General features: G+C 44.8%; 1 protein-coding gene across 6 annotated transcripts; it reads left to right on the top strand.

Annotated features, from left to right (window-relative positions):
• The first annotated feature begins 16,794 nt into the window (after positions 1-16,794).
• On the top strand, positions 16,795-70,060 carry FN1 (fibronectin 1). Of its 6 annotated transcripts, none has more exons than XM_027636709.1 (46): positions 16,795-16,975; positions 17,212-17,340; positions 18,818-18,955; positions 20,679-20,810; positions 20,934-21,071; positions 23,559-23,717; positions 25,116-25,316; positions 25,802-25,981; positions 27,472-27,648; positions 28,288-28,440; positions 30,288-30,416; positions 31,988-32,131; positions 33,848-33,969; positions 35,194-35,371; positions 35,490-35,666; positions 37,265-37,393; positions 37,511-37,600; positions 38,143-38,337; positions 39,629-39,901; positions 42,707-42,973; positions 44,549-44,643; positions 44,982-45,150; positions 45,400-45,486; positions 46,182-46,373; positions 49,991-50,173; positions 51,464-51,553; positions 52,120-52,389; positions 52,784-52,900; positions 53,260-53,424; positions 54,106-54,261; positions 54,981-55,094; positions 56,788-57,057; positions 58,847-59,034; positions 60,116-60,203; positions 60,370-60,546; positions 60,760-60,849; positions 61,060-61,239; positions 61,776-61,865; positions 62,708-62,807; positions 62,943-63,174; positions 63,685-63,823; positions 65,163-65,327; positions 66,546-66,671; positions 67,245-67,351; positions 67,909-68,019; positions 68,396-69,250. In XM_027636709.1, exons 1-46 carry the CDS (start codon positions 16,819-16,821, stop codon positions 68,468-68,470), a joined length of 7,044 nt encoding a protein of 2,347 aa, XP_027492510.1. In that variant the 5' UTR covers positions 16,795-16,818; the 3' UTR covers positions 68,471-69,250. The 6 variants fall into 6 exon arrangements, with proteins under 6 accessions (XP_027492510.1, XP_027492512.1, XP_027492507.1 ...); XM_027636711.1 differs by adding an exon at positions 48,681-48,953 and having other exon boundaries at positions 62,708-63,174; XM_027636706.1 differs by lacking the exon at positions 68,396-69,250 and adding an exon at positions 69,292-70,060 and having other exon boundaries at positions 62,708-63,174.
• Positions 70,061-71,086: the final 1,026 nt, after the last annotated feature.

Genomic DNA, 71,086 nt, shown 5'->3' with positions numbered 1-71,086 from the left:
TGTTACCACTCCTAATTAATAGAGCAGGGCAAAAAATGCTGGAGAGGCTCATGTTTCTGCCACTCTAAAGATACTGAAAAAATAGAGACAGTTGCTCTTATTTGATGGCCTCCCCAAGACTGTAACACAGAAGCAGCATTTAAGAGATTCAGGGACATACCTGTGCAGAAAGGTGAAGTGAGCCCTAACTCATCAGAATTTCTTGTGTGTCACTGAGGTTTAGCACAGAGCAGTGTTTGAGGTAATAAACCAGCAATCTGACTTTCTCATCGGAGCAGACTTGCATCCAAGGCATGCCAAAAGCCCTGCATTTTCAGCATTTATTTTCATGCCAAATTAAACAAGAATATTCGTTTTCAAGATTCTGATCAAAACAGAAGCAGTCTGACTTTCATACCAGGTTTTTAAAGAAAATTTTCTTTAAATTTTGAAATTACCAAGATTTTTCTGCAATTTTGGGGAGATTTGATATTATTAAAATGCTGTATCTGACTGTCTATGAATCTTGTAGACATTTTGCTTACAATTCCAAAGTTCTGACTTTGAGGGTACAGTACCTTCCAACAGAACAATGTTCCATGAGGGCATTTGAGTCCCACAGATTCTCCCCCAGGAGTACACTCAACACCCAGGTGCACTTGGGTCATGTATGAATTAGAAGTAGTAGCTATTAAATTAAACAGAAAACAAAGATACGGATTCCTGAGGGGAATCATCCAAGACATTGCCCAGCCCTTTTGATGCCACCTAATGGCAAGGCTACAGGATAAAGTCCACTGAGGAGGTAGGAAATGTCAGTGGAAGGGGATCCTCCTGCTTCTCACGGGAGGCATCGCTCTGCATCATTGACTGTCTCTCGTTGTTACAAACCCCGTCGCACTTGTCACGAGCGTAGGAGTGAAAGCCCACAGCCCTGGCTCAGTGTCAGCTGGGGTTTCACCACAATTTCACTTGTGGTTTCAACCAGAAAAAGTTGCTGTTTCCCTCTTGTTCCTGTAAATGCTGCTATGCATTCCTCCTGATCGTGGCTACTTTCTCCTGAGTAATTATTTCCCTTGACTAAGTGTTTCCACTGAATAATTATTCTTAGTGAATAAGTAAAAGCATTTCAGGATCTTGCAGGATGGAGCTGTGGAGCACATCTCCCATCCCAACTGCGGAACAGCTGGAATAGCTGTACCCTTGGCCTCTCTCCTGACCCTTTCATCTCCAGGCTCTTTCAGAGCTGCCTGTGGTAAGAACAAAGCTCTCTAAGAGACACTTATGAATATTGAGGTCCTCAACACAAGCCTTTCTGAGGGTTTCCACCCACATTGTGTCAGGGAGGATGGCTCCTCTGGAATCAATTAGATTACTCCCAACTGCACCAGCTAAAGATCTACTTGGGTTATTCTCATTCCCCTCTCTCTCCCCAGCTCTGCAGCAAGAGGAGTTTCATGCCTCCACAAACACCCTTGATCAGGCCCTGTGTGAGGTACATCTTGCACTGCTTTGCCCTGCTTTGTCCACGCAACATGCTGGCTGTTGTAATGTCAAGGTATTTGCATTACCAGGAAAGTCTTGGGTGTGAAAGGAAATTTTAATTTCCTCCTCAGCTGAGCACTTTGCAATATGTGTTTTAATAAAACAGAGAGAGTCAAATTATTGCTTGTAAATGCCAATGCGCAAGAGGATTAATTAGGGCAGCAGCAGTCTGGCTGTGCAGCCTCTCTTGAGGGGTTTCACATGCTCAAGACAGCCAGAGCATGGAATCCCTGAACAAATGTCTCCTAAAACTGCAAGCTTATACATTAAATCTCTATGCAAAAAAATTGCTGCTTTTGAAATCAGACTCATGATGCACCAAGGGCCAAGTTTATCTCTGTTCTGACAGTATCATCCATCAGCCCTGAAGTCACTGGCAATCCCGATATCAGGGAGGTGTGACTGCCAATGTGTCTGTAACCTGGAGGAGATTACACAATATATTTTATAGCTCCCAGAGGGAATAAATCTTGAGGGGTATTAGGCAAGATGGCATAATAGTCCTGCTAATCTGCTCCTCCAGAGATTGGGTTTAGGCCAGCACCTAATGGTTTAGTAAAAAAAAAAAGAAAAAAAATGTAGAGGACAATCATCTGCTGTAAGCTTGGATCCAATAAATACCCTGGGTGCTTAATTGTGCATCGGTTTACACTCTGTAATCCCTCCACTGACACCTCTGTGCAGCTCAAAGGGCTGCCAGTCAGCTTAAGCTTTGGCAAATCCTTCAGCCAACTGGAGGAGTGAGACGGACGTCCTCTGTCTCTCAGAGCTCAGCATAAACTCCGGCACATCCACCAGGATTGAAAATCAGGACACAAAATCGGGAGGAAGTGTGGGGTGACAGGACAGGCAGGATGAGTGTGGCTCCAGAAGAGAAGAGCAGTGAACAGGATCTCGTGCTCGCAGGCGGCTGGAGTGGGTCAGAGGATGGAGGATGCGTCCCTGGAGGCAGTTTCCATGAAGATGCTGTGGTGTTTCTAGAGGCTGAACGTGCTCATCAGAAAAAGCACCACCATATGGGAATACAAAGTGAAGGGAAAAAACACTCCTGACTCATGCAAGTGAGAAAACAATTCCCACCCCTACCTGCCTGCTGGCAATGGATTTCTGGGAGTCTGCCATTCCAGGCTGGGCCAGCAACATGAGCCTGTGAAGCTCTCCCAGTGTGATTCAGCCCAGTTTGTTTTCAAAAGCCCCACATACACAAACACGTGTACAGGAGGCACGTAAACTGTGGTGCTGGGAGCCGAGTTGCTGGGTTTGTGCAGTTCAGCCAGAAAGAAAGGAATTCTTGTTGAAACTTGCTCTGTCTGTCACTCTGCATGTAGACTTCTAATATTTCTTGGGATGCTACGTCCACAGCAAGTAATCAGAATGCATGGGGAAAAAAAGAGAGACATTTGCACATAAACCAGTCTCCATCCTCCTTTGCTGCTGCACATTATTAGCACACTGAACTCAACTGCTGGTGCTCAGTTATAAAGTCTATCAATAAATCACTTCTTTGATCTCTTTCAAAAATCAAAAGAAAGAAGAGATAAGGTAGGATAAGGATTGCATTAAATATGATAATGTTTAGAATTTTTTCAGTCCTGAATGTTCTTTTTTCAGGGACTGACACTAAGCTAAAAATTCATATTATTCCAATTAAAACATGGTTCCCTGGTACAGGAAATAGAACATAACTAGGGCATTTGTGTGTGGCCAAAAGTCACTAAAACTTAAAAAAATTCAGTAAGAGTGTCAGAATCCAAAATGATCTTGACATCACGTCTGAAATCAATAACTTGCCATCTGATAGAGACAAGTGGAGATTGCTCAGTGATAAAGGGAGCTTATGTGGTTCAGCAGCAGAACTCAGGCAAAGAATTAAGGGATAAGAAAAACCTCAGACTATCAAAAAATCAGTGAGATGCTGGTGCCAAAAATTATAATTCTCATTTTGGGCTGTAGGAAGGGAGAAAAACAGTGAAATAATATAGGCAAGACTCAGAGGTTGATTCCCATCCTCTGCCTGATCAGCTGTGATGCCAATCCTGTTATTCGGAAGCCTTTCAACATGTTGTCTTGGGATAAATTGTAAAGAGTCTAGGAGGGAGCCATAGGAAAGCTGTAAAAGGTGATCAGACATGAAGGGAGCCTTCTTCAGGGAAAGGAGGAAGGAAAGAAGTAAAGGAAAAGAAAGAAGGAAAGGAAAAGAAAGAAGGAAAGGGAAAGAAAGAAGGAAGGAAAGAAAGAAGAGAGAAAGAAAAAGAAAGAAAAAGAAAGAAAGGGAGAAAGGGAGGAAGGAAGGGAGAGAGAGAAAAAAGGGAGAGAGAGAGAGAGAACGGGAGGAAGAAAGAGAGAGAAAAAGGGAGGAAGGAAGGAAGTCAGTCAAGATTAGTCACTCTCTGAGGCTGCTGGGGAACATCAACAAGGAGAATAATTTAGCACAGTTTTTAGCTCTGGTGGCTTAGGAAAACCTTTCTGCAATAGGAAAGTGCAGCCCTGAGAAGGGTTATTGAAGCAGTCTCCTTCACAGGAGGGGCCCGAGCCGAGGTCAGACCAATGCCTTCTGAAACACTCTACACCTCTGGCATATCCAAGCCCAGGATTGGAGCAGGTGATTTTTGGAGTGCTGTACCCTTACTTTGCAATGAGTACAAGCACCTGCAGCAACCAAGTCTACATCCAATTCCTCTCTGCAGGCAAGATGACTAATAGCTGAAGTCTTGAACTTCTTAGAGCTGCTGGAGTTCTGCCATGGGTTTGAAAGTTGCCTAGATGTCAAACTTTGAGTCCCAACATGTTCACTGGGAAGGTGATTGTCAACAAGCAGTGAAATTTGAGGGCTTTTCTCTGTGACAGCCTTGCAAAGGACTCGTGTCCATCCTGCACTTCTCAGATTCAGTTTGCCACGTGCATGGCTGGTCTGAAATCCAAGCTGTGACCCACCCACCTCTGCACACCTGCATTTCACCAGTGAGGCCCAGCACACGTTAAACTGGAGACAGAAATGACAGTTCTTCAAAAATAGTTGTTTTTTTTAATGCAGTGGACTATTTTGTTGACTCAAATTGTCTTCTGTATTTGTTCTCAGGGTAAGATTTTTATCAGTCTAAATACACTAGAGACACTGAATGTTCCTTATCTTCTGTACAGTAATACCTTCAAAACAAACTAATGTGTGTTTCATACACATAGACCCATCTGCAGCCTAAGTGGTTGATACCAGGATCTCCATCTTTTCTTTCAGTTATTGTACTTTATGTCATTTCCAGTACGACATCCCAAAATAGTTGGTTTGATGATGCCTTAGTATACTTTTCAGGAAACAATCCTTGCAGTAACACCTTTCCTCCCTGAGTTCCCTCAGTATTGTTTTTCAAGTCAGTATCAGGATGTCTAGAAATTTTAATGGATATCAAGCTCGTTTATTTTTCCATTTATTATTAGAATTTGCCATGACATTGAAGTTGAAACATTTATTTAACTTCTTTCCTTTGCATAAATGATATATGTAGTTTGCTCAAAATAACAAGGATGACCTTGAAAACTGATTTTCTCCCTGTTAACTTTCAGGTTTTCAAAGGGGAGAGCTCCCAGATTTTTCTGACTTGAAAAGAATTTGAAATTGAATTTGAAAAGAATTTCAGAACTTGAAAAGCACACAGTTATCATCATGTTGTTCCGTGTAGCACCTGACCCCAGGAAAAGCAGTCTGTGATTATCTGAGATGCATTTGCTTCAGAAAGGGCAACAGGCTTTCAGAAGCAGCTGGGCCACACATGAATTCCTGTTGGACATAGGGAGAACAGTTCTTGCAATCTGAGTATTTCAGTTCTTTAAAAAAAGGAAACCCATTTCTTAATACTGCAAGGGACAATGTGCACATAATGGAGGTGTGGTTAAGGGAGGATTGCTGGAAGAGGGATTTGTGCCCAGGGATGGCTGACAATACAAAATGCACAGGGAGTCAAGGTATTTTACCATAGTGGTAGGGGAGATGATTTAAGACAGAGATGTGCAAGCCAAGGTTTGCACAAAAAAGCCTTTGCTCTTTTAAACCAAATGAAAACAGGCTGTCATACCAGCATAAAAGATGGTTATTACTGTAGTCATAATAGTCATAATAAATTCACTTTTTGTCTGGCTTGGCTCTCTGCCAGAAACTTGTCACAAACCATCACAACGATGCCTCGTAGCATTCCCTGACACAGCATCCAAAATGTCTTCCTTGGAAAGTATGCCTCCAAATTTCCATGTGCATGCTGTTGTCTTAGTTCCTCAGGCCACGTCATTGCATACAGGTAACTGTACACCAGCTTAGGAGAAATCCGACTGGTTCTCAGGGAAGTTTTTCCAAGATCTACCTGTCTATAAATATTAGATCCAAGCCATATTAGAAACTGTCCACCAGAGCACCATGGAGCAATAATACCACAGTTAGCAGATAAAATAAACACCTTCTGTCTGTGTTTCACTGTCATAAAATCTACTGCCTCCTGCTCCGAGTCCACTGCAGCGAAAGGCAGCATTTGCTAAAAATGCCACAACCTTAATTTTAAAAGAAATTTTGTGGTCCAATGCAACAACAATTTTATTTCAAGGAGCATCTGGATTTCATTAGATGTTGGTAGAAGTCAGGAAGAGGGGAGAGATAAAAAATGTCCTCTCTGGAATATTTTAAACCAGAAGCATTCATCAAGCACAGCATATAATCTAACCCAGGGGTTTGGGGTGCCAGTTCAGTTCACTGCAAAGCTATAGCTACTGCAGGGAGTTATTGTATTTATACTTTCAGTGCGTCTGGTGACTTGTAAATGGTGACAGGTGAAAAGTTTCCTTTCTCCTTTGCACGATTCAGCAGTTGCTTGCAGCCTCATTCAGATTCCTTTGCAGCAGGAAAGACTGAAGACTGATTTCTAGGCGTTTCCAGGCAGTGATGGGCATTTGCTGAGCCTTTTCCCTACAAAAAACCCTTTACTTTTGGGAAGCCACCACTCACAGGTGATGTTTGTGATGGTGTCCTTGCTGCTGGTTCTTCTGCCACCAGCTTAACAAGGTCATGTCTTCTAGTTCCCACCTAATAAACATTATGTTATTTGTTCATTTATACTGAATATATATTTAGTAGACACACAAATGCAAATTTGAATATGAATCTAAATTTTGAAGTCCCAGATCAAAACACCCCGAAGCTGTGCTTGGATTTAAAATCAACATCAAAAAGCAGTTTTGCAAAGGAAGTCTCATCTTTCAATAAGGCAAAACAAATCAGGGAGTGATATCTAATGTGTTACCTTCCCTGGAGGTGAGCAGAGTTCACCATTTTATTTATGTTCTACCATTTAGGAGAGAATTTGACCTAAAAGGACTTAAAGAGGTAAGCAGTGACATGTTTGGAGTGGCCCTGTGCATTCATAAAAAGAAATGGTGTGTATAGCACTGGACACACCATGGGGCATGGTTTTAAAATTGATTTGATCTGTATATGATCCCTAATTTAAAGTGTTATGATTTGGTAACTTTTTCACAGCAAAGGTAGTAAAGTATGCCTGGGATGCTCTGGCATATTCTTCCATCCCTAAAAAAATGCAGTAATGTATGTAGCAGCAATAAATAAATAGATTTCTGGAACAACTCGGGAGCACTGAAACCTGCTGGGTGGCACTCGAGGACAACCACAAATTAATCAGTTTAAGATTGTCCTGAGGATGGATTAAGCTCAGACCATTTCCTGTTCCCTCCTGCAGCTTGGATATTACCAGCAGTGTTGGAAGGCACATTTTGTATATCTGAGTATTGGATCTAAAAAGCCATTTAGTACCACTCATAAAAGCCAACTAAGAGCATAAGCACACAAATATTAACTCCTGAGGTCTCACTGATTCATGGTATAAACCTACGCAGACGAGAGCAGCTCTCCAGGGAGGGGGCTTTGGCCAATATGCTGAAATCATGGGAGGGATTTTTACAGATGCCAGAAGGATTAGGATGCTGCATTTTTGTTATTAAGGACCCACAATATCTTTGAAAATTGTTCTCCACGTGTTGGTTTCAGTGTGAAATCATCTGATGGGCTACATCCTCCAGTGGGGGTGTATCTGTTTGTTTCTTTTAAAAAACTTGACTGCTTCCAAGAGCAGGAATAAACTCTTAGAAATACCTAATCAGTGTATTCAGATCATAACCAATAAGCATTATGGGTTTTTGTTTCCTGTTCTGTGTTGATTTTTAATTAACATTGACATTTATATATAAAATAGTTGGTTTTCAAAAGGCCAACTGGAAACCCTCTTGTGGATTACCTCATCCAAGCACAGATTTTTTGGTGTGCATATTTGCAATTGTTTGAAGGTTTTCCAAGCACATCTTAAAGTCACACAGTTTTTAAACACATTTATAAGGATGTTAAAGGGTTATGAAACTTCAAAGGAAAAAAAATGCATTTTACACAGCAAATGTAGGCTTTGTGATGGACACTAGGTGTGGAAAGAATATTTAGGCCCATACGCTGTGAAGGCTGACACACAAATTTAAGGATATAGCTGCAGTCCATGGATTTGGGGATAGGCACACACAATAGGAATGCTTTTGTGGGATTGCTCCAGCCTGCTTAAAAATCAGTTGCACTTTATGGATTTTGGCTTTTCTATAAAGGAGGCAGGTTTCTAATGGTCTTAAAGTATCAATCCTTCCCCGAGAGGGTAGACAAAAAAAGAAAAACATTACACAGAAATTAGGAGACCGAGCCTGCTCCCAAAGAAACCAAGGTCAGAAATGGTCTCACTTCAGTGGAACAAAGTCTAGTAGTAAAATTTCTGCCTTCCTCTCAAATATTAGTCTTCCTTTCCTTTTCTCCTCATGTGTCTGCCACAGCTCTCATCTCTCCAGCAGCTATGATCTACTGCCAAGATTTCCTCTCCTCTCCATGTAATTTATGGCCCTGTCATGCAGCTTATTCCTCCACACTTTCCCAGTGTGGATGCTGAGGATACCGAGGTACCTAAATGCTGCTCACAGTGGAGGGACGGAGCACACGCCCGCCTTTGTTGGGATGGCAGCCAAGGGAAATCAAACAGCAGAATTACTGCGGCAGGTAAAGCTGCACACTTCAATTAGGCTCTGCAGGGTCAGCATCTGAGCCTTTCAGCTGCAAAACCTCCCGTGAGCCAACAGCAGCAGGGAATTCAGGACACTGAGTGGCCTCCTGCCTAGCACTGCTTCCCCCAGCTGATCTATCTCCTTGCCAATGTTTCTGTGTTCCTGCAGGAGTCAGGGGCCTGAATGACACAGCCTTATGGACTCAGGCACTAAGAAACTTAAATTGTGCTGTCTTTCAACAAGGCTCAGGCTCTCACGTCTCTTGGACCTGGCCTGTCAAACAATCTTAGGTCTCAAACACAGGGAGGTAGATGCTCTTAGGCCAGTCTGAGCACCAGGCGCTTCAGAGGGGCTTAAACACTGGTGCTCTAGAGCCCAAAGCTTTACCACACAGCCACCTTACAGCAACATTGGGAAAATAGTACTGATTTTCCTGGGACCCTTAGAATTCTCTTGTCTTAAATATTTCTTTCCCATGCACAGATTATCCATCTTCTATAAAAAGGCCTATCGAAGGTATGTCTCTCTCTTCCCCATTTATTTTCCATATGAGAAATGTCTCAGGCTGTTTTATTTGATAGAGGGGAAAAAGAATAATTTTAAAAAGTTATATTTCAGGCAAATATTCTCTAAAGACATGAGATTTATACAGGCCCTTTGCAGCCTTCCATTTCCATGTCCCTGTGCACCACTGAAATAGAGCTGGAAAACAGGGAGAAGGAACTGTCTGTCAGGAGATAAATGCTGTGTGTAACACTTATTTTCAATACTACACATGAAATTTCTGATTATAAGGTTATTGAAGCAACTTACTGTCAAAAACTTTCCCTTCATTTTAGGTGCATGTAATCTTCACTTTACATTAATGCACTCTATGGAAAATGTGAATGCTGTTCCTGGAAAGTTAGTTATGATCTCTTCCAGCATTGTGTATAAATCTGGAGAGTATAATCAAATGCAGAAGCAAGGTATATCTCCAGACTCTGAAGCTTCTACCTTCACCTATAAATCTTTCAGATGTGTAATGGACAGAAAGTGGGTTTGTACTAGTGTAGCCAGATTAATGCCCTGATTTGATGAGACATATTTAGGTAATGTTTACTTCAATCTCTGCATGACCCGGCTAAGTAAAAATGTGCCTCCAATAAATAGAGCTGGCTTGGGACATATTGAGTCAGTACAAATACCAGATGCATCATCAAGAGCTTTGGGATATTTGTTTTTAGCATATGACCACAAGATATGATGCAGCTTTGAAAAACTTCCTACTTCACTTAAAAATGATGCTCAGCTTTTTTGGTGTTGCCAGAAGCTATCCTGGACAACATAATGAGAAACTTTCCTCTCCAGATTGTGTCAAACTATTTAGGCTTTTTTTTTTTTCTTTGAAAGAGGCTTTTTTCCCCCCTCCGTCTCCATGTCTATGGAAATGCTAATAATTACCTTAGATCAACCTGCTAACAGGCCTAAATCCTGCTCCATTTAAGAAAAATTTGAATTTTATTGTTCAGTTCAACAGGCTGGACTGCAATCACCTTATTGTAAGGTAAGGGATTTAGTTTTCCATCCATTACATTCCTAAGTGCCTGCCTGGCCACTGCTCCTGTGTCATTAAAGGAGAGGTATAGCCAAGCAAGGGTAGATTAAACTACCCTTTGACCAGGAATCAAAGGTGCTGGCTGGCCTTGAGAGGAGAATTCTGCAAGAGAAGAGATGTGTCTGAATCACCAGCTTTCCTGCAAAACACTTTGAAGCTTTAAATCAGTGTGTAAACACTTGGAAGTAATGAAATGGATTCCTGGAATATGAGCAGGGCTCCTCGTTTTGAGCAAACTGACTTGTTTTCACTTGTGATGTCCCAGTGGAAAACCTGTTGCAGCATCTCCAGCTCCGCCAACCATACAGATGTCATGGCTAAATCCTATCAGTGATAAAACATCCATTTGCACAAGAAACTCCTCTGGTGTGACTGTGTCAGGATAGATGGCAGAAGGAGTTATGTGAAATGGTCGCTGAAAACCACGTATAGTTACTTTTACTAGAATAATTAGTCATCTCAAGAGCGAGGACACTGCAAACTCCATAAATATTGTCAGGAGGGTAAATGAAGTACATGATGGCTGTTGGAAAAACATCAGCTCCAAATCTGTAAGATTTCGTGGACAGGCTGAAAATACGAACTCCAAGCCAGCCCAAGATGCAAAGAAATCCCAAAACCAGAACACGGAACAAAATCAAAAAATATATACAGACTATTATCAGTTTGGAGTGCCAGGAAAAAAAAAAGTCTAACCCACTGTAATCAACAGTTGAAAGTAAGGAATTAATTCAAGGGATTAATGGCAGAGCAGAAGTTCTCTGAATCAGTATAAAAAGTGCTTTGCCATGAGGTTCAGCTTTCAACTGAAAATTAATCAAAGCACAGCTAGGATGTAACATAGCCACACACCAACAACAGTTAAGCAATGAGACATAGGACCAAGGCAGTTCCATTTCTCAGCCTGACTCTAGTTGGAGATTTCCAATGGAAGTGACTTGGGAGCTGAAAAATCTTGACAAAACCTATGCCTATATAGAACCAAAACTCTCCTTTGGCAAAGCTCCACCTACAAGGATAATACCTTTAAGGAGCCCTGACTTCAGACTAAATATGAGCTGACAGATTGACACAGAATGAAACTCCAGCCTGCTTTACTAAAACTTCTTGCTAGAAGCTCATCTTCCACAAGGGCTTTGAATAAGTGAGAAACAGCCCTTCTGCCTTATTCTGGGCCTCTCTCTGGGCTGGATTCCCACCCACAGAAGAGAAAGAGTTGTGAAAGTCCCACAGGAGAAGTGACACTATTGCTGGGCCATAGAAACAGCCAAGTTAAAATAAATACATCAGAAACCAAGGAACATCTTGCTGGCCAGGAGAGCTGGGCTACCGAAAGGCAGAGGGTGGAAGAGAAGGAGGAAGAAAGTGAGAATACAGACAGGGAGAAGACTCAAGTTCTTCCCCAGAAGCTGGAAAGTAAAACAGGAGGCCAATGAGAACTTCTGGGCAGGGCTGAAAAACAAGTGAAAGTGAGAGCTTTTCTCATCTCTGAGAGTGCAGCCAAAAAATCAGGTTACTAACTGTAAAAGAAGAAGAAAGAAAAAAAACAAAAAGCAAATCCTTCCAGATTGGCAGAAAAGAACTGTCCACAGTCCTTGGCTCCATATAATACTGGGTGGAAGGGGTAAGAAGAAAACAGGACAAACTGCAGCTTGGAGCCAAAATATTTTCCTTCTGGATGCTCCTGGCTTAGTTCAGCCCTTTGTGACTCTCAATTTCAACCCATTACACAGTCCACCATAATAATCATAATAAATGGCTGTTTGCTTGCTCAGTGTATTCAACTTCCTCACAGCAAGCCAAGCTCAACCCAGCACTAACATTTATTTCTGGATTTAAACCAGGCCTGCCTAAAATCAAACACAACTCAATGTGGTTTGCCATATTCACTGGGAGAGAATAAAAGGAATTGCACTCAAACACCAGAGTTTGTGGCCAAGTTCACCTCATGCTGCTGGTGGTGATATCACCATTATTTCACTTTGCTTTAGTACTTTTAAAACTGCTGTAGAAAAAGGGAGGGTTTCAACTATGCTTCTGGACTTTGAGGGAGATGCAAGTGATCCTAACAACATGGACATAACTAACTGTTGTCCTTTCATTAAAAGAAAAAACCCTCTATTACTCCAAAGTCAGATTATTGTTAGAAACCCATAATGACTAAATAAAAACAGCCACTAGAATATGAGCAGGGCAGACATCAACTTGGGAGAACGGCCCTCAGAACAAACTAGTTCCAGCTCTGCCTAAAATAACATCTTTGGAGAGCTGGCCCCACCGTGCTTGGTGTTCCAAGCCAGGTCCCACAGTCCCGTTTCAATGGTGTTCGTGATACATCCTGAAACACCGATTCACTCCCAGAGCTGCCCTGACAAGTTTCCAGAAGTGCCTCAGAACTTCCCCAGAAGGGCATCAGGATGGGAGTTCCAAAGGGTTTGGGGCAACATGAACAGGCTTCGGGCATCTGTGAAACATCTCAAAATGTGATGAAGAATGAGTTTTCAGCTATTTCAAGCTGGTGCTATTTCAGCTATTTTCAAGCTGAAGCTTCCCAACCAGAAGCTTCTCCTGGGAAGAAAGGACTGTCCCATGCCCCTTGCCTGCTGATTCCCATTGTCATGAGTCTCATGAGAGTTCTCATTTTTCTTGACAAGCTGGCATCAGGAAGCAGGGTAGGGTCTCAGTTTCCATTCTTAAATCCCTTGTATGCGATGTAAACATCTCCTTAAAAATCAGGAAAACAAGCAAACAACCCAAAAGCCCCAAAAGAGCTCCTCTACCTGATCAGAATGGAAATGTCTTTCCCCTTGCTTTCCAAAGCTGATTTCCCCCCCAGTTTCGCAGGGAGTGGTTCACAAGGGTTAAACAGTACTGCAGACCCTAATGCCAAACAAGAGCTGTGGCTGTGAACTTCTCATTGCTGGCAAACTACAACAGTTCAGGTAGACCAAACTAAATATCAGAATCCACGGACAGCTAGAGAAGAGAAATGTGCTTTTCTGCGTCGATGACACCGAACATTTCATTAGGAAGGACTAGGGGGGAGGGAGAAGGGAATTTCCATTGAGAGTGCCAAAGATCTAATTAATGCCCTGTCACGAAGCGTTTATACCCGATGAAATTCATTTCTGCTCCGAGAGCCGGCACAAAGTTACGTCTCACTGAAGCTGCAGTTCACCAGCAGAAGGAATGAATTTCCTTTAAAGAACGATGTTCCGGATTCCTGGACGAGACACTCAGCAGTGAATGGAGCACTGTGCAGTAGAGCCTCAGCAGCCTCGGAGGGAATTTTGCTGTGACCTAACAAAAACCACAGACTTGAAATTGTGATGATTCAGAAATTTTCAGCTCGCAACAGGAGTTCTTGCAAAATATTTGGGAACTGCAGGAAGTGTTTAATGGTCTCCCTTTGTCAAGGAGAGGAATCCTGACCTCTTCTCTTTACGACTCTTGTTCCTTATAAGTGATAATTTTAGAAGGAGATGATTAAGCCCACGTGGCCTTTTTTCTAAGGTTCCTTCTAGAATAACAAGTGACCTGGCATGGTCCTTTCTGTACTGATTCATCTTCCCTCTTTGCTGTTGGAATTTGCAGAGGAATGGCTACGGGGACAGACCGTGCTCCCAGTCATACGTGTGGCTCCCCATGAGCGTGTGCAGTAAAGGAAATCAAGTCGACCCAGTGGAGAGGTTTATCTGCAGAGCAATTCAATGGAGCAACAAAAGTCAGGAGAACCTTATAAGGGCATGTGCCTTTCCTAGCCAAGAGCCAAAAAGGTAGGATTTCAGTAGGAAAAAAATCTGAATAGACCAAGAATATGAATCAGAATAGCCATGGCTAAAGCAGAGGTTTGGGACATTCCTAATCCTTATTTGGATGAGGAAGCCATGGATGGGTGGTTTATGAATTCAAACTGATGTCATCTGAAGGAAGACTTCAGGTGACTCTTCCTTTCATTTCCTGTTGGCTCGAGGGACGCACTGACAGCAGGACAGACAAGGAGTTCCATCCATTTCCCAAAATAAATAAGAGACATCTCACAAAGGCTAACAGCATGCAATATAAAAATTACTGCATGTTTGTGTCAGAATTACTGTCAGAGATTCCTTTAGAAGTGAAACCAGGCTGCTCCAAATTGTCTTGAAATATGACTCCTAAGACTCTTTCTGGCTGCTAATAAATGATGGCTATGCAAGAAACTAATTTGAAAATCATTGAAAATTGTAATTTTGTTTTGTGTGCTTCCAGTAATGTTTTCTTAAACAAGAATCTTACATTTGTCCCTGTATTTGTGTAGCTAATGCTGTGGAGAGAATTAGACACAGTGACACACTTGCTAACACTGTCTTTTCTCATTCAGTTTTCAGACTGAATTCCATTTTCAGTTTTGTGTAAATACTTATACTGCCCTTGAAGACCTCGGTGCAGTGCAAAGTGACATGAACAGGACTCAAAGCAGACAGAAATGAGGTCATTGTTGATAATTTAACCTTCATGGGGACTACACCTGGGATACGAACCTTTTAAATGCCATTTGCAAATAGTCACTAAAAGCAGAGGTTTCTTCCTCATGTTTGCTTATTCCACCACAGCCTGTTCCTTATGGATTACCTGTACTTAGCATTTACATTTAAGTAGGTTTTCCCTGGCAAATTTGATGTATCCTAATCCTCTTGTCCTTGAAGACTTCTCATTACCCTTTCCATGTCAATTGAGCTCAATTAGCAGCCAGTAGCAGCAGAAGGACCTGTTCACATACTCACTGGATTTCTACACAGTAACTGGAAAAATTACCTCAAATTGCCTCCTCACTGCACTGCACATATATGTTTCCTGGAAGGAAAACTCTTCTTTTCCAATGATTTCCACGTGGTAACGCTTCCTTTGGAGCAGGCGAGGTAAAGTACATCCAACATAGAAACATTTTCTGACAATGTGCTTTTCACCTGGCTTTTATCAGAGAATTCCAGCTATGTTGTGAGCTGGAATGTTAGGCTGCCACTTCATATCTCAGGTCTCAGAAAAGCGGGAACACTTTCTGAAAGCAGGTTCTCATTTCAAGAAACTGGGTATTTGCTAGTTTATGATGACATGTCCTCCTTCAAAAGCTAATGCTCCCTCTCACTGTGGCCATCTTAGTTCTGTGATTATTTTGAGGGATAACGTGTGTCCAGTAACTCAAAAGAAAAAAAAAAGTGGAAAAAAAAAAAGGCAGCACGGTGGATCTAAAAATAAAAATTAGGAAAGGTGGGAATTAGCTCACCACAGCTCACCTCAATTGCCAGGTCAGGTTTCAATTTCCAGTAAGTTTTCATCAGGGAAGCTTGTGTTAATGTATCTGTGGGCACTCCTCACACAGAGGAAAAGAAATGTCTTTGCAAACAGATACCTAACGTCACAACTCCGTGCTTTCCTGGAACAGAGCTCGTGCTGGATCCACACTCTGCCCGCTGAAACAGTCTTCATCCCCTGTGAGATACTACTGCTTGCATTCCAGTAAAGATGACACGGTGGGTTTGCAGTAAGTGGAACCAACAACTTGTTGGTGCCTAACAAGCTGAAGAACTCTTATGGAGACCTATGAAAGGTCAACTTAAGATGTCTCAATATACTGTCAACTACTTCACACTCGGGTTTTTCTGAAGAGTTGCTTTAATACATCAGGAACCACAGTAGAGTTTTTGGATTAGTAATCCCTTTGCCAAGACAGAGTGTTCTAGAGAGGCATGAAAGTGGTCAGCAACACAACCTTCCTGTATGATCTGAACTTAGTGCTGGCCCAGGTGCTGCACCAGAATGGGATGTGCACTGTGCTTTGCTCAGTGGCAGCTTGAGAGCCACAATTACTGTGCACACTCTCTGCTTTGCTGTATTCCTTCCAAGTAGGGAAAAGAGAGCACCCCAAAGCAGCAGAGATGGCTATGGGAAGAAGACAGGTGGAAGAGGATGACAAAATTTGTACACAGCAGAGTTACATTAGCTCAACACACTGAAGAACCTTTCTACATAATAAAGGTTCAACACCTAGCATTTCTTTTTTCACTTTTCTTTTCTTCTCAAAGTTGACTTTGGACAGCAAGAAATAAAGTCAGAGAAAGAGGGTATTAAATTCATTTTGAATGGAATGCAATTGCACCGTTCTTTCCAAGTGAGGTGTGAAAGCTTTTAACCTTGAGTCCCCAGCAGTAGATAAAACAACACTCAGGGTTTCTATTTCCAACCCGTATGTTACACCTCACCTTCTGCCCTGTGCAGAACATTATTCCTCCTGCACGGAGCAGTATCCGCTTACAGGCAGCGCTGCTCAGAGGAAAAAAGAAAAGTTTGCCTCTCCTTCCCCCCAAAAAAGGCCATTTTGTTCAGCCAGATGTTGTACAAAATGGCACGGCCGCTCTGCTCGAGGGGGGACGGGCCTCCCACCCCGGCGAGCCCGGCGGGGCGGTGGCGGCCCCCGCCCGGCCCCCGGCGGCGCCGAGGCCAATGGGCGGCGGGGCGGCGGCGGCCACCTCCCCCCGCCCAGCCCGCCCTATATAGCGCCCGGGCGGCGCCGCCGTCCCGTCCGTCGGGCTGTCCGTGCCGAGCCGAGCCGTGCCGAGCCCAGCCGTGCCAGGATGCCGGGCCGCACCGTGTGGCGGCTGGCGCTGCTCGCCCTCTGCCTGGGGGCCGCGGCGGCGGGGGGACATCGCCGCGGAGCCGGCGGCAAGAGCCGGCGGCAGGCGCAGACCCAAACCACGTCGGTGCCGCAGGGCACCCCCGCGCAGGGCAAGCGTGAGTACCGCCCGCGGGCAGGGCAGGGCGCGGGCCGTGCCACGGGAGCTCCGGTGGCCCCGGGGGGCTTCGTGTGCCCCCCGCGCTCGCCCTGGGGTCGCCCCTCGGCTCGGCGGGACCCGCACACGTGTGCGCTCCGCGCCCCTTCCCTCTCTGCTGCTGCCCTCGGTAACGCCGAACTTTGCCTTCTCTTCCCCCTCTGCATCTCCCTCCTCCTCCTCCTCCTCTCCCCCCAGAGACCTGCTATGACAATGGAAGGTACTATCAGATAAACCAGCAGTGGGAGCGCACCTACCTGGGAAACACGCTGGTCTGTACCTGCTACGGTGGGAGCCGAGGGTTCAACTGCGAGAGCAAGCCCGAACGTAAGTTGGTGGCCCCTTTTGTCTGCATCGAGACCCCGGCATGGCTTTTGGTGCCGAGTAAGCTAAGCCTTGTACGAGTTAGAGCTGGCAGCCTGGGTTTTCCGCTGAAGTTTGGTGCTTAGGGTCAGTAATGGGATCTACACTCAATTACGCTGAAGATCTGGCTTGGGATTTTAAGAAATGCTTTTCATTAGTGATGGGCCTGCCACCAGAATCCTGAGCCAAACATCACTCATCTCTGTGGAGGATTGGATCTAAACATTAATTCTGGAGCCAAACCTCTTCTTTATAATGAACTGAACTGACTCCTGGACTCGCACGGGGAAGTTCAAATCTGGAGTCACTTTGCAGCTCTGGCTCTGCGCTGTTTGATTGCTTCACCCCAACTTTTCATAGCTGTGCGGTGTCGTCAGCTTGTTTAAAAATATTTCAACTTACAACTTTCCACAGCCCCCCGGCCGTGCTGTGAGCTTTCTATAATTGAGTGTAAAATGAGATTGTTTAGTCTGTGCAGAAAAAGTTTAGGTAACAGAAAGAAGTTGAAATGTGAGGTCTGCTGGAGGATGCGTCTCTCCAGGATACAGTGTAGTTCAGATTATCAGATGCAATCTATCTGTACTTATTGGTCTGAAGCCACTGGTTTGCCGTAATTCCTTTATGCTGCTCTGGAGATAGAAGAGAGAAAAACTGGTTCCTGGCTGATAGTGTTCACGTAAGACAGATGGGAGCGTCCCAGCCATCTGTTTTGCAAGGCTCGTGTGCTGCCTGCCTCAGGGCTGGAGTATTTTAAGGAGTACTCAGTCTCCTTGTTCCTCCATAAAAGGGGATTCAATCTACCTTTCCTTCCCCTTCAGAGATTCCCAAGTTTTAGAGTTTCAAAGTCCAATAGCAAGTTTGTCTTTATGATGCAGTGAACTTTATCTGTCCAGTTGTGAAGAAAGTTGGGCTGTTGCAGATCTTGAGTCTGGTGGCAGCACTGACATTCTGTAGTCACTTACTCATGCATGAGTGTGAACAATTCACAAGTAGTGAACTTTGCTGTTGACTTTGGTGGGACTGCTGCAGAATTTGGGATTAATACAGTCAGTTTTTGCCAAGTCAGAACAAAGAGGATTAGCATGACAAAGCACACAACTTCCAGGAGATGTTTGCTCCCTCCTGTCTTCTATACTGTTGGCTTCAAACAGCTGGGATTGATCCTTTCAGGCATTCCTGTGATGTGCCATGCAGCAACTTCTGGCTCACTGGGGGAGGGAAGAAGAGGTTATTCAGCATCATGGGGACCTCGAGGAGGCAAATTTCGCCCAACTTCCTCTGTGCTGCTTCATCCCAGGAAGAAAAAGGAGACTGATAGGTGTTTTTCCCCAGGAAAAACGGAATATCTGTGTGTGGAGGCGAGGAATGTGTGTTGCTGTTGACTGTACATGTTACTGGTGTGGTTACATGAAGCTGAATTTTTTTTTTTCCCCTCTCATAGCTGAAGAGACTTGCTTTGACAAATACACGGGATCCACTTACCGGGTAGGGGAGACCTATGAGCGCCCCAAGGACTCCATGATCTGGGACTGTACTTGCATTGGAGCTGGACGTGGGAGAATCAGCTGCACCATTGCCAGTATGTAACTAAAAGCCTATTACTAGAGCTATTGTTCCTTGGTGTCATATTTTCCAGAGCAGTTTACACAATATTCCCAATGCCTATTAGCTGGAAAGTTGCAGGGGAGGTTGATCCAAAGCCCGCCAAAATTTTGGAGTTGAAAGTCCTTGCCCCATGTACATACACTTGCACAAGCAAATTCCTCTTTTAAAAGGTCAAGTGCTATGTGTAAAAACATAGGCCAAATTTTACTCCTAGAGTCCAGCCATACAGGTTAGTACATTTACTACATACAAGACTGTGTTGCATCTTCACAGGCACACCTTTGGAAGTAGATTTCTGACTGGAAAAAAGAATGAGGGTCTGCTCTGTAGCTAGTGAGTCAAAATAACGCCATCAGCATTAATGGGACTACTCTGAATAAATGATAATAAATAAATGTTACCTGAGAGTCAGTCCTCCATCCTCCAAAAATGTCATCCAACACTTATCCATTAGGGAACGGGGATTGGATATCCAGACAGCAGCTTAATGTGTTTCTGCAACTCCTTTTTCACTACCCTGAGCCATACTTTCCTTTTGATCTCGCCTTACTTCCCTTGGTCCTTTCTCCCCAGCTCCCCTTTCACGTCTCTGTCTGGAAATCCTTTCCTTATTGAGTCACTGAATTGTTCACAATTTCCCTTCAGTTCATAATTACACTTTCTGTGAGCACAGATGAAGATCACTGTGTCAGGACTTCTAGACTGAGATTTCAAAGTCTCTGAGGCACCTTTTGAGCAAAGTCTTGTTCTTAAAAGTATCCAGTTTCTTGTTTAAGACGCATATACTGATCCTATAATAGTGTTGCCGCAGAGGACTTGAAAAACCAGCCATCATTGTAGCATGGGAAAAAAAATAATGCATTGAATCTAACAAGTAGAGTGGAGCCCTTCTGAATTTAATGGCATTTTATTGAGCAAGGATGATAAGTGTTGTAAGAAAAGAAAGAGTCAGTAAGGAAATTGCAAACAAAAGAGCAGTCTCGTTTCCTCATCATCAGCCTGGTTTAGAGCTCACTGGAGAGTCTCACTGACTGCAACTGGCTTTGAATCAATCTTCAGAGCTCCTAGATTCCCTGCTTTCATAAATGAGCCCACAGAACATTTTAGTGGCTCCTAATAAAAGATGGGATGTGGATTTTTTTCCTTTTTTTTTTTTTTATTCATTTCTGTGGAAGAAGACCCTGTGTTTGCAAACAGCCCTCACCATGTTTCCCTCCCTCACACCAAGCACCTCCTTATACTCCACATGATGGCCTGGCCACCATGTCCCTCATGGATGGCCACAGAGAAGCCCGAGTGGCATCACTGCTAATAAGATGGAGGCACACCCTTCCTCATCAGCCCTCAGCCTGAGAGGGGGATGTGAAGGAGAAACAGCACCTCCTCAGGTCCCAACATTACCCTTTCACCAGCCAGGTCTCAGCTGTGGTTTGGAACATGGAGGGGGTTAGCTGAAAGGAGGGAACAGGGTCTGGGAGGCAAAGAAAATGGCGGTGCCTGTGGAAAATGGTGAGTGCCATTTTATAGGGTGATAGAAGAGGCAGCCACAGCCTGTCCACCTCCTTCTCCTCACTGCCCCAGTCCTTCTCCTTGCCTCCCTCCAGCCCAGCTGCCTCTGGCCAGGTGACCCTTACCTTGTCACTGCCATGCTGTCCCTGATGTGTCCCTCACCTCAGCTCCCCTCTCTCCCTCCACAGATCGCTGCCATGAGGGCGGCCAGTCCTACAAGATTGGTGATACCTGGCGCCGGCCCCACGAGACGGGCGGATACATGTTGGAGTGTGTGTGCCTGGGCAATGGGAAGGGCGAGTGGACCTGCAAGCCTGTGGGTGAGTGGCTGCTCCTTCCTTCTCCCTCAGCACAGTCAGGGTGGCACCTTCCTCCCTGTCTTCCCTGAGGCATCCCCATGCGGGAATGCCTTGGGTGGGCTCTGATCTCCTTCCCTCTCATAGCTGAGCGATGCTACGACAACACGGCCGGGACATCCTATGTGGTGGGAGAGACCTGGGAGAAGCCCTACCAGGGCTGGATGATGGTGGACTGCACCTGCCTGGGTGAGGGCAGTGGCCGCATCACCTGCACCTCCAGAAGTAAGTGCCAGCCTGGCAACTGCCAGCTGCTCCATTTTATTTATTTATTTTTCATTTATTTTTTTTATTTTTGTCCTGCTAGCTTTGTCTGCTCTGTGCAAGTGACAGTAGTTTTAAAGGGATGGCCACCCCCTGAGAAGTGGCAGGAAACAGACCCTTCTGAGGGCAGAGGGGGCTGTGTGGTGCCCCAGTCACCATTTGGAGTCTGGGAATATACCCCAGAGCTGGTGATCAGTGCTGGTGACAGGATGGCTGGATTATTTGGGTGTTTAATCTCATTTAGAGGGAAATGTTTAAGGAACCTGTGTGTCAGCTGAGTTACAGTCAGGCATCTCCCAGGAAGTTGGGCGAACCACAAAATGGCGGAGGGTTTACCTGGTAGCTCCATTTCTGTGTTTTTCAGGAGCCTCCTGAGGGACAATTAGGTGCTTTTAAAGATTCCATTCCCGTTCCATCAGCACAATCTGCCAGATTAAAATAGTGTATTTTTTTTCTCTGTTACTGTTTGATTCCTGTTAGCTAAAGAAGGGTTTGTTTTGTCTGCCCTACCCTTTCATCTGTCAGTTCTCCTCCCTCCCCTGTTTGCAGCACAGGTAATTCCCGCCCCTCCCCACTTTTTGCATCACCGAGGAACATTACTGTAAATATTCCATTATGTTTGTATTTGCAAAGCAAACAGGGCTTTTAAAATCCCAAATCTTGCTTGTTTATTGACCTTCTGTTCCAGTTCTGTTAGGAGCAAGCTCTGTAGTGGAGCTATCTCTGTTTTATACCAGTTGTCTCAAGAAAATTTAACTTTGTACCTTATACCTTGGTTATGCAAAGTTTGAGAAACTCCTCTGTAGCCTTTCAATTGCCTCATATTCAGTTGCCTCAAGGTACACAAATAATGGCTTTCTGCTGATAGAAACAGCAGACCTGTAAAGAACTAAAACACTGAGGAGGGTTGGGATTAATACTGAAGATCTGGAGAGACTTGGTCAAGAAATAAGCTATAAAAATCAAACCAGCCTTGACAATATTAAATCTGTTAAAAACACATGGGGAAAAAATCATTACCTGTCAAATGGGAATGAATAAAACAGAGTGTGTTGTTTGTGAATTTTGGAGGAGTTATTATTACTAATAAAATGTATTTGGCAGTAGCTTTCTTCCCATAACTGAGGTCTGCCCTGTTGTATTGTAGTGGAAATTGCAATATAATGACCTGCTCGTTTTTCATTTTGTTTTCCAATTGCAATCAAATAGAGAAATTCAAATTTATGTGTGTAAAATGGTACCTGTAGCCCACAAAGTGGCATTACACTTCAGTGTATGCTGCTGCTGTTTATCTTTTATGGCCAGCATTTTCCAGAATCACAGCTGGTTTCTTGGAAGACATTTCAGCTTTTCATTGTCTAACTTGAGAAGAGTGTCCTTAAGACAGGTTTTTTTCACATTTGCTAAATGACACCATGAGGACTATCTGAATAAATTAAATTGGTGAGGAATACCTTACCAATTTACCATTCTTCTGGCAAATACTCAATTTTTGGTCACTTTAGCACTGCAAATTACTAACATATTTTCTACATTCATATTCTGTCCCGTGTGCTCTCTCAGTAATCTGGCTTAATGCATACGTCCTTCCACAGTTCTTTATAAATCCATGTTCATTGATCCATGATTATATTTGAGCCACTGTATCAAGTTTCCCTTGAATGAGTAGGTAAAATGTTGTAATGGAAGAAGAACTAGTTAATCCATGTGGATCTGGCATCCAGACAAAAGTAGTTTGTTACACTGTCCTTTGAACCCGTTTACTCAATTCATTGGGGGCTGTGGGTTATTAGAGACAACAGGAAGATTTAGGAAGTCTGGTATTCTGGTGTGGCATGAGCAGCTTATATTAACCTTACTTCAGCTTCATGCATACTTCTTTTGGAAGAAATGGAATTTAACAGGTTTTAGTTTCTTCCAGCTGAAAGAGAGCCCTGAACTATGTATAGTATGAAATGACCCAGCTGAAACACTTCTGTTTTCAAAAACAACAACACAAAAAGGAAGAATACAAGGACATTAAAACAAGTTTAGGCTTTAAAGGTGTATGCTAGACAGAATGGGTTTAAAATGGCTTTTAAATAACTATCGGGAATGTTTTCAATATAGTACATGGTTTTTCACATTGCTTTTGAACACAGCTTACCATGTTCTCACTGGGAATGTTATGATGCTCATTTTGACAATGACCACAAAGTGAAAGTGCAGTTCTGGAAATAAATGGGAAATTTCCCTTAGGCTAAAGCACCAGGATTTTCAGATGCTCTCAGCCTGTGCAGTTTAGTGCAGGCTTTAGTGCATCAAGAGCTTGCAATAGAGGGCTACAGAAAACGCGGTGGGTTTTTATAAACTCCCGCTCATTTGATAGTTGTTGGTGGTTCAGTGCTGGAAACTGCCTGGTGAAGCCATCCCGTGCAGACACAGCTAACAGGCACGTTCCTTACACAGATAGGTGCAATGACCATGACACCAAGACCTCCTACAGAATTGGAGACAACTGGAGCAAGAAGGATAACCGTGGGAACCTGCTTCAGTGCGTCTGCACCGGGAACGGCAGAGGGGAGTGGAAATGCGAAAGACACACGTCCCTGCACACAACCAGCACTGGTAAGTGGGGCATCATGGCGTGTAACATAGGGAAAGGGACAGGGAATGGCACCTTTTGAATGGCTAGGACCTGGAGCTGAGTTGTTCCATCCTAATTTAGGTATGTAATTGTCTGGAAAAGGTCAGTAACAAAGAGGATCAGAGTTCAGGAGATGCTCCTTGTTTGTGCGTGTGGAGACAAGATTAATTCTTACCGTGTTTTTGTGCACAAATGGGGCTTGCACGTGCAGATGGGATTCCCTGCACAATCACAGTGCAGTAAATCACAGCTAGGGCCCTGCATCCACAGGAACTATCTTTGTCTTAGAAGCATGGCACTCCAAGTTAATATTTGAACTTTATGTATTCGCCTCAGGGTAGCTCTCCTGAAATGTCTTTAATTTAAATCCCAGAGACCATCTGGTTTCTTTGACATGATAAATACACCTACTAATGGCTGAGCTTTAAAAAACAAAAAATGTCAAGGAATGTATACAATGCTATTTGATACATGTGCATGAGCTAGTTTGTAATTTTGGTATGAAATATTACCTAGTTTATAGATAGCGTATTTTTTGTGCCCAAGGTTTAAGTGTTCAGCTTCTAAATTCTTTTTTTTGTCGCTTTAAGTATCTAGGTTTCTTATCGGTGACTGCAGTGTAAGACTTCTCTTTTCCTGCAGTACCCGCACTAAATTTCTCTTGGTAAATGTCCTTTAGCTGTTTGGTACCTGCAGGTTAACTTCAAACTCTCATAAGGTCTAAACTTCACAATGCACAACACTTCAAGGGTGCCGGTGTTTTGTTTCCATTATTATTTCCCCTATTTCAGCAGAGCTGAATTTGTGGAGGTTCCTGTGGGAATCATTAACAAAAATTTACATGATGTAGACTACAGGCCTCTTTGACTAAAAGTTTTTGGCATGTTATTTGTAATAATAGTGAGAGACAAAGCTTAAAAATTCCAGAGTAAATTAATACATTTGTACTTTGGGGTTTTATTCAATGAAAAATTCAAAATTAATCCTTTTTGCCTTACCTTCCTACTTCCGTGGTAATTTTTTTTTGTCTTGTCATCGATCTAGGTTTCTCTATTTTACATTTCCTTCAGCTCAATTTTTTTTATTTTTTCCCCAAAAATAAACGGCTTCTAAACAATTCCTGTGAAAAGCAGTTTCTAAATCCTCTCTGAGGCCACTCCACAGTGTTGAAAACTAGAGACCATCATTAACAGAAAGGGGAGTCATTCTTCTAATTTTGAAGTTTGCTAAGTGGAATAATTAGAATGTCTCGGGACACCAAGAGAGTTGTGCCTTCCATTTGATGGAGTGCCTGAGGTTTTTTTTACCCCAGCGTTTAACTGAACGTTCTGCTCTGCAGCTTTACATCCCGCCTCTCCCTTCTCTCCCGTGCCCTGCAGGATCTGGCTCTCCCAGCTTCACGAACGTGCAGACCGCGCTGTACCAGCCCCAGCCCCAGCAGCCCCAACCTCAGCCCTACGGGCAGTGCATCACTGACAACGGGGTGGTCTACTCTGTGGGGATGCAGTGGCTCAAGACACAGGGCAGCCAGCAAATGCTCTGCACCTGCCTGGGCAACGGAGTCAGCTGCCAGGAGATAGGTACGACTTTGTGTTTGGAGCCTGTCCAGCCCAGTGAGGGCTTTAGGACTGCCCCGTGGCTTAATTTTAAAGTAGACTCTTTTGTGTGTGTATTAGAAATGTCATCTGAAGAAATACTGGAGAAGGGTGCAAGGGGTGAAGAAATGGTTGATTTGGTTATCTAAAGCCTGGTTCTCTGGGGCAGTAATGTTTCCCATTGAGTTATATATAACTTTCTGAGGGAAAACAGAGCCCTTGGGGAGCAGCATTAATAACTTTATTCAAATGGAGCTGCAATAATATATGTTCAGAAAAGAATGTAAAAGAATGACACAGCTGTGGGGTTAAGTTGTCTGTTGATGTGTGTTGGCCCAGGTCCATGGCAGTCAGTGTGGGTTCCCAGCAGCCAGTGACTTGGCCTAGAGGGACTGTTGCTGTTTTAGAGCCCTGAGATTTGGGGATTACTTTAAACCAGAGTCTAATGCTGTGATTTGCTTGTTTTAAAGCTGTGACCCAGACATATGGTGGCAATTCTGATGGAGAGCCCTGTGTTCTGCCTTTCACCTACGATGGAAGGACCTTCTATTCCTGCACCACCGAAGGCCGCACAGATGGGCACCTCTGGTGCAGCACCACTTCCAACTTCGAGCAGGACAGGAGATACTCCTTCTGCACTGAGCAGAATGGTAAGTGCTTCTCAGAGGATCTTCACGTGCCCGTGACCCTTGTGTAGAGATGGAGGAAGGAGCGGAGAAAATAGGAACAGGCTGCCTGACCCATTCTAGCAGTCTGGAGGGACTCTGAGCATGCCTCACAGCAGGGCAGTGCTGTGAGTGAAGGGCTGCCTGATGACAGAGCACTTGTGTGCTCTTGGTATCTTTGGAGGGTGCTCAGGGTGCTACAGATGTACCTTTTGAGTCCTGTTCTCTCTTCTCTGAGCTGACCTTAGAATGGGAGTACTTTGTCAGGGTGGAGCTTTGGTCTAAAGGACTTTGGCTTTGTTTGAATGACTTGCTTAGGGCAATGCCCATATTAGGCTGTGAAGAAGGGGATATCCATGGAGTACAGTCTGTGCAGTCCTGTTATACTCCCTCCATCCTGGCTATCTAGCCAGGCTGCCATATATAGCAGTGATCTTAATGTGATTTGTGGTCTCTGATCAAGAGCTGGGGCATGACTAATGCAGCAGCATTCCCTCTTGTCTGTGCATGGTCAGCATTCCCTTCCCAACACAGATCCACCTGTGTGGTTGCACTTCCTGGAAAGCCTGTCAGGCATCCATGGAACAGTGTCCAGGCAGCTTCTCTGGGGTCTGCCCCGGGACAGAATTTTTCATGTTGCCACATGAAAATGCTGCTGCTTATACTGCACAGTCCTTTTTTTAAAAATTCTGTTCTACTTCAGTTGTTCTTTTTTTCCTGATAAAAGTCAAGCCTTTCTCTGCAGCACATATAATATTCTTTGTTTTTTTAAAAAACAAACAAACCACCCAAACAACGAAAACCCAAAAACCACTGTCTCTGTCCACACACAAAAAACTCTGTCCACACACACATTCTTGTTTTAGTGAGGCTGCTTGTGGTACACTGTGGGAAAAGAGAAATGTCAATATAGAAAGACCTCAGTAAATGCCTCCTTGTTTCCCATTATTTGTAAAGCAGAGTTGCCCAAGAGGTGATTAGTTCAGGTAGATTACAGCCCTCTTTGCACTGCTGCTTGCAAAACATGAAGCTTCCAGCCTGCAGAGAGGTTTTGGCTTGTCCTGTTGTACATGACTGAACTGTAACCCTTCCCTGAGGGCAGAGATTTTCCTCAGAGCCCAAGGGAAATAGCCTCAGTGAGGTAATACAGGTATGCTGGGAACTGTGAGTTCATTTCATTTCCTAGGCCTTGGGACAAAGTGTCTGCAAAGCTACTTCCCAAACACAGTAAGCTTTGGTTTTCCCTGGTCCCCAGGAATTCCCATGGCTGACTCTGCAGCAATGCTTGAACTGAACTGACCTTGTGCAAGGCTTATGTTTCCAGATCTGAATTAATTAAAGCCAAGAAAAGAGGCCTGTGGATAATACACAGGGTGCACGTGGGAAAAAATAGTGCTAGTGGCTTTTTTTTTCCAAGCTCCCCCATGCCTGTGAGGGGAGAGTGCAGGCCTCATGTGCAGCTGTTTTCTTTTCAGTTTTGGTGCAGACACGGGGTGGCAACTCCAATGGTGCTCTGTGCCACTTCCCCTTCCTGTACAACAACCGCAACTACACCGACTGCACGTCGGAGGGACGGAGGGACAACATGAAGTGGTGTGGGACCACCGAGAACTACGACGCCGACCAGAAGTTTGGGTTCTGCCCCATGGCTGGTAAGGCTGAGAGACACAAGGGGATTGGACTGCAGTGCTTTGTGCAAGTGAGGTTTTTATCTGGCATCTGCCAAAGCTTTTCCCTCATAGCTCGCCACTTCCTCTTGCCTGACCTGTGGTTAGGAGTAAGTCTGGAATTATAATATTGGTGTAATAATGTCAAAAGACTGTGGTCCATTCTGACCCTCCATGCTCATCTCCGTGATGTCAGCAGGGGACATGTGAGAGGGAATGTGACTACCAATTCTGAAATGAAAGGCCTTTGGTAACTGATGTAATGTAGAATCTGAGTCCTTAAACAGCTTGTGGAACACATAGGTCTTCAAATGGCTGAGTTCATAGGAAGGCATGTGTGGAACAAGAACTGATTCTTTCACATGGCACCCCTTGGACATGGTTCAGGAGCTATTTCTAGTAGCTTTCAAATGAGAAATAAATGAATTAGGGGTCTCCTGTAGGGGGTCTCTGCTTAGACAATGTCATCACCCAGCTATTCCAAATTGAGGGGGTGCCTAAAGCTTTCTTGTTAAGATGCAGAAACCACTACGTGGTGTGAAGGGGCATTGCAGATGATCTCAGCTCTCAAGATCTTGTTAATTCTTGCCATGTAAAGTATCCTGTTGCTTTCTTCTCACCCAGCCCATGAAGAAATCTGCACAACCAACGATGGTGTCATGTACCGTGTTGGGGACCAGTGGGACAAGCAGCACGACATGGGCCATATGATGAGATGTACTTGTGTTGGAAACGGCCGTGGAGAGTGGACCTGCATTGCCTATTCCCAGCTCAGAGGTACTGACTTGCACCATGGTATCACCACTTTAGTCTAAGGGGGGTGGTGGGAGAAATGGGTATTCTTCTCCATCATTCTGAGTTTGAGCCCTTGCTCAAGAACTGTGTATTATCAAGTTTTTCTTTTGAGAAGGAAGGGAATTAGAGGAGCTGTGAAGTTGCTGCCGTGTTTATGCGCTGGAAAAGTATATTCCAGTCTTTGCAGACTAGCAAGCAGAGACAAACCTTGATTAGCTTGATCAGTAGATATTCCTTCCTTCTTTTGTCTACATTTAAGAATTGGTATTGCTGTGACTTTATGGAGAGCTCAGTAGAAGCACCTCCCCCCCTCAAGAACAGACAAAACTCCAGACTAGTCTGAAATTTGAATGCAGAGCCGTTTTGTTTTATTGTTCTGCCTTGAAATTTTCAATTCCTTTGTGCTGGATTAGCCCTTTGCTGGTTAATCTGTATGAAAAGTTGACAGGAAAGCACTGAGATTGCTCTTATTTATTTACTTATTTGTATGAGTGGTCCAAGTGGAGAAGTGCTTAAGCAATACCAAAAAAAGAAGACTTAAAAGCACAGACATTTGATCATCCTACAGCTAGCTCACAGCATTGGCTTCATGTCTGGAAAAGGCAGGGGGGTTGCTGTCAAACAGCCAAGAAAGGACTCTTAACACCACTGCTGAAATGGGATATAATTTATAGGGAAAGGCTCACCCAAGGGCTTTGGAAGGGATTTTTTAAATGTGTTTCCTTCAGAACAGTGGGAAAGGCACTGCTCAAAGTTCTGTTCCGTGGAACTCCTTTTTCCACTTACGCAGCTGGTTCTCTGCAGTTTCATTCTGGAGTTAAAGGGGTCTTTCTTGATGAGGAGAGTAGAGATGCTTTGTTTTTTCAAGAGGCAAAGGTTATCTAAGTAGAGCTGTTTAAACAGAGCAGCCAGACCTTGGCGCCCGCAGGAGAGTCTGAGCACTCCTTGGTTTATCCTGATGCTGTGCCCATGGTGTGGGAAAGTATGATGGGGAATGAAAGCCTGGAGTCACTTCCCCAAGGGCAGATGGTCTGGGATTGACTCCGGAACTGAACTTGGGTCTCTTGGGTCCCTGTTAACAAAACAACATGCTTCTGGGGTGGTTTTCATGTTTGTTTTGACTTTGTGCTCCTGCTGTGATTAGACTGGAGTTAGGAATTCTGGGCCAGATCCTAGATTGACATTGAACCTCATAGATTGATACCATTGTACTTAAGCAGGGGGTCTGGTTACTGGATTTCGAAAGAAGAGCAGAGTAATAGGCGCCAGTAGCATCTTGTGTGTGTAACAGATCTGCTCCTGCCTTCGGATTCCTACAAAGTGGAGCAGAGATACCCAAGAGAATAACATCATGAGAATGTTTGTACTTCTTCATGCTGTCTTCATGAATTGGAGGAAGACCCATTCTCCTTGTGTAGTTCCAGTGATTTGAGGCAGTACTCACTGAGGTGTTTCAGTCAAGACCTTCCCCAGAGGAGGTAGTTGGAGAGTCAGTGTGCTGGCTTAGATTGTCTTTCACATGTGGAATCTGTGAGAAAGAACAAGGCAATTCTGTAGTTGGAGTACTTCAGATTGCATCCTACAGACGTCTTTTCTGCAAGTGTTGCTTGTTTGCACACTGCTGATAACTGAACTCAGGAGCAGTGGTGTGGATGCAGCACTGACCTGTGATGGTCCCAGATTTCAGGAGGGCTGCCTTTTGCTTGAGTGGAGCTTGTCGTGGTCAGTCTCTGTGCACTGATCGAGCGGAGGGAACCACCTGCCAAGCAGAAGGATTCTGTCCTAACACTTAGAGCTACTGCTGACAAACTCTGCTGTCTGTCCCACAGACCAGTGCATCGTGGACGGCATCACCTACGATGTGAACCAGACCTTCCACAAGCGTCACGATGAGGGGCACATGCTGAACTGCACATGCTTTGGGCAGGGCCGGGGCAGATGGAAATGTGACCCTGTTGGTAAGTCACCAGCTCTTCCCACTTGCCAAACACACTCTGTGGCTGTCTGGTTGTGGGATGGTGAAACTGGTGTGTGAATCTGGGCCCAGTCTTTGCCCACTTTGTCTTGAATTCCACAACTGCAAAAAAATAGAATTAGTATTGGATTTGCTGGAGATTAAGTGGGAAGGGCATTTGGAATTTTAACCCAATAAGATTGGGTTATCACACATGCCACAGAAGAAGTTTCTGATACAGTAGTAACAGTTTGTGGCAACGTGTCTTAAAATGTAGCAGCTTGTGGTAGTGAGGCAGGTTTAGTCCTTGGCTGTGGTGATTTGGCTGAATTCTGGTACCTAAGCTGTCATCTTAGCTGACAGGGCTCTGAGACTGAACACTGATAAAACAACTTGCAGCTGGGCACTGATGATAGGATCAGTTTTCTTTCCTTTATCCTAAAATCTTTAGGAGTTTTCTCAGTGAACTGAGGAAGGAACACCAGTGTATATTAACTTACCTTGGACTGAATTGAGTTTTTTGGCTGCCCTTTGTTCTGGCAGAGAGAGAAAGCTCAGGATGAGAACACGTGTTAACAGCGCTCTGGAGGTTTCCAAAACCATCCTGGTTCTCTGCAGGAATGAGATTTCATCTCTTCTACCTCCCCCCACTTCCCTGATTGGAAGATAAGACCTAGTAGTTTGGTTTGCAATTACTAAATCCAAGAGAGCTTCAAAGTATTGCCAAGAAAATCTATTAGAAATTACTAGTGGTGAAGTTCTGCTTTATTTACAGTAATACCTGTCCATGTTTACTGAGGAACTTGGATTGTAAAGCTCCTGAAAATTACTAGTTTGAAAGAAAGGGAGGGGAAAGTTCAGCCATCCATAAAGGTACAATCAAAGTTTTAATTTTGTTGGCTCTCTAAATAAGGCTCCTGTTTATCCAAGCAAGCATAATGCTAGTTTTCACTGAAAATTTCCATTGGACCAGGAACACAAGCAGTTGTCAGACAAGAGAGTGTACTGCAGTGCTGATACTGTGTTGTATTTACACTAGTTAAGCTGATTTTGGCATCTGATCTGTCCTCCTTTGGTAAATCTGGAAAGATTCTGCTGAAAGTTCACGGGACTTCTGAAGTAAAACTAAATTCTGCTGAAGCCAGGAGGAATTTTGCCATTGATCTCCTTGAGAGCAGGATGGTTTAGCTTTGGATGAGAAATGAACTTGCCTGACCAGAGCAGAATTGGGATCCACAGAAGATAAAATCCTTTCTTGAAGGAACACCCCATTGACTTGCCTGGGAAGCTTGCCAGGGGGACAGCCTGGAATTAACAGTGTCTTAACACATGTATCACAGCTGAATTAGCTACCTAAGCTCTAACTGAATACATCCAGTGTTATATCAAGAACTTTGATTTGAGATTTAATTTCTGTGGCTGCTTTCTCTTTACATCACTATATTTGCAAATAAACATTAGTGTTGCATTTCTTTGTATACAGGTCTCTTGTCACTTACTCTTCCGAGTTCAGCATGGATTTTTCACTGTAGTTTCTGCAACGTGAAGGGATAACTGTCTCTTTTGTGCCTTTAGACCAGTGCCAGGATTCAGAAACCCGGACCTTCTACCAAATCGGAGATTCCTGGGAGAAGTACGTCCATGGGGTCAGATACCAGTGCTACTGCTATGGGCGTGGGATTGGGGAATGGCACTGCCAGCCTCTGCAGACCTACCCAGGTAAGGAACCCCACAGATGATGAACCTTTCTGCTCAGTGAGACGTGAGGAAAGCAAACTTGGCACCCCTCACCTCTTCAGGTTTCTGTACATTATGCCTTTTGGTTTCCTTTTCAAACAGAGCCAATTTCCCCCCATCCCCTGGCAGACACAAGCAGATATCATGATTATAAAGAGGGGGCCAGGCTGTTTGCAGCTATTCCTGAAGCCAGGATTACGTTAGAGAATCGCTATTGGTTCACACAGCAACTTGGGTTTATTTTACCTCTTGGTATTTAGTGATATCACATGTGTGATCTTCAGTTGATATTGCTTAAAAATCATACATGTGTAGTCCTTCCTCTGCCACTCACTACAGAAGCAGAATCCATCACAGAATGAAACCTTTTGCCTGATCAGTTCCCCAAAGAAACTAAATATTTGAACTCTTGTTTGTCCAGGCAGTTCCAGGAACTCTTCATAGGTATGGGCAATGCCTGTTTGTTGGTTGTTCAGCTTCAGTTCCCTGAACAGAACACGATAAGGGGAACCTCTCTACTTTCCTGTTTAAGGTTGCAACTGCCACTGTCTTCCTCTGAATAAGATGAAATATTAAGGCTTGCTGAGCTTCATTGACTTCTGTCAGAGTGCTTAAACAAACATCTGCCTAAGCTATGTGAAATATGCATGCCTCCAGCCTGGAGACCAGGGCTTTGGGCTGCTTTAGACACAAGAGGGACTGAAAATGTGTAAATAACCCAAATCTTATGTTTCTGAGTGTAGTCTTGGGGTTAGGTGAGCTTTGAAATTTTCTGCCTGTGGGCACAGGTTTGTTTGCCTAGAAGTCCTGTTAAATATGGAGCAGTTATGTATGTTACATGGTTGTCCAAATAAATTATTATTAGAAATGTTGGGAATGAGGTGAGGGTGAAGGTATTTAATGGCTAAAACACTTTTCTGTAGATTCCAGGGATCTCTTTCCTGGGATTTTCTGAGAACTAATGTGAGGACAGTGCTGCTGAGTGTTCAGTGAAACCTCCCCAGCGGGGCTGGGAGGGACTGAAAGGAGAACCATAGGATCATTAAACCTTTCCTTCTCCACTGGAGAGCTTTGTGGAGAAAATATGCCTGAGCCTGGTCTAGCTAAAATAGTCTTAAGCATTAGAGCACTGCTGAACTTGTATTTCCATGACTTCCTGGGCCTGATTACCACCAACCCTTCTGGGGGAATTTGTGTGCAGAAGACAAGCCTCACTATCTGTGGAGTGCTCCACAAAGTCACAAAATTAGTGGTTCAAATCAACTGATAAAGAACTTTTTCAGGTTGTATTCAAGGTCAGATCAGGAATTTTCCCTAACCATGCTGCAAGATTAGATTTGGGTTTGGCAGACATTTCTCGTCAGCTTCCCCGCTCCCATTGCAGAAGATATTAACTGATAAAAGCAGTTCCCTCCCTCAGACTTTTTCTGTACTGGACCTCTCATTTTCTATTTCATTCATAACTCACAGGAAATTAAGTCAAACAGGGCATGTTAAACTCCCCCCTGAATATATTCTAATTCCTCATTTTTCTAAGGAGCAGTGAAGCATTAGGGATACAACAACAATGTAACACATTTCCCATGTACAGCAATATTGTGTGAGCCATGCAACTTCCCTGCTTATTTCATGACTCCACAACAAAGGCAGAAGAAAAACATCCCCAGTATGTTTAAAAACTGCAATTCTTCCTTTCAGGTTCAACTGGGCCCGTTCAGGTGATCATCACAGAGAGTGCAAATCAGCCAAATTCCCACCCCATCCAGTGGAATGCTCCTGAACGATCTCACATCACCAAGTACATCTTGCGCTGGAGACCGGTGAGTGCCACATTTGTCATCATTTGTTGATCAAAAATACTGTATTTGGCTTTTTTTTCTGGTGTCTGACAATAGTGACTGACACAATTCCAGCAATCTTGATTTGCTAATTCTGTGTCCTTACCCTGTCAAGGTCAACAGCTACTCTGGAGTATCAAAGACAGCCAGTGCTGTATAAACATTTAATGTTTTCCTGCCCAAATTTTACTGGTCACTGTGTTCATTAAGTATCTTATTAAACAAAGCACTAGAACAGCAAGCAGACAAGTTTATATTCTTCCTCACCTTAAGGAATGTAAATCCTTGTGGAAGCTTCTTTATCCTAAGAAACACTGTTTTAGTAATGTGCATATCCAGAGACAGCTGGAATACATTTTATCCTATTAATGAGGAGGTAAAGATGAGTAGGATATGAAGACATAAACAGCTAGTGTAGGATTAAATAAACAGTCATCTCCCATCTTCTGTAAAGTGTAAGCCAAAGCTGGTTAACCATTGCTTGGTGTTTCATTCCTATCTGAGGAATAATTCACTTTAACCAATGTAGATGAGTTGTGTTACAGGTCCCCTGAGTGCAGCTTCACAAAAGACCACTTAATGATTAAGAACATTAGTACCTCCATGCTGCCTGTTATTAAGAGAACAATAAAGGCCCTGATCCAAAGCCATTCAAGGCACTCAAGTCTCTTTACTGACTTCAGTGTATCTTGGATGAAGGCCTGAAAGAAATGGACTTTAAAGCACACAAACCTCAGAGGATGGAGCATTATTTTAGGGCTTCCCATAGAGTTCAAATACAGGGTAGAAGGGAAGAACTTTTCTGTATATTGTTTTCAGATGATGGCTTAGAGTGTTATTGTGAACAGCCTTCAAATATATATTTTCCAGCCATTCCTTCACCCCTTACTGCACTTAGATAAAGAAATGAGTTAACTTTATATGTATTACAAATAATGCTCTTTTTAAAGGAAAAAGGTCAAAGCTAGGTTGTTTTTAAGTTTACCACTGTAACACTTAACCTCCCAAAATGCCATTAGTCCTGCTTCTTGTCATACTTTTCTCATCTCGTTTTCACTTGGTTCTGTCTGTGCATTAAAGCCATTCAGGTCATACCTGTATTTAAATATTACAGTGGTTAGGAACCATGCAGCACATTAGGTCACTAGATTCCCCTGCTTGCTGGCTAGGGAGTCTCTCTCTATTTGAGTGTCCCTTTTTTTGCAGAAAAACTCTGGAAGGCAGTGGAAGGAAGCCACCATCCCTGGCTACCAGAACTCCTACACCATCTCAGGCCTGAAGCCCGGTGTGATATATGAAGGACAGCTCATCAGTGTTCAGCAGTATGGCCACAAAGAAGTCACTCGCTTTGATTTCACCACAACCAGCACCACAGCAGTGACAAGTGAGTTGAACAGGGACCATCCAGAAAAACCTGATCTCCTTCACCCAAGTCCTTGCTTCGTGCGTCCCATTAACACAAAAGTAGCAATGGTTAATTAAACCTCTCTCCTCTCTTGCAGGCAACACTGTTTCAGGAGAGACAACTCTTCTTCCTCCCGTGGTTGCTACTTCAGAGTCTGTCACTGAAATCACAGCCAACAGCTTTGTTGTCTCCTGGGTTTCTGCTTCTGACACAGTTTCTGGGTTCCGTGTTGAGTACGAGCTGAGTGAGGAGGGCGATGAGCCGCAGTATCTCGGTGAGACACTCTTGAGTCTGCCAGACCAAAGCATTGCTAACAGTGCATCACATGCCTGGTTGGTGACAGTCAGTACAGCTGGTGTAAACAGTGGCATCTCGCTGTCTTTCATATGATTCCGTTAGGATACAGGAGTGGCAGCACCAGCTCAGATTAAAAACTCACTCAGTTCATTGTCCTCTTTCCATCAATGGCTGTAGGAGAACAAGGCAAGTGTAAAGCAATGCCCTCTCAGAATACTGTCCCAGGATCCTGCAAAGGAAAGCTCTCTGAGCCAGGAGAGGTGGATTTGCAATAACTGTGGGTAGATATATTTATTCTTTTTAGCTCCATGAATTTGTCCAGGCTTTTTTCACTTTGAAATCATGTAGAGTTACTGGCTCCCACAGCATCCTGAAGTGAGCAGCAGTGCAGATGAGAAGAGAACCAAATCTGTTTTCTGAACCTGCCTCCTGGATAATTTCCTTTGCCATACCTTTGTCCTTCCACCAGAATGGTCAGAGAAATCTTTCCCAAATGCCTCCTCTTGGCTGCTTGTTGTCTCATGAATGTCTGTTCCAGTCTGCTCTATCAGTTCTTTTCTTTGGACTGATCTTCCTCGTCTTTGATAATGTGACAGTGTAGCTGAGCTGGGAAGGTGGTTAAAGTCACTGGACTCAGATCTAGGAATTGGAATCCTTTTTCCGATATCTACTGTGGAGCCTATGTCAACACATGTAATTTCATCTTAACTTTTTTCCAAATTTCCTGTCTTAACAATGGTAATAGCAATATCTCACAAGGATTTGAGGTTATAATGGGTATTGGGATATGAGTGAGACAGAAGAGCAATGTGAGAAAAAGAACAGTAATCCCCTGACCTGAAAATTCTCCCTGGACTGTTGCTCCCCTGAAGCCTCAGGCTTGGACTCCTGAGCAGAATTGGCTCACATGGGGACTGCCAGCACTGTCACCACCTTTCTTGTCTGCCCAGACAGCTGAGCTGTGCTGTGAAGCAGCTCCTGAGCTCATCTGTCTACAGACAGAGGTTTACAGGCAAATTGAAAGGCAATTCCCAGTTTCCCTTAAGATGCTTGGCTTCAGTCTGGCCAGTGAGGAGCTGCTTCATGGGGAATTTCTACATCTGGCACGTAGGTGGACATCTGGGAGAAGGGAGTGGGGAGAGAAGTTCACCAGCCCTTATAATATCATTCTTCTTCACTCATGAGTCAGACTTTCCACATAACCTATTCATGTGAAAGTTTTTCCATACATTTCTGTACTGAAAATACACCAGGCAGGGTATGAAGTGAGTACTCAGCTGAGATGGCTGTGTGCCAGCAGTGTGCAAGGGGCTGCTGCTCCAGTTGCCCTGCCATGTCACACATCAAGCCTTGCTGTCCTAGGTGGTGGCTGCTTGCTGAGTAAGGAGACTTGTCCCAACTCTCCACACAGCTTTTCTGAGGTGAACCAAAGACACAGTGCAGAACAACTGCTGTTTTATTGCAGGAAGACTGTGATTCAGCCCAGATTAGAACAGAGGTCTCAATTATTTAATTTGGAGAGAAAGCAAGAAGATGGAATTGCTAAGGCAAATTTTTCTTTCCTGCCTTCCTTAGATCTTCCAAGCACAGCCACTTCTGTCAACATCCCTGACTTGCTTCCTGGTCGCAAGTACATTGTTAACGTCTATCAAATCTCTGAAGAAGGAGAGCAGAATCTGATCCTGTCTACTTCACAGACTACAGGTATGTGTGGGTGGATGCTGCTGCACTTTGAAAGCTGTTTTCACTGTTTGCTCAATGATGTTTCATTATCTCTCATCCTCACACTTGCTGTTCTCCTCTGTTTATTCCCTTAAACAGCTCCCGATGCACCTCCCGATCACACAGTGGAAAGTGTGGATGACACATCAATTGTCATCAGCTGGAGCAGACCACAGGCTCCCATCACAGGTTGGTCCCACTGGAGTGCACCTGTTTTGCGTTATTGGTAGAATCTGAAATGTAGGTAAAAAAGAAATTGAAGTATAACTCTGGGACAAAGGGCTAGTGCAGAATTCTGCCCAGTCTGAGACCAACTGGAAAGCACATGGGCAGTTCAGTATTTGCTGGGTTTCAGTGTCTGAACCAAGCAATTCAGGAGGCTGGATACAACATAATTCCTTCTGGACCTGTGTTAAATAAAAGCAAACCCCATGACCTTCTATCTGTATCTGTCATCCAGATCCTCCCGTAGCAAGCATGAGAACTGTACAGACCTAAATCAACATGTCAAACCTCAGAAATATTCTGACCCAGGTCAGATTATGCTTTGGAAGGTGTTATGAGTGTGTGGTCTGTAGATGGGACGTGAGCATGGACAAGTCACAGGTCCTGCTGAAGTTGAGGACTGTTTTAATCAAACCTCAGTAGGGAGATCAGTTTAACCCTCATTTCCAGCACTCTTTGTGCTGGCTTACTGATTGTGCTGTGGACTACAATTTCCCTTGCTTTAGGCTACAGAATTATCTACACCCCCTCTGTGGAAGGCAGCAGCACAGAGCTCAACCTGCCCGACACTGCAACCTCTGTGACGCTCAGTGACCTGATGCCGGGAGTTCAGTACAACATCAGCATCTATGCCGTGGAGGAAAACCAGGAGAGCACTCCCATCTTCATCCAGCAGGAAACCACAGGTGTCCCACGCACAGGTAATACCTGTGTTCTGGAGATCAGTCACTGAGTTTTCTGTTAGCAGCTAAATGAATGCTTAAATGAACTCAATTATGTGTTTGCCCTCATTGTGTTTTTTGATTGTAAATTCCACTGGTATTGAAGTTTTATAGTAAATCCATACTCCTTATTGACAGGGTTGTAATTCCTAGGGATTGGACTGCAGGCAGAAAAGAGATCAGTTTCCCAAGTTATCTTTAGGGGAATTCTGCCAAGAGATCATCTGAAGAGCCTGGGGTATCATTTTGCCTCAGTACTTGGCCTGCGGATATTCAAGGTTATGTACTTGGACACCACAACACAAATTTTAATAATTCACCTGACTTATCCTTCTCCTTTCCATCCTATCCATTATTTTCCATTGCAGTGAGTGGGGATGGGAGATTCCTCAGTATTGAGTGATGTGCCAAAACAACACCATACAATCTCAACTGCAGGCACCCACTATTTCAAAAAGTAGTGGTTTCGGGGTTCTCTAAGTATCCAGTTAGACTGAATAGCCAAACCAAAAGCAAGAATAGTGAAAGAATGGGATCTGATGTGGTAAGCAATGGAATTTGATGGTCCTGCAAGTTGGAAGCATATGTTTTCAAATGGGAATTTACCAGGAATGAACTCAGCTCAATGATTTTATGGTTTGGCATCTGTATCTTCCACAAATGTGCGTTGGTTAACCTTAGAGCAATATCAGTCCTAATCTGAAGAAACTGAATCTAAACATAGGAATTCAAGGGTGCAGTACTGGGGTCCAGCACAGAGGGAACTGCATTTTGTCTTTGACTACAGTAAGGCCAGATCAGCCCCTGTATTTGTTAAATTATAAAAGATGGATTTTAAGTTAATTATAGACACTCAGAAAATGCTGTGGGTTTTGAAAACCCTCTCTTTTAATTTGAAAAGGAGGTAACTGTTTCCAGTCCCTGGAGTATTTTTTTTTTTCCCCTCAAGCTTTGGTTCTGCACATATTTGAAGTTCTGTAGCATATTAGTTCTGGTCTTTCACTCCTCTTTTTGTCACAGCAAGGTGAGTGAAGGCATAAAATACAACTAAGTAGTGACATTTGGAATTGTCATCAGCTTGAATATTGTCTGGGAATGTGTGTAGACATGTTTACAGTGAGGTTACCACGACTTCTCAGTTTGGTAAATATTCTTTGGCTAGCCATTGTTCAATCAAAATTAACTTTTCTGCCTTCCATAAAAACCTGTCGCTTCTGCTAATGGCTAAGGACTGACTCCCTATGACACTGTTCTATCCCTCTTTTTTCAGGTGAAGTTCCTTCACCCAGAGATCTGCAGTTTGTGGAGGTTTCTGACATCAAGATCACCATCATGTGGACCCCCCCGCAGAGCCAAGTGTCCGGCTACCGAGTGGAGGTGATCCCTGTCAATCGGCCCGGCCAGCACGGCCAGAGACTGCCCATCACCAGGAGCTCCTTTGCTGAAGTCATTGACCTGCTCCCAGGAACCACTTACCTCTTTAAGATCTTTGCTGTGAGCCAGGGCAGGGAGAGCAAACCTTTGACTGGGCAGCAAACCACCAGTAAGTGTCTTTCCTTTGTGCTTTTATCAGCCTTTTGAAGTGCGTATTTGTCTGTCGCTTAGAGAAATGTATAAACAGAGCACTTGAAGTGCAACAGTTATAGCCCAGGAGGTATCCCAGAAGTAGGATGACAGGGCTGGGAATTCAGTCAGTCTAACAATGATCTCTTCAGCAGATTTATCCTCCTCCAGGGCTTTCCAATGGAGTTTAACTCTCATGGTGCTTTAAAACAATTTCGTATGGCTGGAATTCAACTTTTTTATTACTGACTGAGAATTGATGGGCCCTGCAGTTCTTTTACAGCACAGATCACAGCCCGTGATTTTTATAATTTTATTTTTTTCTGTGTGTGGATACCTTAGGGCAGATTTCAGCATGACTGAGGAGCCTTGCTGAGATTGCTCTGAAAATCCCTATCTCCCTTCTGACAGCTATGTACCTATCTGGCTCCACTCTCAGCAGTAGCACTTCTGTCTGCACAAGCAAGGAAGACGGAGATTTTCAGATGGAAGGGAAAGTTTAGTCTGGGTTTGGGTGGTTATCTCCCTTTTTGATCCAAAAGGAGCTGATCAGACAGAACCTGGGCCATGATTCATTTGAACAGATCTTATTTATTGGGCAATAGAAGGGTGACTCGGTGTTTATGGTGTTCTTTGAATGGATTGCTTTATTCAAAGAACCAAAATTCAACTATGTGCATGTGCTGCTGTTCTGACACTTTTCAGTAAATGAGAGAAAGTTTGGCAGACCTAGCCTGACTCTTAGAAGGATGAGAGGGAAGGGAAGGAAATGGGATAATCTGTGAATATAGCCATGCTCTTTGAAAAGTATCCTTACTTATATCCAATAAGTTATGAGCCATGAATAGTACCTTTCCCTTGGCTATGCAAGGAGAAAGAGATCCTCGTTTGTCCTTTGACATAGGTATCTAATCTCAGTGTAACACAGATGGTGTGAACACTCTCCCTCCTCTTTCAAGCAAGGCTTTCAGAAGCAAGGATGCGAGTTACAAATCTGAACTCCCTTGGAAGCATTTAGAACAAGAAGGGCTCAGTTCCCAGTTGGATCTGTAATTTTTTGTGGCTATTTTGAGGAGCCTTGGCTATGTGTAGAGCCCCTCTGAAAGTCCACACAGAGCACACAGAGGTGCACCTGAGAGACATTTAATTCAGACAGCACAGGGCTAGTTACAAATGTCTGGGATCATTTTCCATAGGCTGTGATCATCCGCTTAACGGCTTTGCCTAAACCACAGTTCAGAAAGTATTCACATAAATTGCATCCTGTAATCGAAAGTCCTGGGAAACAGAAATCATTCAGGGTTCCCAAGGAAAACCCTGCAGCAAAAGTCTCTTCCCACGGGGTAAATGTGATTCTCTTTTTGGCCTTCTGTTTAAAAAAGTCTACAAATAAACTTGGAGTGTGTGTGGCTTTTTAATCTTCCTTGTTTTCCCTTACTATGGGGAGAGGAGGTGATAAAAGCCTGATAGAGCTGGCAAATTAAACTGTGCAGAAAGGAACTGGCTTTAGGCTGCACATTGGGGGAAGATACAATCCTTGATAGATGAGACTTAGCACAGGTCTAAGTACCTAGAGATGGGCCTAAGGAGTATCACACTCATCTTGTTCTTCTAGAACTATTTCCCTTGTTTTTTCAAATAGTGGAAGAAAAAAGTCCTCTCTTCCTTTGCCCTCCCTGGAGAAAACAACTGGGGAGAAAACGAAAAGGACAAAAACTGCTCTCCACTGAGAGAGTGATGAAAACATTAATTTTTATCACCAAAATGTAATCTCTTCTGGAAGAGGAAAAAAAGCATTTGCCATCAAAAAAGAGCATTGATGAAACCTCTTCTCACTGCTCTTAATTTCAACATGTGATTGGAACGTAGAAAAGGTGGAGAAACTTGCCATGCGGACACCATAAATCCCTTGCTGCAGCCAGTGCTACCCTGCCTGCTGTGGGGGCAGATTACTCAGGTGTTTTTCCCCTTCTGAACCTCATCTTGTCACAGCCAAAGGTAGTGACATCTGCCAGTCACTGGGCTCCAGAGTGGTGCTGAGGGAGCTCTACTGCATCAACCTCTTGTGTACATAGTTATGTGGGTTACCAGTGACAAAAAGGGGAGGAAGCCTGGTAAGAGCTGTTCCCTGAGTCCCATGGGAGAGATGAGCATGCTTGGAATTGTTGTTTGGGGTGGTTGTTTTTGTGTAGATCTAGGAACTGGTTTTCTGCAAGAAGTCGCTGACTATTACTTATTTTGACATTCAAATGACAAAGTAGGGGTGGTTTATTTTGGGAAGGGATTTCGACAGGACTGGGCAAGGATTTAAAAGAATAAATCTTTTTTGTGGAAAAGGGCTAAAGTTAGGTTTCTGTACTTATGCTGACAAGTCTAAACTGAGCTGATTTTAAAAAAAATGCTCAGCATTCATGAGAAACTACTGAAATTCCTGAGTGTGCTTGGGTTCATTTGTCTTTCCTCAGCCTACCTTCCCCATGGGATGCCATGGATGGCAGTGACCCAAATCAGTGCAGCCCAGAATGCTCAGGTCTGCCTGGCCAACCGAGTTACTGGCTGGCATTGAGGCATGGATGGAGTTCTTTCACTTCCATTCCCAGCTCTCCCATGGTCCCTACCTTCTCTGTTCCCTCCTATTGCCCTCACACAGTGAGTCACAAACACAGGCTCACCAACCTCCTTGTACACCCATGGTTTGTGCAGGGGAACGGACGTGCTTTGCAAGTGGAGGTGAAGTAGAGATTGAGCTGGAAAGCTGAGGGATGTTCCTCTTTTCCTTCCTCAGAGCTTGATGCCCCCACCAGCCTGAGGTTCCTGAACACCACGGAGCACTCGGTGTTGGTGCTGTGGACCCGGCCCCGGGCGGTGATCACAGGGTACCGGCTGACGGCAGGTCCCACGAGGGGAGGGCAGCCAAGGACCTACAACGTGGGACCCTCTGCCAGCAAGTACCTCCTGAGGAACCTGCAACCTGGCACCGAGTACACCGTGTACCTCGTGGCAGTTAAAGATGACCTGCAAAGCGACAGAGCGACTGGAGTCTTCACAACTTGTGAGTGACACACACACACGTAATGCCATGGCCCTTCTTCAAAACTTGTGCTCAAAGTGGCTATTGTGAATTGGTTTACAGAAGCAGCCTTTTGAAGTAGCATTCCAGCAGAACAGCTTGGGAAATAGTCCTTGTTCTTCTTTCTGAACTAGTTGGCAGGAAAAAGAGTTATTTGCATCAAAAAGCTTTTAGTAAAATATATTTCGGCTTTTCTGATTATATTAAAAAAAAAGGGAAAACTAACTACTGGTACCTCAGTTTTTGTTTAGCTGAATGTCAAAGAAATTGAGTTTTACTTGATCTTTCTAATTGTTTGATTTTTGGCATGATGAGTTAAGGAAAGCATACAGCTCCCTTAAAATGGGCAAGGAATAATTAGTCTGTCATTTGTATAAAGCTGAAAGCAGACATTTCTCAAGCCCAACCATACCATTTAAGGCAGCTCAACTGCAGTTACTCAAACTGACACAAATATGGCATTCTATACTTTTATTTTTTTATTTTTATTTTTTTTACATGTCAATCATCTGTACATGTGCTGCTGGCTTGGAAGAAATATTTAGCAAATTCAGGGAGGAAAGGGAGTCCTGTAAGAACCCACACATACTTCTAGAAAGAACAAATAGATTCAATGTTTAAATAATGATGATGCCATCATATAAACTAAGAAAATTCAAAGCCATCCAAGCCCAGAACCACATCCTCTTTTCAAAAGAGAATGTGGTTTCTTTTAGAACAATGTGAAACTAAAAATAAGGATTCAAACTTTGAATCAGAATAACACTGTTGACATTGGCAAGATACTTTTTGCTGACAGTCAGTCTTATCTAGAGATATTTCTCAATTAGGATATGATTTGGTATGTTAGGTTAATATTGCCTTCAAATTCTGGCTTGTCTTAATGAAATCAGTCCAGTTCAAGACTGTAGTCTTGAACCAAGTCTTTTCACTGAGAACAAGGTCATTTCAGACTAAACTCAGTGGTGTTATTTAGGCTGATTTTTGGGATACACAAAGGCTTTGGACTCCATGTGATGCTCCTGACAGATATCAATGAGACCACAGATGCCTCAGCCTGACTTTGAGCTCCCTTTCTGCTGACTTCAAAAGAGTTGAAGGTGTTGTTGAGGGTTAAGATGGTCCTTGCTGGGACAGCTGGATGACAGGCAAGGGTGTGGGGTTCTGCTGATTGGAAGGCATATGGGGGGTGAAGGGAAAAAAAAGCTATTGTTTTAGGAACACTTTATGTATTGTGCCAAAAAAAAAAAAAAACAATAATCCCCAAATTCTTGGGGTTGGATGCACAGAGGATCATGAGAATCAGTTCAGTATTTTTGCTTTCCTGAGGAACAAAATTAGTCCCTATGATCAGACCACTTGCATACCATGTCTGTCAAGCCCAGCAGCAGACAAAAATAACCTGTCAGATCCTTCCCAAATCCCTGGATTTTCAGAAGTGTTGTAGTTCAGCAATCATTACATACCCCAGCTCTTTGGACTGCTGTAAGTCAGGTTTTCTGACTGTTTTGAGCCATCATAGCAGGTAGACTTCAACTCTGCCAATTCCCTTCACAGATCAGCCTGCTGGCTCTGTTCCTCCTTTTAACACAGAAGTGACTGAGACTTCCATAGTCATCACCTGGACACCTGCCCCAAGGATTGGTTTCAAGGTAGGAGAAACCTAAGGCTTGTGTTTCTTTTTCCTCTTGCTTCATTGTGGTGGGGAAGGTGGATTGAAGCAGTTTCCTATGGCCTGCAGTGAAGACTGGAGCACAAGGGAAAGGGATGCAAAAGACCTACTGCTTACAAGGGGTGGGTTTAGGTGACAGAGGTCAATGCAGTCATGGGGCCTTAGGTGAAGTTCATCTGAAACACACGTTACAGGATTAACAGCTGGTGTGTGGCTTTAGGGCCCACGATGCTCATGTGGGATGATAAGTCAGGATGCTGCTGGTTAGCTGGGATAAGGAGCATTTGAGACTGAAAAGCAAACGTTGCTTCCCTCCAGCTGGGGGTGCGCCCAAGCCAGGGCGGGGAGGCTCCGCGGGAGGTGATCTCGGACTCCGGCAGCATCGTCATCTCCGGGCTGACCCCCGGGGTGGAATACACCTACAGCCTCACGGTGCTGATGGACGGCCAGGAGAGGGAGACCCCCATCATCCGCAGAGTGACCACACGTACGGAACACTTGCTTTTCCATGATTACTCCCTCTTCCACTTGCTTCCCCTGCGCTCCCCGGGTTGTCTTATGGGAATCATTTCCTCCTGTTGTGGTAGCACTGTCTCATGTGGTGCAGGGCCGCAACTTCAGGAGAATATTTGTAGCTAATTCCGAAGGGTGAGGGTGTAATGTGGGGAGAAGGGGTGCTGAGGCAGCCGGTGTGATTCCCAGTGCACCACTGACCTGTTTGTCTGAACACTTGCAGCACTGGCTCCACCAACCAGACTGCGCCTGAAGTCCAGTCCTGATACTGGGATCCTGATTGTCTCTTGGGATAGAAGCACATCTCCAGGTAACTATGTGAACTCACACTGTGCTCAAATGTGCTGTAGCAGAATGGTAACGCTTGTTCTCTGGTGCCTTGCTGTTCAGTAAGGACACTTCAATGGAAAACTTGTTGTTGAGGAATTTAAGAAAAAATGTACATATTTCTAGATATTTGCACTGAAGGTAACTTATTATTTTGGAGTTTTAATGTGTTAAGATATTTCAGCTGTTTTAAGGATTTGAAGGATTTCTTCAAATATCTCCAGGGGTTTAAAAATAGTCCAAGGGAAGGAAAGCAAAATGCACCACAGAGATTTTGGAAGTGACAGATGAGTTTGTGTTATTAAGAGTAAGTATGGAAGTTCTGACAGTGTTCAGGGTAAACTCTTCTCCCACAATAGCTGATGGGAGCTGTACGATTGACTTCCATAAATGGAGGATTGAAAGCTTTTTAAAACCCCTCTCTGTCTGTAGCTGAACCTTTTCTTGACGAGTCTGAGACTTTCAGTTTGGTGAGGAGTTGAAATGCTGTGAGAATGGCATGGCTGCTTCCTGGGAAGCTCATTTTGGGGTGCCTGACAAAGCAACCTCTTGCCTGCTGGGCTCAGGGTGGCAAAATCACTTGTAAAATGTCATATGTTTGCCTCAGCTGTTGTGCTGAGCCCTGATGTAAATGAGCTCAGCAGGAGGTCACTGCACACTGTTCTCTCTGTATTTCAGGCATCAGTGGGTACCGTGTGACCACTACTCCCACCAACGGGCAGCAGGGCTCCACCTTGGAGGAGGTTGTGGGTGCAGATCAGACCACCTGCACCTTTGAAAACCTGAACCCCGGTGTGGAGTACAATGTCAGTGTCTACTCAGTCAAGGACGACCAGGAGAGTGTCCCCATCTCTGAAACCATCACTCCAGGTAAGGAAAGGATGAACAGCAGGTTTAGCTACTCAAAGTCCAATGGCAGAGTGCAAGAGCTCTGCATACACAACTCCTACTTGTCTGATGAGAGGGGGCTTAGGCTTTACATTTAGTCTCAAGAAGCAGAATAGCCAAGTACCAACATGTGACAGAGCAGTTCTTACACCCCTCTACTTCTCTCCATGGGCAGCCTAGGTTGTCTGTCACAGGGTGGTGGCAAAGAGGTGGATCTGGTGTATCCTTACACTGAGTTGGAGAGCAGCAAAGACTTGACTTAGCTCTGAAGTGCCCCAGCATCTGGAGCACAGCTGGTGAGAACAGGAAGTAGGTGATCAGAGTGGGAAGCAAGCACAGGAGAAATTCTGGCAGCAATAGTGACAGAAAATCACTTGAGCACAGTGGAGAGGAAAGCCAGGATTGGAAGGTCCATCGCTGTAGCACTTCTGGGACACAGAGTGGTGTGTGCCACCTCACGTGGTGTGCTGGGATGACTGCAGAAACCACCTTTGTAGCCATAGTAGCAAAATGCATCTCCCCAAATGGTTTCATTTCATTTTCCTGTGTGAGGGGCTTTGTGTGTTTTTGTTTGTGCTCAGCCCTGAAATGATGCCAGCTACTGTGTTTGCTTGCTCTTATAACACTGCTTTAAAATTTCCACGCTTCACTGAAGTGCTGTGTGCTCCCCAGGGGGGAACTAATACTGTGATACGTCATAATTAAAGCAGTAATAGTTTTAGCCCTTCACCATCTTCTGGTGGGGGAAAGCTAAGAATGTATGTGTCTGGCTTTTAGCACTCTTTAAAGGTGATATGGTACATGCATTCCATGTGGATAAACCACGATCTCACAGAAAACTGGCATTTTTTTGCATTGATTCTGTAAAATAAGTTATTTTCCTTAAAGGACATTAAAATAGAACATAACCAATACAATTAAAACAATATTTCTGTCTCGTAAGTCCTTTTCAAACTAACTTGAAATGATCCAACAGAATGGATACCAAGTCCTGCATCTTTGACTCACCTACTGGTGTCTGATCCTGAGGAAAAGCATCCATTACTTCCCACAGGATCACCTTGCTAAAGTTACACAGCCAAATCCTGTGGCTTAAATCAATACTAATGTTCTGACTTGAGCAACTGAGGGTTTGGCCATTGTCAATTAAAGATGCATCTGCCCAATTCCCTGCCCAGTTCTGTTGGTCCTACCATGCAGGAAATGAGCACTTTTAATAATAGTAATATCAATAGAGGAAACAGTCACAGCTGTGCTTGTTTTCCCTACAGAAATGTAGGCAGTATCTGGAAGGTAATTAAAGAGCATCCTTATTGAATGGCTCAGATCTGAGATTTTCAACACTTTAGCCAACAATATCAGGCACTTGGCCACAGCATGTGCTGGGCATAACCTCTGAATATGGGGATGTTGTCACTGACAGGATTCTTATCCTCTAAAGGTCATTTTTAACCATTTTACCATCTTTCCAAGAAAGTATTTTATTACTCACTGTTCACTATCATCTGTTTTTAGCACAGATATTGCAGCAGGTAGTGGTAAGTAGAACTTGAGGAATTCTGGGCCAGATCCTCAAGCCATTACAGGCATTTGAGGCTTTTTTTTCCCAAGTCCAGTGTAAGTGGTTCAGACAGTGGATGATCTACCCTGAAACTTTGATGGTTCTCCCTAGCTGAGGGTCTAGTCTGATTTAGCCCCTTCAAATAAGTTGATATTTTTATGATCCCAGTGATAAAAGTTAGACTCACCATTTGAAAAAGACAAGAATTCTAGAGGGTCAATCAACTATTATTTCAGAGTTGTTGTTTTCTTTATATATTAATAGACTTTGATCTTTTGTAGTCTACCTGTAAAAAAGAAAGGGGGGGGATATATTTTTTCTGTTTCTATTTTCATCAGAAAATGCTGGGTCTTTATGGCTCATCATTGCTCAAACTAGATGTGTTGCAAGTTAAGTGCCTCTTGTAGGGCATTTTGAAAATTGTTATCTCTATAAAGTGGAAGCACATTATCTGAGGGTTTGAGCCTCTGTCTGCCCAGGGAAGCAGCTGGAGACTGCATTGAAGGCTAAATATTAAAAGACAAAATGAAAAAAAGGAAAAAGCAAAACCACCAAAACCTAAAAGCCCACTGGAAACTCTCCTTTCCCCCCAAGAGAAATTCTGCATATCACCTCAATTGCTTCCAAAGGTCTGTCAATGTTAATAGTGATGAACACTGCTTTTTTCTCCCTTGTCTTTCTTGCCTCTGTGTGTCTCTGCCTTTCCCATTTGCTCTTTAACTCATTAGAGGTGCCCCAGCTCACTGACCTAAGCTTTGTTGACATAACTGACTCGAGCATCGGCCTGAGGTGGACCCCGTTAAATGCCTCCACCATTATCGGGTACCGCATCACAGTAGTTGCAGCAGGAGAGAGTGTCCCTATTTTTGAAGATTTTGTGGACTCCTCAGTAGGATACTACACAGTGACAGGCCTGGAGCCGGGCATTGATTACGACATCAGTGTAATCACACTCATTAATGGCGGAGAGAGCGCCCCCACCACTCTGACACAGCAAACGGGTGAATCTTGAAAACTTCCGTGTTTTGGGACGTGGGCAGTGTTCCCTGCTGGCACTGGCTGTTGGGATGATGGGGCTTTGTCAAAAGAGGAGTTGAGCCACTCACTGTGGGGATGCCAGACAGACGCAGCTCGCTGCTTTCTCCAAATGGCAGCTGGGGATGGGTATGTGCTGCTCAGTTTCTGAATTTGAGGCTTTTCAATACCATGAATGGCTGCAGACTTGCCAGGCTCATTCACCTTCTGCTCTTCAGATTTCCAAGATCCAGTTGGAATGGAGCCTGTGTGTGTTCACCAGCCTTTAAAACTGTGATTCCCCAAAATAAGAGTGCCAAAGGGCAGAGCAGATCAGCAAACACACCCTCCCGCTGTCTGGGCTTCCAGCAGTCCATTTCTATAGTGGCCTCACTCTTTCCACAATGCCCCAAGGGGTGCAGATGGACACCACTCCCTGAGGACATGCCAGTGACAGCCGTGCCACACTGTCAAGGGTCTCTATAGTGCATGAGCAGAGGGCAAGCTGGAAACTGGTTCTTGCATGAAATCCTGATGTGTTTGAAATTCCTGAGGCTGTAAATCCTTCAACACAAGTAGAAGTAGAGTCATAGGAAATTAGTGATATACCCTCTCCTCTCCTGTGTGTGCATGTATGGATTCTAGATGAGATTACTTTTCCATCTGTAAGCTGCTGTATGGCAACTTTAAACCTCTCTTGGCACCACATCTGTGATATGAAATCCAGCTGCTAGAAGCACATTACTGAAACTTGCTACCTTGTTTTCAAATTAGCCCCATGGGGTATATTTAAGGTATCAGGAATTGCCAAGAGGTTAAAGCGGCCTGACAGTAGTACAGACACATTTTTCTCTTAACCATAGTGGAACCAAGTGTAGTCTAGAAGTCTGTCTGCATGAGTCTGGTGCAGTAGTCAGTAGTCTGTTGTGCATGAGATACTTTCTGTGGTGATTCCCTGAAACATGCATCTTGATCAACTGTTATGAATCAGAGGACTGAGCTAGATCTGTTCTTTGCTGTGTAGCTGTGCCTCCTCCCACTGATCTCCGCTTCACTAACGTGGGGCCCGATACCATGAGAGTGACTTGGACTCCCCCGACTTCCATCGTGCTGAGCAGTTTCCTGGTGCGCTACTCACCCGCCAAGAAGGAGGACGATGTTGCAGAGGTGACAGTTTCACCCTCAGACAACATGGTGATCTTAACAAGTAAGTGGGTTACCTACGTAAGTCAAGCAAATATAAGAGGCCCCTTACCACAAAATCATAGAATTTTTAAGGCTGGGAAAGACCTCATTAAGTCAAACCATGAACCCAGCATCACCATGCTCACCACCAAGCCATGTCCCCAAGTGCCACATCCACACACCCCTGAACACTTCCAGGGATGGTGACTCCACACCTGACCAACCTTTCTGTGAAGTTTTTCCTAATATCTAACTTTGACCTCCACTGGTGTGACTTGAGGCCTTTTCTTCTTGTGTATTGTTACCTGGGAGGAGAGACCAACCCCCACCTTGCTACCCCCTCCTTTCAAGGAGTTGTAGAGAGTGAAGGTCCACATGACACAAGAGGAGGCAAAAGAAAAATTGCTTACTCTAAGTGTAGCTGGCCAAATTCTCAGCTGGTCTAAGCTGATGTCTCAAGTAGCCTCATACAAACTCACACTAAATGGGCTTTGGCCTCTTGCTTTACTCAGGTTAAAGCCAAACCACAGGAAAGCTTTTTCCTATCAATCCAAGGACAGTGATGAATCAGGCTATTGGGCAATTGCATTGATTTGCAGCCTGGTTAGGTATTAAGAGTAAATACATATTATTCACCTGGTTTGCCAAGGACGTGCAGTGCAGAGGTTCAGGGAGATGATCAGAATGTGCAAAAGGTCATTGCTCCTTTTGGCTTTGTATGCTCAGACCAGAAAATACATATTGCTTGGAACCTTACAGGACATGATGACAAAACACGGGCATTTTCAAAAAGCTGACGTTAATTTTTGGTTCAAAAGCTGTGTTGTATTTAAAGTTGGGCTGGTTTTTTTTTTTTTCTTTGCCCTAGAATCAGGTTGGTTGAGTGAGAGATAATACCCACTTTCAGAATAAGAGACCAAATCTGTAGCTCATCTGAGTTCCAGTAGCTGTGTTGGAAATCCTTGGCCTTATTCCAGTTTATATCAGCTGAAGCTTTGGCCTGGTGCATAACTAAACAACAAGATAACTAGATGGGATCTTGTAGAAAACAAGTTGCTTCTAGTCAGTCTCCACAAACTGATGAAGCAATGATACAGAATTCCATGCTCCCTCAGGCTAAAGCATTGCAGGCAACTGTAATACCAAAAAAAAATAACTGGCTTAAATTTTTGACTGGCCTGGAGGCTCAGATCTTCCATCAAGCAAAACCTGATTACCTCTCTTAAGAAATACAGTTAAAATTGTGTAGGTTGAACAACTTATAGTTATTAGCAAAGAAATATGTCTAAATCCCTGTTCTTAAACTCCACAGACCTGCTCCCTGGTACTGAATATCTGGTGAGAGTCTACAGTGTTTCCGAGCAACATGAGAGTGCACCTCTCTATGGAATCCAGAAAACAGGTACTTGGATGCATCCCAGGACATCCTTAATGCCATCCTTTAAGAATTCATTAATGAGACTTCTTAGCTCTTTTTTGTGTGTTGCCACCTTGTTGATGGGTCATCAGCTAGATGATCATCAAATGATAATCATCAAAAGCAGTGCAGATGCACATCTTGGGGAACACTAGGGAATTCTGTGTTTTCTATCTGAGAGCCATGACTGCCATTGTTTTTAAACTGTAGACCCTGGTGTGAATGTACCCTGAGAACAAGCCCAGGCAGAGCGTGTTGTATCTGTCACTGAGTCTGTCTTGTTCCATAACTGTGTAGCAGACTTTGCTGGTCATGTGCATTGTTTTTCACAGTGTTGTCTGTGTGTGCCACACACACTTTTCCTGCTGTCGCATTCCAGCGCTTATTTATCTCACTTGGATCCTGAACACACATTTGTTTAGTTCCACGGCTGAATAGCATTTGGTTTCTTACCTGGCAGTGTCATGGTACAGAGCTTAAGGAAACATGGCAGTGGTGATTACAAGAAGTAGCTCGTGGAGCTCAGTCTCTTGTCTCTTTGCGGCACCCAGGTCTCGATTCCCCCACTGGCCTTGACTTCTCGGATATAACTGCCAACTCCTTCACTGTGCACTGGATGGCTCCGCGCGCCGCCACCACAGGCTACAAGATCCGGTACCAACCGGAGCAGGGCGGTGGCAGGCCCAAGGAAGACCGTGTGCCCCCCTCACGGAACTCCATCACCCTCACCAACCTGCTGCCAGGCACCGAGTACGTGGTCAGCGTCATCGCCATCAACGGCAGGGAGGAGGGCATGCCCCTGGTCGGCCAGCAAACCACAGGTGAGCTTGGGAGAACGCTGCCTAAAAGTTACAGTGAGGGGTTTGAGTGTCCTCTAGTGAAGGAGTCACCGTTTAACCAGATCTTTCCTACCAGCTGGTGAAACTCGGCTCACAAGGAAGTACATGTGATGCTAAGGTAGGGCCTGGTTTATAAAAAGGTGGGAGGACCCATACTACTTTCAGACCAAGTCAGACCAATAGTTAGCAGAACTGTTTTCATTAAATCTGGTCCAATGCCAGGTGGTTTTTAACCAGATACATCACTTGTTGGTGTGTGTGCACACGGCTGAAAAGACACACAGATGAGTAGCAGAGGAGCACGGTAGGGTAGGTAGAGTATGTAGCTGATGTAAACTGTGTTTAAATTCTCCTTTCAATTCTCTTGTTTTTCTAGTGTCTGATGTTCCAAGGGACTTGCAAGTTGCCCCTGCTGGCCCGACCAGCCTTGTGCTTTCCTGGGATGCTCCTGCAGTGACAGTGAGATACTACCGGATCACGTATGGTGAAACAGGTGAGGGCAGGCAGCTACAGCCAGACACAGACCAGGAACTCCCTTCTGAGGCCTTAGAAAGCCACAGCAAATAGCAAAGGCAACTTTGGCTGTAGCAGACACAGAGGTGTCTTTTTTGCAGAAGAGCAAATAATTTTTTGTCTACCAAAAAGAGCATCTGGAGCACTCTAGTGATTTGAGAGGTGGTTCTGCTTGCATACTTCATTCTTTTCCTTGGGATCTCTGAAAAGGAATTTGACCCAACAACCATTGAAATCAACAGCGTCCTGCCTTCAACTTGATGCATATAGGATTGTCCTACTTTCTGTAATGATTTAAAATGTATACTTTGTAGATCCATTACATTTGTTTTTCCACAGGTGGAAGCAGCCCTGTGCAGGAGTTTACAGTGCCTGGCACCATGTCTACTGCCACCATCAATGGTGTCAAACCTGGTGTGGAATATACCATCACTATGTATGCTGTAACTGGCCGTGGAGACAGCCCTGCCAGCAGCAAGCCAGTCACTGTCACCTACAAAACAGGTGAGACCTCATTGAACCAAACAAGACACAAAAAAACCCCAAACCCTACAGCTTTGTGTTGGCTTATCCCTCCAAATGTGTTGCTGATCCCTGGTTTCTTTTAGAAGCCATGGGCTGTGTTGTGAGCCCATCAGTTTCAGTGGAGCTGCAGATCTTGGTGGCCCAGCATGATAATGACATGACACGGAAGGGGATCGTGGGCTTGGAGGAGGGAGATCCTGTGGAGTCCAAATGGGGATACAAGCAATGTTTGACTGCTCACTGCAGAGTGGGAATCCTGTTGGGCTTTCATATCATGGAGTCACTGCGGGCCTAACACTGGTGCTTCTGCTGTGCTGTGATCCTGATGAGACCTGACTTTCTAACTCCAAGACTGTCATCTCACTCCTCTTTTAGATATAACCTAATCATACTCCTGCTGTAGCTGCAGGTAAAGGCATTTAGTAGCCTTTAAAACAGCAAAAATCCTCAACTGATATTGATTTGAGGTCAGTCACCCGCACATCATGGTTAAGGCTTTTTTGGTCTGGGCTAGCATGAGGGACAAATAAGTAGCAACGTGTGTTTTCTAAGAAGTGCAACCTAGAAAAGAATGAGCAGAGTAAAATTCAGCCAGGAGACAACAGTGGGGGGAGGGTTTCCTTTACCAACATACTCAGAAAAAATATTTTTATTGCCTAGAAATAGACACACCATCCCAGCTGCAAGTCACCGACGTCCAGGACAACAGCATCAGCATCAGGTGGCAGCCTTCAACATCCCCAGTCACAGGGTATCGGGTGACAGCTGTCCCCAAGAAAGGACACGGGCCCACAAAAACTAAAAACGTCCCTGCAGGTAAGAGTGCATGTCACCTTCACCAGATCTGTAAGAATGTAAGAGGTGAACACTAAAATCTTTCACCTGCTTGTAGCTTTTTTGCCATCCTGCTGCCTTCAGTTGGGTCTCATTCAGAAGAAGCTAGGGCAGACTTTTTGCCCCAAAAGCTTTATATTTCTTTGACACCACTGGGCTGCAAGGGATTATTCTTAGCAATCTCAGTGTCTCTGAAAGGCACCTCCATTTCAAAGAAATGCCATTGGATTTTCTAGCTCCCAGCAGAGCTTCCTCTGAAATCCTTCTGAAGGCCACATAACGTGACCCTTGGTCATAGCACGGACTCAGTCACACACACTACAGGCTTGAGCTCGTTACTGTGGAACCTGCCAGGTCAGCTCTTGGGAACACAGTGCATTTTGTGGGATCAGCAGAGGTTAGCACTCAGGGATGCTTGTGATGCAGCTGGGGTGATGGCCAGTCTTATCCCAGAAAATGATGAAAGCTGTGTTGTACCTCCTGTGCTAACCTGCCCTTTCAGCTGTGGGGCCTTTGAGCGGGTGCCTTGCTGTGCCCTACAGAGCAGCATGGGGCAAGCTGAAGGCAAATTTGGTTTGTCAATCCCGTCTTGTTTTAATGACATTTATTCATGGTATGGCTTTTACAGGACCTTCATTCAAGGCTACTTAGAGCGCAGTTCTTTGCTGTTCTTTCTGACTAATGCTGTTTTTTCCTGCCAGATCAAACTCAGGTCACTATTGAAGGTCTGCAGCCCACAGTGGAGTACATGGTCAGTGTCTACGCTCAGAACCAGAACGGGGAGAGCCTGCCCTTGGTTGAGACAGCCGTCACCAGTACGTATTTCACTTCATGGGAGCAAAACAAGTGTTATCTGTCAAAGTCTGAACCTCCCATGCAGCACCACAGTCCCAGGGAAAGCAAAAGGCAGGGGCCTGCTCTCCAGGAGAATGCAAGGTGGTCTGCCCTGTGAGAAGTACTGTGCACTTAAGTTGCAGATGCTGGCACAAACACAGTCCCTCTGCCTCAAGCACTGGCAAAATGCAATTTCTTGCCCCCTCAAAATGCTGCGCTTCTGATTTTCTTTCACTAAAGCCATGAAGTCGTTTGGGGTTTCGTTTGCCATCAGCCAATCAGTGGGTAAAATGTGCAAAGATCTCCTTTGAGGAGCTAGGTGGCAAAGGTGATTGCTCTTGAGGGACTGGGCTGGGCTTGACAGCACTTTCCTGTGTGAAGAAGTAAGGGAAACCACATGAGTTGTTTCAAGAACTTGGGATGAAGCACTGCAGAGGAAAGGGCAGGTCAGTCCTGGAATTATTGTATCTGCTTGGATGAAACTGCTCTGGTCCTAAAGAGGACACAGGAGCGAACACGTGACTCAGGGGTATCTCTGATGTGAAGTGCCTTTTTAGGGACACCTTTGGGCTAGGGATTTGCCTGCATGTTAGTCCCTTTCTCAGGCTTGTATTCAAAACCATAACTCTGCCCCAAACATTACAAATTGTCCTGAAGACAACAGGAGCTTCTCCATAGCCTTGCAGAGATGGGAAGAGAGTCCACATCAATTTCAAATCAACAAATTCCTGGACAAAAATCACCTTTGCCAACTAGAAAATGTAGAAAATTGAAGACTAATACAACATGGCAAATAAGGAAATTGAAACCTTATAGAAAAGCATAATTTTGATCCAATATAAAAATAATATAGCAGATCCTCCCATTTTGTGTAACAGGTGGATATATTTCTGTGGTAGCCACTCCAGGCTTCTGTGAACAAGGCTCACTTACCCTGCTGTCTAGCACTGAATTCCCACCTTGCTGGGAAAATCTGATTAATTGGTCTAATTGGGAAGTGGGCCTAGCACCCAGCTGCACCTGTGGACATTCATTCCCTGTGCACTCAGTACAAAACTGAAAAGTTTGTTCCCACCTGATTTTAAAATATAATATACTGAGTAATTTTGCTTTCTTGATTAGTATGTTAATTGGGTATTAATTTATGAAAGAAAAACAGTGGGGCTGATTCTCCTTGGGCTGGCACTTTGCACAGCAGCTTATGACAGTGAAAGGCCAGTGCAGCATGAACCCCAACTTAGTCAGATGGGCTCTCTGGCTGCCTTTAGCACTAACAGCCACTTACATGGGAGAAATGGGCCTGAACATTCCCATTTCTTTTTCACTCTTGTCTACTTTAAGGTAGCTTAATGCTTTTAGAGTTGTATAAAAGGTGTTTTGGTCCCAAAGGGACTCAAAAATAGGTAAGGATTGGTGTCCTGGCTGCTTTGAAGGTGGCAGTACAAGTCCTTTTGGTTTCAATAAGGCCAAGATTGCCTTCCTGCTGTCTGGCACCCCCAAACTCAGCCTCATGGGTGTGAGCATGTGTGCAAGGTGCAGCACAGAGGAGAATCAAGTACCCCCTTGCCACGCAAAACTGAAAACTGCTTTGCATGTAATGGAAATGCTTTTTATTTTGCTCACACACGACCTGCTTTTTATCACATAACCTCTTACCGTTAATTTGCCTAACAGACATTGACCGCCCTAAAGGACTAACATTCACTGACGTGGATGTTGATTCCATCAAAATTGCTTGGGAAAGCCCACAGGGGCAAGTCACCAGGTACAGGGTGACCTACTCAAGCCCTGAGGATGGAATCCATGAGCTATTGCCGGCCCCAGGGGGCGAAGAAGACACTGCTGAGCTGCATGGCCTCAGGCCAGGTTCTGAGTACACTATCAGTATCGTTGCCATTTACGATGACATGGAGAGCCTGCCCCTCACTGGGACCCAGTCCACAGGTACACCTTCCACTACCCCCAGCAGGCCATGGCAGCAGGGGCTTCTGCCCCACTGGGTAACGTGTGCTTCCATGTGCACCTGGGAACCCCCGGGGCAGCCGAGGGGATGTGATTGCTCTTGAGACATGGCTCAGTTGGTGCCAGGGAGCTGGTTGAGAGCAGGGTCAGCCTGCAGATACACTGAGAAGGAAGGAAAGATAATAGGATTGGAGGAGTAGACTCTGGAGAAAGGAGGGGTGTGTGTCCAGTAGTGTCCTGTTCCTTGTCATGGAGCCTAATCTGTCGTGACCCACCCTCTCACAATGCTCTTGTCTTACCTTTGGGATGTGGGACACCTGGAATCAGAGGTGGTTGCCAGCAACAGAGAGATGAGGGCAGCTTTCCTCCCCCAGGGATCTTGGATGGGACCAAAGATCAGCAGGAAGAGCTAGAAGATTCCCTAACCCTCAGGTCTCACAGAGCCTCCAGCTCCTTCACTGGCACTGCCCTAAGGACCACGGCCCACGTGCATGCCCACACCCTGTGCTCACATCACCTCCACAAGGAGAGGACATGCTCCATTCAGGAGAGTCCCTTCTGTGCCAGGCTGATCCCCACCCCATGTAGAATGCGTTGAAAATTTCTTTGTGAAAAAGGAAAAGGAAGCTAATTGCTTGCAATAAAATTGCTTCCAGCAATATGGAATCCATTGCCAAGCTTCCAGCATTACCAGATGTGCCTTTATTACACGGGTAGCACCTGTGTAATAAAGGTCTGCTGTTCATTTGTGGATGAAAAGTTGGTGCTATAATTCCAGAGGTGAAATGAAGACAGTGTTTCCCAGTGTACAGATTGCTATGCTAAACTGCAGCAAAGAGCTGTATTGATGAAACAGCTGGCTGACTACCTGCTAGAAATGCAAATCTAGGACTTCTTCAAATCCACCCTCTGTGGTTTACCTTTTGTGGGATGTTCAAAAGCATATTTGAAGTCATTCAAGACTTTCCATTGACTCTCATGGGCTTTAGATTGAGTTCTGAGCAAAGCAAGAAGGGAGATTCCACTTTATAAAACTGGAAAACTTCACAGCAATGTGCTATAGTGGGCACTGTGGTAAGGGATATTTTTCCTCTGTTTACAGCCCATGGATTACCAACAGTAAGGCAAGAAAACACTTCAATGGATGCTCCTTCTTTTATGCAAACATTTGTTTATAAGGATATCAGATATGTTAGCTCATGAACAGGCTCTTGTGTGATGAGCCTTATGGCCACCACAGCTCTGCTTTTCCATTGCCTTGCTCTCTGTGTAGTAATTTACACTTGTGTAAGTGGCTGTAAAATGCTTCCCCTCTACATTTGCAGTATTTTTATATCCTCTCTGCAATTCCTGAGCCTTCTTCCTACTTACTTATGTAAATCATCATGAACAGATAGGGGCAAGTGAAGCAGGACTAAACTATGAGCTGTGGGCTGAGAAGCAGAGACTGGCGGAATAATTAAAACAGACTGGCCTGCTGTAGATTTAAACACCTCCCAAAGCCTATAGGTTATATCACAGCAAATGTCATTGCTCTCTTAACTTCAGGGCCTGAAGCATCAATATCTCCTTATTTCTGCTGGAAAGTGTTATGTAGATTTGAGAGTCTCCTCCTGAATACCATGTCCCCTTCCGTGGTGCTTTACGCCTGTGCTTGCAGAGGGCACACCACTTTCCTGGCCTAAACCTGTCTCACGTTCGGGAGAGAAGACTGTTTTATCCAAGACTGTCTTTTTTTAAACTAACCGTGGGCCAATTTGGATTTTTGCAGCAATTCCACCTCCAACAAACCTGAGGTTCACTCAGGTAACTCCCACCAGTCTCACGGCCACCTGGAGCGCACCCAACGTTCGCCTCACTGGCTACAGAGTCAGAGTGAACCCCAAGGAAAAGACCGGGCCCATGAAAGAAATCAACCTTTCTCCAGACAGCACATCCGCAGTCGTGTCTGGATTGATGGTAACTCTTTTCTTTGTGCTGGGAGGAGGAGGTGTTAGGAGAACTTGAAGCAATTTCCAATTCCTGGGTCAGGAACTTCAGTTGGAGCAGAACATTACAACTCCTAAGGGTCTGACTGAAGCTGGTGGCTCGTCAGACTGCAACTATTCCTCACTGTAGTTTTGTAAAAGGCAAGTAATTGGCCTGCTGGATCTGCATTCTTCCTCATCTCCCAGCACAGAGGGACTGGATGCCTTAATCAAATGCAAATTACCAGGTTCACAATCAAGAGTAACCCAGTAAAATGCTTTTACTCATCTCTCACAAAAGAGGTCAAGTAAAGTGATCTAAGGCAGGGGTTTTCAAGCTGTGATATGGGAGCTCTGGCAGTCTCTTTCCTATTTTTAAGACATCTGCAAAATGTAAGTTAAAAATGCAGGTCTTTTGTGAGTAGGCTTAAATTTGCTATATAGCCATCTTCTCCACTGGAAACATTTCAGGAGTTCCTGAACTGGAAAAGGTTGAAAATCACTGCTTTATGGTTCCTGCAATCTTAAAAAGCTACTGATCTGTTTTTAAGGAGTTTTATGAATCATTTTCAAAAATGAGCCTTAAAAAACATTCTAATCTAAGTGGGCTCATGGTCTGATGGAGTCAAGGACAAAAAAACCCACACTATAACTTCCACTGTTCTTTTATTCACAGCAAGAGCCACCTTATCATTGTAAATGGCATCCATTAACCCTGGGAAAAATAGGAGGGAAATTATGTGTTTTTTTCCTGAAGAATCATCTTTGAAGCACAGATTCCAAGACGAGGGATGATGAATAAGCTTTTTCCTGGATTTCTTCTGCTCCTGAGTGTGTTCATGTGCACTACTAGTATTACCAGCAGCACTGTTTATCAGGGTCCATGTCTACTCTTTTATTACAGCTGGAAATAATTAGAATTATCCCATCAATCCATCCCTGATTTGAGTTATTTTAAGGTTTCATACTTCAGTGACTGAGAAATGTGGCTCCACCAAACCCTGAAGGAGGGCAGGAGCATTTCCCCTGTGCTAGTTCCTTCTCCTAACACTGTGTAACCTTGTTCATTCTAGGTAGCAACCAAGTATGAAGTGAGTGTGTATGCCCTGAAGGACTCCCTGACCAGCCGGCCAGCCCAGGGGGTGGTCACCACTCTGGAGAGTAAGTAGTGACCCTCCCCCAGTGACCAGTTAGTCCTGTGTGGATGCAGAGGCCGGGATCCTGCTCTGTGTTGGAAGCAGGCTGTGTACAAAGCTCTACAAGCACTTGGCTGATAGGATTCACAGTCCCTGCTGTACTGACAGGGCATCTTTTCCTCCTGGTGCAGATGTTAGTCCCCCTCGCAGGCCCCGTGTGACAGATGCCACCGAGACAACCATCACCATCACCTGGAGAACCAAGACTGAGACCATCACTGGCTTCCTGGTTGAAGCTGTCCCAGCCAGTGGCCAGAACCCCGTTCAAAGGACCATCAGCCCTGAAGTCAGGAGTTACACTATCACTGGTAAGTGGGGGCTTCTGCAGGTGCAGGCCCTACCCGGGGCATATCAGATTCCTGGATTATAATTGAATTTCCTTGAGGAGAAATACTGCAGGAACAAAAGCAAGGAAAAAATATGAGTTATAAAGACCAGTCTCTAAGAAGAGATTGTTGAAAGACATTCTGATGGCCCTTTTGGATGGATTAGCTAACATTTACGTTTCAATCTCATTTTAGGCTTGCAGCCTGGCACTGACTACAAGATCTACCTTTACACTCTGAACGAGAATGCACGCAGCTCTCCAGTAGTACTTGATGCCTCCACTGGTAATGATCTTGTCTGACTTTTCTGCTCATGTTGACACATAGTAACCACATATGGTCAATTAGGAGTTGCCTGTATCTGATCACATTCAATGTTTACTGTGACTTAGAGCAATAGGTTTTACTCCTGAGTTTGAGAAGGGTGTCAAGCAGATAGTAAAGAATCTGCTGGTCTTTACTGCGTTTGACTTTTTTCCTTTCGTTTTCCCCCAGCTATCGATGCTCCTTCTAACCTGCGCTTCCTTACAACCACGAGCAACTCCATCCTACTTACCTGGCAGGCTCCCCGAGCCAAGATCACTGGCTACATCATCAGATATGAGAAACCTGGCTCACCTGTCAAGGAGGTTCTGCCTCGCCCTCGGCCCGGCACCACCGAGGCCACTATTACTGGTAACCGTTTTGTCTGGGAGCTCTTCATCTGAAACAGCTAAATTTGAAGAGAAAGGGAAGGCAGAATTATAAAATGTGTTGTTGGTCAGATAATAGAAAGAGACAGTTTTGTTCCCTTATTGTCGTTTCCAATGCCAGACAGTGGTTTTATGACCACACCTGTCCTGCAACACATTAGTCTTCACTGATCATTCAGCCACCACAACCGAACAATCCAGATGTTCGTTTCTACTGTCACCACAGTTGTCATCCTTTCAAGGAAAAAAGGCTCTGACTGTGGCACCCTGCCAGTCACACCTGCTGGGCTCATTATGTCTGGGTCTGTGATCCCAGCTGACATGGTCAGATTTCAGACTTGCTCTGAGAAACAGGAGGCTGAACTCTCTTGTCCTCCCTGAAAACCTCAGATCTAAAATGCACACACCCAAGCTGTAGCCATTACCCACCTCTCATTCTGCCTCAGATCTCACACATAATCATAAAAGAAAAGCAACTCTTCATTTTAAGGTGGTTTTATGTCATTCCTCCCTCCCTAGGTTTGGAACCAGGTACTGAATACATCATCTACATCATTGCAGTGAAGAACACTCAGAAGAGTGAACCACTGGTTGGCAGAAAAAGGACAGGTAAAACAAAGCTCTGGATTGGTGTGTGCCAACAGGAGATGATGTTTTCCAGTTGTGTAATAGAATGTCAGGACTGAAATGATAATGGTTTTTAAAATATGCTGTTCACACCACTCACACCATGTCTTTTTCTATTGAGTCAAATAGGCTTTGTAAGAAGGTTTTTCTTTCTAGGATGCAGGAGGTACAATTCTGAAATTACATTAATTGCGTTTAGCTGTGCTTGAACGCTAAGAACAGAACAATATGCTTGGTGCTGGATTCTTGCCTGGGTACCTACTTGATAATTAAGTTAGAGTTGACACTCACATTACTGCCTAACACATGATGGCATCAAATGCAGAAACCATTCATTTGTTACCCGTTGCATTTCCTTACTCTGCAACCTTCACAGTATGAGACTGAGATACCTGTAGCAAGCAAAATACCAGCTAGGTATCCAAATGTGACCAAGGAGCTAATTTCTTCCTGCATACCAGTGATTCCTCTTAAACTGATAACCTGTGACTATCATTTGTAATCATGTATAATTTCTTCTCAATTTGAGCAGTGGTGGTGGCTTCTTTGGGTTCCAGTGTTCAAAATTGTTGCTCAGCTGTATAAAAGCTTCATACCGACACACTTCTTATGCCTATGTATGAAAGATGTACATATACAGTATAAAAATATATAGAGAGAAATTAACTTTACAGTCACAATGAGGTCATAAAAAGTGTGTTGCATGCTGGGATGATTGCTAGTATTTGCTGCTTGGAGTGGTGTACAGTACCCACTGCAGCTGTTTAATTTGCCATTGTTGATTTGCACGCTTGGCTTTATGACTCCAACTTTTCTTTGGCCAGATGACCTCCCCACATTGATTACCAGACCACACCCCAACCAGCCTGACATCCTGGACGTGCCTTCCATTGACGAGGGGACCCCCTACATCACAAACAATAGGTATGACAATGGAAATGGTATCCAACTTCCAGGCACCTCTGGGCACCCACAGACAGTAGGACACCAGGGCCAGCAGGTCTTCTTTGAGGAGCATGGCTACAGGCGACCTGTACCCACCACAGCCACTCCCCTCAGGCCGGGCTCGAGGCGGCCACTGCCCAATGTGGACGAGGCCATCGAGATCCCGGGCTACCAGGTGCCCATCATCGTGGAGCCTTCCTACCCTCATTCCCGCGGGCCCCGGCGCAACGACACCACGGGCCAAGAAGCTCTTTCTCAGACAACCATCTCCTGGAGGCCGCTGCTGGAGAGCTCTGAGTACATCATCTCCTGTCAGCCCATCAGCCAGGACGAGGATACACTGCAGGTAACTGGGCTGTCCGGGCAGAGCCTCGCCTGTGGCAGCACATTCCCTTGGGAGAGCAGTCCCTTCGCTGTGCTAAGGGAGTGCCAGTCAGAATTAGCTTGAAGAGTTTCTTTTAACACATCGCTGAGACCAGGAAGGATAAATGCCTCCCTCCTCTCCTTCATGGAAAAGGCTACAGGATAAAATGGCTAAACCAGAAAGCCTTGAGTCAGGGAACTGAGTAGGAGTTTCAAAGACTGAGGTGCTGCTTCTCCAAGCCAAAGACTCCTCCTATATCTCCCTTCTGTTTCCCTGAAATGGCAGTAATAACATTCCCCTCATGATCTATAGTCCAGAGTAGGCAAGTTTAACTTGGTATTGTTTGAAGTTCTCAGAACATCTGAGAGGAATGGTCTGGCTCCAAGATGGTCATAGAGGTCAGTCTAAACCACTCTTTCCTGTGAGAGAGGTAGCACCTAAAGGGTGTTCACTCCTCCCTTTCCAGTGACCTGGCATTGTCTCTTGTTGCAGTTCAGGGTTCCTGGCACTTCCTCCAGTGCCACACTCACGGGTCTTACAAGAGGGGCCACCTACAACATCATAGTGGAAGCCCTGAAGGATCACCGGAGACAGAAGGTGCTGGAGGAGGTGGTCACAGTTGGCAATACTGGTAAGGAAAAGCCTTACAGAGTCTGGGTGAACCTGTGCTGTCCCTACCTCATTTCCTTTACTCAAGGCAACCTACCTGGTACCCAGGCTTGAGAGTAGATCAGGAAGGAAAACTTTTCCGGTAAGGAGAGTTTCTGTAGCAGGACACTGGGACAAGTGATTTGTGAGGTCCACTGGTTTGGAATAACTGACTGTGGGACTAGAGCTATTCTGATCTGCTGTCTAATCGCAAACAATGTGCTTTGATGCTCCACAAACTCCTCAAGGCTCAGTGCCCAAGAGAGAGACTAAGAGAGCTGCTATTTGCTCCTCTTGAAGGAAGTCTGGGATCACGCTGGAGTTGCAGATTCCTGCCCGGCTGCTTAACTGCCCTGTCAAGTCACTTCCCACTGCTGCTGTTATCCAGCAGCCCTGTAGACCATCCCAAAGGCAGGTCTGGCAGCAGGGCAGGCTGCCCACAGAGATGCTGATTAAGCATCAACAGGCAGCATTTAGAAGCCATGTGACCAACCACAAGTACTTGTGGTCTGAGACAGCACTTCCCACAGCTGGAGAGCCCAGAGCCCACACACACCCTGTGGGACCTGGGGCTGGTCAACAGCCCTCTTCTCCTCCTGTGTGTATTTTGAGGTGAAAAAGAAGAGGAGGAGAGGAAACGAAGAGATAAGGGTTTATTTTCTCCATCCATTCAGTCTCTCCATGCAGCTTCCTACTGCCTCCACCTCCCTTGGAAATAAAGCTGTTTTTCTGCTTTTAGCACCCCAGTCTGTCCTAGACTGAACCAAGACCATTAACTCTTGATCATCACACGCTGAACTGGTGGTTGTAAAACACCCACCTGCCAGTCAGGGCACACACCTAAGGTGAAAAATCACTGTCCAACAACATTGTCTGCTCTCCTTCTCCCACGCCCCTGCCAAGAGCTGGAACCTGCAGCGCCCCAAAAAAGTGCACATGCACCTACCAACCCCTGTTATCCCCAGCATCAGACAGCACATTTCCCTTAAAAACAGGCAGAGTCAGGTTGTTGCTCTCCAGCAGCAAATGCAGAAACTCACACTTACTTGAGATTTGGCAAATAAAAAAACTGGCATGAAGGCTATTTTCTCAATCATTCAACTGCTGTGACACATGCAAATGGAAAACGAATCCCAGGGAGTCTGGACTGCTGACAGAAACATCAAGTACATGCCCATGGGGCAGCTCCATTACTGTCAGGGGATTATAAGAAGAAAAAAAGTGTCTATTCAGTGAAAATCGTTCTGAGTTTCGGTAGTTCCTATTGCTGAGTGTGATGAGTGTTTCTTCTCTTTTTTTTTTTTTTTTTTTTTTTGTTGCAGTGTCTGAAGGACTAAACCAGCCAGCTGACGACACCTGCTTTGATACTTACACTGGCTCCTTCTATTCCATTGGCGAGGAATGGGAGCGCTTATCTGAAACGGGCTTTAAACTCTGGTGCCAGTGTTTAGGCTTTGGCAGTGGCCATTTCAGATGTGATTCTTCTAGTGAGTAGCTTGCTTTTAACCACCCCCATCTCCATTCTCCCTGAGCACTAGTGGCATGTTTGACAGAACCAGCCTGATCCAAACATGAGGCAAAGGAATGCAGGATCCGAAGTATTTAAACCAAAGCAATGTTTTGCATCATGGGAAGTGATGGAAAACTTTGGTTGCCTCTGAGCTGTGCAGCTTACCTAGTATTGCCATTCACTGCACCAGCAAGGATCAACGTTGTACTGATAAATTAATTTTCACTCAAGTTAAATGTTTGTTTTATTTCCCCTACCCTTGCCAGGCAAGGTAATATGTAAAAGTGAGATAGGCAAGACACCCAAGTGACAGTGTCCGAGTAACCCTTTGAAACAACAGCTTTGAATATCAAGTTGGGGTTGGATCTTCATCTCCTGATTGTACACATTGTTACAGTGGGCCAGACAGAAGTGGTGTGGATTTCAGTGGGTGTTACAGCCAGTCTGGTTTGCAGTGCAGACAGCCTTTGCAAAGCATCCTGCAAAACCAGTTTTCTAATTTTCTAATGCTTCTGCCCAGGGCACTAAGTTTTATTCTTTGTAGGACTGTGGTTTACATGGAAAAGTGTCAAACTTGATGTAAGGGAATGGAACAAAAGTCTGTGATTAAGCAGTTTAACACAACACATACCCAACTAATTGAAATTAGGCTTTTAAATTGTGGGATAAGCTCAGCAAAGAGGATATTTCTGCAATTTGCATAGGCTCAGAGGAGTGACTGCAGGAAAGACTCTTATTTTACAGGATTAATATTTATATGTGATTATATGATACACATGGCTTACCCATTGTGTCTTGCAGCCTCTGTGATACAGTTTATACTGGGTATTTTCTCAAAAAAAAGAGTATTTAAAATATTTTTCTCTTTCTTCCTGCCCCGTGTCTATTAAATTCCCTTTCATTTCTCTTCCTTCCCTGTTAACCAACCCTCCTCTCCCTCTCCCCACTCTTTGTCACATCCTACCTACTCTTTTCCCAAGAGCCTCTAGCCATTTCCCAGAGCTGAAACAGTCCTCAGCAGTTTTAAAAACTGCAGGATCTGAACCCATTTCCTCCTTGGGACTTACATGAGGCAAAAATATTCCTTCTCTTGCCCTTTTGTTGGCTCCTGAGACAATGCCAACCTGTTTCCCTCCTGCTGTGCCACTGCAGCATGTGGGATAACTCCTGCTTCTTGTTGCTCTGCCTCCCCCAGAGTGGTGCCATGACAATGGAGTGAACTACAAGATTGGGGAGAAGTGGGACCGGCAAGGGGAGAACGGCCAGATGATGAGCTGCACCTGCCTGGGGAATGGAAAAGGAGAATTCAAGTGTGAACCTCGTAAGTCTCTTTGTGATGTTCATTTGAGCTCCCATTCAGCATCTTAGGGCTGTCCCCATTAACTTTTTGTCCTGATATGCAAGCAGCATATCAGTGTGTCTGATTCAGGCTGGACTGGTGACACCTTCAGTCTGTTCTCACAAGGGCTGAAGACATAAATCTCATATTCCTGAGCTTGAAAAGAAGAAAACTCTCTCTTGTGAGCTCAGGTTACAGCACACTCAGCCCTGCCTGCCTGTGGCCCTGGAGCTGCACACCAGGGACATGTCACTGCACTGAGTGGTGTGGATCACCCCAGGTGGACTCTTCTGCAGGGCCTGTGGCTTGAAGCTCCTCTGGACTTCATGCTGTGATTTAAAGTGCATTGCTCTTGTCAGGCCAATAGCCTCACGTTCTAGTTAAAAGTGTCTCTGGAGCTATAAAAATGACTGATGTTCCCCTGCCAGTCCGTGAGCCTCTGATCAGACACGGAGAGTGCACTGGCCATGGGCTCCCCTCTCATCAGCAAGCTGCTCTAAGAATGCTTAAAGCCAAGCACAGGCCCCACAGTGAGCTCTGCCTGTTCCTCCACAGATGAGACGACGTGCTACGACGATGGGAAGATGTACCAAGTTGGAGAGCAGTGGCAGAAGGAGTACTTTGGGGCCATCTGCTCCTGCACTTGTTATGGAGGACAGCAGGTAAGGAGCAGGGATGTGGTGAGCTGAACATAGGGAATGGAGAGAGAGGCTGTGCAGGGGTGCAGTTCTAAGACTGCTGGGTTTTAGGTCATGGAAAGGGCCAAAACAGGCCCATGTAAGAAAAATAATTAGTAGGAGAGCTTAAGTATTTGCTATCAGGGGCTGTGTGGTATAACATAGGAGCAGCCACACTGGTGTTGGTGGCTCTGTAGGCACATGTATGAATGTGGATGAATTAATGGCTTTTAAGCTGAAGGAGGGTAGATCTAGATTAGATATTAGGAATGAATTCTTCCCTGAGAGGGTGGTGAGGCCCTGGCACAGGCTACCCAGAGAAGCTGTGGATGATGCCCATCTCTGGAAGTGTCCCAGGCCAGGTTGGACGGGGCTTGGAGCAACCTGGGCTAGTGGAAGGTGTCCCTGCCCATGGCAGGGGAGTGGAATGAGGTGATCTTTAGGGTCCCTTCCAAGCCAACCCCTTCTGTGATTCTGTGAGTCCTGGCAGCTCCTTGGCCCTCCCACCAGTGGGGTGTGACTGGTATGTTGTGTCCTTGCAGGGCTGGCGCTGTGACAACTGCCGCAGACCCAGCGTGGAGGTGGCCCCCGAGGGCTCTGCTGGCCACACCTACACACAGTTTACACAGAGATACCACCAGGCCACGAACACCGTGAGTACCCCTTCCTTCTCTGCCCTGTCTTACCGTGAGCCTGGTCTCTGGCACAGCTCCGGGGGGTCCGTGCAGAGCCGAGGGTGAGAGGAGCTGCAGCTTCTGCTTGGTCAGGGGTGCATGAGGGCACTGAGCCAGCACCGCACAGCACATCTGCATGAGCCCACCCTCCACACACACTCAGTGCAGGGTCCGGTTGCATGCTCCGAGGTGGGAGTGCATGGAGAGATTCCCAAGCCTTCCCTTGCTGCCGTGAGCCAACCGTGCGCTTTGTGCTGGGAAAACCGAACAGCAACAGTTCCCAGCCCAAAGCACGGCAGGGCCGTGTCCGTCCTCCCAGGATGGAGCACTAACCGATTTCCTTCCCTCCCGACAGAACGTGAACTGCCCCATTGAGTGTTTCATGCCCTTAGATGTACAGGCAGACACACAGCAGCCACGGGGAAAGTAACAGCGAGCGACACTCCTGGCGGCAATGGCAACAGACAAACCAAAGCATAAATACCCATGTGCCACGGTCACCATCCAAACTGGAGGGATGCTAGCAAATCTGCATCTTCTGAGAATGGCCCTCTGCTCTGGAGCCATTTTCCCAGCTTAAGCTCAACTCACAGCTTCTCCAAGCGCCACTCTTGGAGTGTTTCAGACTTTTCTCATGATTGATAGTGATTGTCTTGGTTCTGCCCAAGGTGTTGAATACCAGTCAATATTTTCAAATTTAAAGGAAAAAAAAAAAAGCGAGGGGTGGGGAGGTTCTAAATCACAAATTTGGTGGGGGATCAAAATATTGAGGGTGAGGGAGGGTGTAGAAATTCAAGGTTCCCGTGCTATGCAAAGAACATTTGAGTACATTACTGAGGTTTAGGGATAGGAAAGTCCACCAAACACTTCTGCTTTCACATAAGCGTGCAGCCAGCAATAAGATAGGAACAGCAAATCCAATCACTGTGATATTTAAAATATGCACAGTCCTAGTCCTTTCTCAATGATCCTAGTATTTTTCTAGCCTGTATCTTTATATCTCATACCGTTATTTATCAGTTTTGTTCCCCTGACCTTCAAGTGTTTTTATATGGGAATAAAATGTATTGAGGACACTTAGTATGCAGTTGACAAAGAGGAATTTGGTGTAATTATGATCAGTGATTATTTTTATACTGTAAGTGCCAAAGCTTTACTACTGTGGAAAAGAAAAAAACAACTCTTTTAATAAAAAGATTTACAAACCAGACACATAGTTTAAGTGATTCTCTTTGCTACCATGGAATTTAGGATGAAGATGATTATGCAGAGCGGGATTATGCAGAGCGAGATTACTCTGAGCGGGATTATTCAGAGCTGGAGTAAGAGTGCCTTGACACAAGATGGACCAAACACCCCAAGGAAGCATGAAGTAAACCTCAAGAGAATATTGGTAGAGCAGCTTGTTACTTAAAGGCTTGCAGCTGCACCCCCTGCCCCTGTAGAGCGCAAAGACAGTGAGTAGGTACAGGCTTGCTTTGGGGCAACAGCGGGAAGGGAGGGAAAGGAAAAGAGTCCCTGCTTTGCACGTAAACTGAGATGTAGCAATGGTTCTAATCCAGCCAGACACCTACATACCTAGAATTAAATAAGCTTTCAGTGGTTGAGTTGCCAAAAGGAGCGAGACCGTCCAAACCTGTGATGTTGGATGTGTTCAAGGATTCAGAGCCCAGCAGGGGACAGGCAGCACCTTCGTCCCTGCCTGTGCCTTACGGGCCCCTTTCACATCTCCTGTGCTTCTACCTCATGGGACAGGGAGGGAGGTGAATGAAAAATTCCCCTCAAAACCCTTTTTAAAAGAAAGCCAGTCTTCTTTAGAGTGAACCAAGTCAGCACTGAGTCCCTTTCGCTTGTGCTGCCAATGCTGCCCATGCCTGTCCAGCCTTTGCAAACGCAGAGCAGGGTCAGGAAAGGTCCTGCCGCGATTCCTTGGCCCCATTCCCGCCTGGCTGCACACGCACTGTACTGCTCAAGGCAATGGGATTCTCTGCACTGAATAAAGCATCGAATGAAAAGAGAATTTGGCTCCTTGACATGCAGAACACACATGGCACTTGCCTTCAGGGATTGCTATACATAGAACAACCCAAACATTTACAGAGTGTGATGACTGCAGCAGCAATCAGCTGTCCCACCAGTGCTCCAGAGCCAAATGAGCCCCTAAAATACAGGAGATCTAAAACTGCCTAGACAGAGATGCACAGAAGAATACTTTCCCATTAAACTAGATTGCTATTTGGTTTTCCCAAGTGAGGGCTACATATTTTGGACCAGAGACCAATTGCAAAGATCCCTCTATAGTCACTTTGTCACTAAGTAATTCATTCACTTCATGGACACACAAGAATTACCCAGCAGAAAAGGAGTCCACCTCACCTCTGCACTCCAATGTCACAGCTCTTGTAACAGCAGCAAACACCTCCCCCTCCCCACAGGAACCATTTCAAGATAAAATGGTTTAAACAGCCCATTTTCCCAAGCTCCCTGTAGAGGCTTGTCCATGCCTTAAACACACAAAGGTTTACACTTGATAATTTCTGGATATTTTTACATTGCCGATAATTTATTTTTAACATTCAGTAGTGCAGTGCTGGGTATTTTGTCACAGCTACATCTATTTTCATCCCCTTTGAAAAGCACTAGCAGAGTGCAGCACAGAGGGCGTGGTACCTGTGAGATCCAAGGTCTAAACGATACATCACCTTCTGGAAACCACCAGCAACACCAGGAACCAAGGTTTTTGAGGGTTCCCATCCTTCCCCCAGGCCCTACTGCATAGAGTGGCCATGGAACAGCAGCTGGACCTTAAAATGGGCTTGATTTATATCCACAATCCACTTGAGCCCCAAGATAACTAGCCCAGGAACAACCAGAGTCAGGGTTCTGTACTCCAGGGAGGAGTTCCTTGGTGGCTGGAGGGAAAAAAATAGATAAGTTAAAAAAAAAAATCTACTACTGCCTGCCAAGGGCAAGAATGATCCCTCCCTGCTCTCCTGTTTCCTTCCATGCCTTGGGAGCTGCTGTGCCAGCACAGGACCTGCCAGGG

Source organism: Corapipo altera, unplaced genomic scaffold, assembly GCF_003945725.1.
Source record: "Corapipo altera isolate COAL_440 unplaced genomic scaffold, ASM394572v1 45, whole genome shotgun sequence".
NCBI lineage: Eukaryota > Metazoa > Chordata > Aves > Passeriformes > Pipridae > Corapipo > Corapipo altera.
The sequence above is the reverse complement of the archived record's forward strand: the minus strand, read 5'-3'. Positions and strand labels throughout refer to the sequence as shown.

Bases quoted from the DNA above. Each gene is read 5' to 3' on its own strand.
- FN1 (XM_027636711.1), top strand. From the start codon at position 16,819: ATGCCGGGCCGCACCGTGTGGCGGCTGGCGCTGCTCGCCCTCTGCCTG. The intron at 20,811-20,933 runs GTGAGTGGCTGC...TCCCTCTCATAG, and splicing joins GTGGACCTGCAAGCCTGTGG to CTGAGCGATGCTACGACAAC. The intron at 45,487-46,181 runs GTAACTATGTGA...TCTGTATTTCAG, and splicing joins GGATAGAAGCACATCTCCAG to GCATCAGTGGGTACCGTGTG.